The sequence below is a fragment of the Canis lupus genome, chromosome X (assembly GCF_011100685.1).
Source record: "Canis lupus familiaris isolate Mischka breed German Shepherd chromosome X, alternate assembly UU_Cfam_GSD_1.0, whole genome shotgun sequence".
Classification (NCBI taxonomy): domain Eukaryota; kingdom Metazoa; phylum Chordata; class Mammalia; order Carnivora; family Canidae; genus Canis; species Canis lupus.
In genome coordinates this window covers 91,765,046-91,827,592 of record NC_049260.1, presented here as the reverse complement: position 1 = coordinate 91,827,592, position 62,547 = coordinate 91,765,046, and the positions used below count along the sequence as shown (strand labels likewise).

Genomic DNA, 62,547 nt, shown 5'->3' with positions numbered 1-62,547 from the left:
TCTTCAGGCCTCCTCCGGCTCTGGGATGTATGACTTTAGAACCATGTGGTTGCAGCATCTGGATTTTCTCCCTTGTTTTACCTTTTGGATCTCCAAATCTACACTTGTATTTCGCTGACGGGAGAAGAGTCAGGTAGCCACAGAAGTGGGTAGGGGAGAGGAGCTAGCTGGGCAAGCCGTGTTGACAGCCAGGCGCCCCTGAGTTTGTAGTCACTTAGGAGGAGGGCTCCAAAGATGGAAGAGGGGTAAGTCTCTGGGGGTTTAGAATTAGAAAGAATACACTAGAACACAGGAATTAAGGCCTGCCACTCTCCTCCCTGGGGCTCACAAAGGGAAAGCAACTCATGGAAGGCCACAAAGCAAGGAAGGAAGGAGGCCAGGCCTGGAATCCAGGCTGTCTGACCTCACAGTGTCCTCAGTCAACAGCGGGTAGCAATAGCACCTGCCTCAGGACTAACCCAGACTGTGATGAGCACAGTGCCCCCGCCTGTAGTGCACCCCCAATAAATGGGGGCTGCTAGTGCTGCTGTTTTGCTGTCATTATTATTGGAAGTTCCCCCGCAGGGTACCCACGAGCTGAGCCGCTGTCCTGGGTCCACGCCACTGCATCATGGGTGACTCATAGTAGCATTTAAAGGTGTGGCCTCTGGAATCAGACTGCCCGGATTTTCACTGGGAGGACCATAGGCAAGTCACATAACCAACCCTGTGCAGCAGTTTATTTACCCAGAATATGGGAATAGAGATCTACTCTGTAGATTATAGTGAGGCTCGAATGAGAAGCTAAATGCTTAAAAAGCAAAACAAAACACCCTAGTAAAGAGCCTGGCATGCAGTGAACATTTAATGGATATTAGCTGGGCCTGTGGATGCCTCGGGGTGTAAGAACATGACTCCTGCTTGCTGAATAGATGACCGCTGTTTGGGTTTGGGCATAAACAGCCTCCCTGATCAGGATGGAGGACCAAACCCAGTGACTATGAGAAGAGAACGCATGAAGCTCTGCCCAGGAAGTGAAATGTAGCAACTTCAGTCATCACAGTTAGCCACTTCCAAGTGAACTCATCCCTGTAGAGGGCCTAAACAGAGGGCTTGATGCCACTTGTGGGCACAATGTTCCCCCGTCATGGCTGGTCCTTGTAGGGCTTATAGGAGGAGCATGTGGCCCTGAGAATGTAGCTGTATGCTGGGAGTGGCAATAGGTAGCCTGAGGGCCAAAGGGGCAGTGATCTCCCTTGCCCCCATGACTCTGCTGAATATTCCTTCAATGTACCTCTAAAATGGAAGAGAAACAAGATTTTGAGAGCAAAACTGGACTTCGCGTGAGTGGGTTATTTCAGAACTTAATTTGTTGCACTTTGTGGCATCCAGAAATGGTTAATATGAACTCACTGGAAGCTAGGCAGCACTCTGCAGTGGGGTTTGGAGCCAGCACTTCAGTAGATGGAAGAGAAGGGTTTTTCAGGGCTTTTAAAGGTAATAATTATATTTGCTAATACATGTGTATAAAGGTGGGCAGTAAACATGGATGGCTGGTCAATCCAAGTATAGGTTGGAATGGGAAAGTCAATCACAGAAAACCAGAAAGTGGGGGGAAAGGGGGGCTCAGAGATCCAGAAGCAGGGCTCCTTGGGGCCTGTATCCTCCTTCCTTGACCAGGGCATGCCTTTACATTGGGCTGAACGTGGACAAATACAGTTGGGAAATTCCTGCATTACTTGGAAGAAGCCAATATGGGGAGTACTGACACCGGTCCCTCCCCATCCCACCTCAGCCCCTCCTGGGAGTGATGAAATCATCAGAGAGAGGAAGGAAAAGTTGAAGTATCTGGTAGCCTGTGGGTCTAGGGCATTTGTTCTTTCTTTTTCTTGCTCTGATCTCATTTTGAGACTGGGCGTTCCTTCCAGGGTGGCATCTTTGGCCCCAGAGAACTCATAGGAGCTGTGCCAGGGTGGATCCCAGAAAAGCAGCAGAAAGTGTTGGTTTTGGCTTTGCTCAAGGCCAGGAAGACAACTGCAAATGAGACCTTCTTTTTAGATGACCCAATGCAGTTCTCCAGAGAGGGTTATGCAGGCATTCTGGGCAGGACTGCCTGAGAGGGAAGACCGTGCCTTTGGCCAGGGTGCGCTCTATCTCCTGACCGCCAGAGAGTGGCAGACTGGGCACACAACTCCAAAAGAGCCAAGTGTTTCCTCCGGGATCTACTGGGATCTACGTGGTCAGGAGTTCTCCTTTTTCTCAATTACCCAAAAGACCTTGTCACACAAAGGTCAAGCCAAGTGGGATTTGCTATCATTCTAATTGTCCCGGCTCCACTTGTACTTTGTTTCCCAGGGGCAAAACAGAACTTGTGCAAAGTCACTGATGGCAGGAGACTAAAACTGGTACCGAAAAGGAGAGGTTGCTGAATCTCTCTTGCTGGACTCAGCTCGGTCAATATCGCTCACTATCCCAGGCAGTTTGACCAATTTTCTTGTCAAAAGGTTTGCGCTTTGGGCCTTAGCTTTAGCCTATCGTGGAGACTTGGTTTAATGGAAATAAAAACACGTAACTTGTTTTTCACAAACATTTTATAATGGCAGAGAAAACAGAGTAGGTAGTGTATTCTGCTTTAAGCAAACTCAACATACGAACAGATTTACAAACAAACCCGGGGTGGATTGTTGGCAAAAATGTTTACAACATAAGTCTTTAACAGGATTTTCTGGTGCATTTTTAAAAAACAGTTTATGGCCAGATTTTCTAACACATCAGTCACATTAACTAACTCACGGCAGCCTCACTCTCAAATACATGAGAGCTTACTCTCTGAGGGCAAGTCTACTTTCTTGAAAGATCTGGTCAAATGTATTATAAGCAAACAGGAACAAGAACAAAATAGATGGTCCGATAGCTTTCCTTTCTATTCTGCTTCCAACAAAATGATAACTTATTTTGGGTCATTCTTGACCTAAGGTTACGGGTACAGTTTCGTTAGATACAAAGTGAAACAACAGTAAACATTTCTAATGAATGAACAGCTTTCACAGCAACTGTCTGTATCAATCACATTGTTGTTACAACATAGATAAGCTGAAACTGCATTTTTGTACAGATCCGGAGGAAAGAAATCCCTAAAGAGAAACCAAGCATATAGAGGTAGTTGAATAGCAATGGGGGGGAAGCATTATCTTAATTCCCCTTTCAGTTTATTACAGTGCGAAAATAAAATGGCTGCTGAACAAACAACTAGACTAACAAACACACAGACATATTTGTGACTGTTTGAGTGGTTTGCTTGATATTTTAATCCTGGCATGACTGAGGGCTACATGAAATGATGGAACTAGTTTATCTAAATAAGCCTATGATGCCACATTGACCTATTTGCTCTCCTTTTATTTTGTTGTTTATTGTTGCTTTGACAATAGATAAATGTTAGGCAATTTTGAACATGACGCATAAGCTACAGTGGTGCTTTGTAAACTTCTGTTAATCACATTTGCTGCAACAAATTTTTAAACGGCTATAGAGTCATGAAGCAAAAGCTTTCAAATGACACCAAAAACAGAGATTACAGGCACTTCTCTCTCAAGGTTAACTTAGCGCATTTATAAGTGAAAATGTCTTTATTTCACCTCTGGATGTGCACTATCCAGAATCTTAAACAGTTGAACAGTGGGAGCTATCGTTCTAAGAGGAACTGAATGTGTACACTTTATGTGACTCCTTTTCCTTTTTTCTCTCTGCACTCAGGAAGGGCCACAAACTGAAACCCATGCAGCTGGCTGCTTTTCAGAACTGCTTTCAATCATAAATCAAAGCCTCATTTCTCAAGCCCCAGATGGGCTGAAAAAATGTGTCCTTTTCCATTATTTGGGCTGCCTTCCATTTGTATCTATATTATACACTTCTGATATGATTTTGCCTTGGTAAACAGAAATGGATGCAAAGTTAATTATGTTGGGAACTCAAGGAATGAGTCCTTAAATGAAGCTCCCAATTTGGAAAAGGAGTTAGCAGGGGGGAACACAATCCCCGATGGATTTTGGTCTATCAACAGCATGCAATCTGTTGACAGTAAGAGACCTCTGGGTGCTGTGAACCAGCCTCAGGAGCTCCACTGCTCCAATGGCCAGTCACAGGGGATTATCTGAGCCAGGCCAGCCCCACAGGCAGAGCTGGAAATGCCATGGGGCTAGAAGCAGTCAGCCTTCGGAAAAGGCAAATTCTCAACATAGTCAGTTCTCTGCTCCATTAAGTCAGGGGCAGGCACTCTTTTCTCCAGGATGTCTACAGAGAATTAGTTTATCATTGTTCATTTTCTACATTTTGCTGGTTATTAGCTAGCAGCAGTGGTACAGTACAAAGCAGAAAGGCATAATATCTGCTTGGTACCATATATATACGTATGTATACACACACACACACACACACATATATATATATATATATATATACACACACACACAAACACAGAGAAAATAATCTAGGTTATGATAAGAAAATTAACCAAATAAACGGCACTATCTACCAAAGGGGAAGTCTTGTACTTCTGGCCTAGACTTAGGCTTATGTTTTTTCTCTGTACACTCTTTATACCAGAACTTGGCAGCAAAATGGGCAGCCGGGGTGGCTCAGTGGTTTAGCGCCGCCTTCAGCCCAGGGCGTGATCGTGGAGATCCGGGATAGAGTCCCACGTCGTCGGGCTCCCTGAATGGAGCCTGCTTCTCCCTCCCTCCCTCCCTCTCTCTCTCTCTTTCTCTCTCTGTGTGTCTCATAAATAAATAAAATCTTAAAAAAAGAAGCGATGAATTGGTTATTCTAACGGAGGTAGAACTTCAGGTTTCCACTATATCAGAAATTCTAGACCTCCAAAGAGCACTACTTTTTAGTCCTACTGAAATAGGGAAAATGTACTGGCCTAGAAGTCTCCTTTGTCTCTAACCTCATTTGTTTTCTAGTCTTTTCATTTTCCCAAGCAGACCTGGCTCTAAAAGGAATTAACTGGAAAGCATCAAGTTATGGTCTCAGAATCAGTGGTGTGGATCCCTCCAACCACATTTAAAGGGGGTAGATATGGGTACTGTGTATAAAGCCAGTGTTTTATGCAAATGTGGGCCCTTGATGATATTCTATGACCATGAATAACCTAATCATGGCTATTATGTTTTTAATGTCTCATAGGTGCTAGGCACTCTGCTAAGTGATTTACATATACTACCTTATATAACGTTCATAACAACCCTATATGTGATAATTACTACCATTTGCTATATGAGGAACCTGTGGGCTCAAAAACAAGTTAAATCACAAAACAAAAACATCTACCAAGGGGAGATGCTTATGACATTTTCTTTGCTGCATTTACACTAGATAACAGGAGAATATTTTACTAGGACTGTGCTACGATTAGTGGTTGGGCACCGAGTGGGAGGGGGAGCCTTTAATTTCCCACTCCCTGAGCCTTGTAGAGTTTGCTTAGGCAATGACCATGCCTATACTTCCATTCTTCACTAGCTAAGTCTGGCTGCAAACATCAAGCCTGGTAACATAATGCTCTGACATATAGCATCCACTTAGGAAGTACAGAAAAGATCATTTGGTTTCTGCTTATGTGAATCTTTTTTCTGTTGCCTGGATCACCTCACTCTCCCTTCTCTGTTTCTGGCCAGAGGTGAGGACGGAAGAAGTCAGATTGGTTACGTGAGGCACTCACCTCTTCTCAATGAGGTGGATGGGCTGCACTGCATCCGTTTAGCATCTGTAAGGGGATCATTTGCAAGACAGTGCGAATGGTAGGATTCACTTCTTGCCTGCCCTAATCTCTTTACTCCATCACTGTATACCCCATTCTCATGGCATTTCTCAGATTCTCCTGGCACTAAAGGAATCACACCAGCACAAAGCAGGCTAAACAGGAGCTCCTTCTTACCTTCTTACTCACTATTCTTCCCCTATATTGAAATCTTTGGCCCACAGCAGCTAGGAGGAAAGGCAGTGCTTAGATAAAAACCACTGTTTCCTTTAAAGAGATTTACAAACCAAAACAACAGTTTGTTTTTTTTAAGGGTTCTACTTTTTCTACTGGCTTCTTTATACTTGTAGTAACAAACAGCCCTTTTTCATGTGTTTCTACACATGTTAGCCAGGTTGTGAATCTCAGAGCCCTGAGAAGAGGTGGGATATGGAGGCTATGATGTGACAAAGTGAAAACCATTCCCTCTGAAGGGTTAAATATCATCCTGCCTCAAAATCCCACTCCTAACTGCACTGAGGGGAAATGATTTACCTTTAGAATTAGACTGTTGAGATAAATGCCTATAATAGATCATACTAAATGATGCTCCTCTGATTCAACTCTTCATTCAAGGAAAAGCATTCCTTCAGCCCTGCTCTGTATAACATATAGAACATGTTTTATTTTACTTTACCATGGCTTATTCTATAATGTATACCAAATCGCTTATGTATTTTATATTGTTGAATTCAAACTGAAAGTCAAATGGAACCTGTGAAGATTGGTGATCTCAATGTCACTCTGAACTTCCTTTAAGCATCCAATGGGGTAGATAGAAAAATGGCTCGAGAACTGGGATCAAACATAGTAAAATGTGATAAAAGCAAAAATGGCACATTTCTAATACTGTTACTTCCCCCTTGGTAAATGGTAAACCACGTTAATAAATAAAGCAACTGGCTTTTCAGTAACGAACACTTAAATAGTTACATACTTGTAGAAAAAAGGATACAGTAGTGCAAAAAATAAATTATTAAAACAGAATGAAGGATGAACATTATTTTACACAATTCTGTATAAAACCTGAACCATTTGGAATGAGAACTCAAGTCAGTGAAACAACACAGCAACATTATTAGTATCTGTTCTTCACATTTCAATCACACACTTAACTATGCAAGAAAGAAAATTAAAAGCAAAACCACTTTAAACCTTCAGAGAAGTTTATGTTGAAATCAAATTAATTTTTTTTTCTGGGCTTTTAAACACCTCTGCTGAGCATGTAGTTGTGCAGCATGTCAAGAAGCATCTTAAGACAGAAAGTTTCAAACAGGTCCCATGCTTTTGGTCTTTCGACATAATTTCTCTCTGTGATCAACAGCAGGGAAATGCCTATTTGATACTTCCTTCTGTTAAGATGTTATTGCAATTAGATATATTTACAAGATGACTCCCCCCATGGGTGGTGGGGAGGATGGGAGCTCCTCTCCAGCAATCCACTCTCACTAGTTTTGGTTTCGGGATATAAAGGCCAGGACTCGCCGAATACCGTTCAGTCTATCCTTTAAGGACCTCATTGCTAGGAATGGGAGCTGAGCTCGGCTTTCCAATGGAAGAACTGCTAAGGTCCACCAGCACCAGGCTGGACCATTCGGGTTAATCTACAACAGAAAAACACGATGGGTTCATCCTATTCCCACAGAAATGAGATCAGTCTGCAGGTTTCCCAAGCCACAAGGTAAATATCCCAGGTGGAACTGCTTCTGTGTAAGGTAAACACTGCTATTTACCCCCCAGGTCTACTTCCTCCTTGCCTGAGCTGGTCATGTAGCCACGCAGAAAACAAAGGCTGCATTGCAGTTAGGGGAGGCGATGAGACAAAGTTCTGGCTAATGAGATGTAAAGGGAAGTTCTATGTGCAACTTCTGGGTCATGCTCTGGGAACAGGGCATGTGCCCTCTGCCTTACTCTTTCTCTCTTCCCCTCAGCTAGAGCATGAACATGGTGATGATCAGCCTTCTTCTATCAGGAAGACAGGGCAACATTCTAAGGATGGTAGAGCTTTGTGATGAACGAGACTGGATTTCTGAATGATCTCATCGAATAGAGCTGCTCTAGCCCTCTATCTGGCTCAAGCTACCTCTAGTTATTTTTAGTAGTTGTCAAAGTAAACAAATCAATATCCTAACAGATACCCTATACCTCCTAGCCACTGTGATTCTGTGAGCTAGAATGTTCACTACTCCATTTGTTCTACTTTGAAGATTCCATTTAGATTCTTTGGACTGACACACACCACATGTGAGCCTTCAATTCCCATGATCCCTTGTGCTTGGCATGTCTCTTAACTCCCTTTATTTTCTTGCTTCTGGCCGAAGGCAATATAGTACACACACCGTGTCACTCTAGAAGGCCACAGTTAGCTTCTCCTCCTCTGAAACCAAAGCTTATGATCCATAGCCCAAAAGTACAACAATCCCACTTTGCAAAAAGTCCAATTTGAAAACACCTTCACATTAGAAATGTATTCTGTTCCCAGGTTTCTTTTTAATAAAGAGCTTTCCCATTCCACACGAATTCTTCACCAATTCTGCTTGTCAGCAGCTTCACCGGCACATGATATAGTCACTACCGACTTATTTCCTACAAAGTCTGAAATGGGCTCTCAGCTCACAACTCTCAGAAGTTTAGACTATAGAGAATTTCATTTTGGTCAGACCACCTACATGTGGGACTATTTGCCTCCAAATTGGTTCACCTAATTCTCCCCCAAACCTTGCTCTTTCTTGGCTTCTCTGTGTCTGTAGCTTCATTTGAATTCTTTTTTGTCCCTCACTGTGATCTGTAACAGGCTCTCCCTCCTATTATTAGTTCTGAATGTGAAATTAACATATTCTAAACTTCTTTTCCCAGGGCTATTAACAAAGATATTTAAGCTGATGTTAATACTTGTGGTTCTTTCTGAGAAATCTCCTGAGGCTCAGAACATTTTTATTAATGGGACCACTGGGGCTGCAGCACTGACTGGATCAAACTGGTTGTTGTTGTTGTTGTTATTATTATTATTATTATTTTTGCTGCTGCTGCCAAAGCAACATGATAACAGTTCTAATAAGAAAGGAAATGAACCCAAGATTTCAGCTTTCTATGTCATCGAGCCCTTATGAATCACTCCGTGGCATCTGTGTTTTCTCTTGTGGAAGATGCTGTATCATTGCTGATTGCTACCTTCTGCCTGACTGAGGGAGAATGCTTTCCAGAAGGTGAAGGGGAACATTACACTTGATCGTGAGCTTGCTCAGAGCTCTGATGTAGTCCTGAGTCACAGTGGCCCAGAGCCAGGAGCTAGGTCACTGGGAAGTACTGACTGGCCTTTCTCCCTTCAACATTCATGATGCCTTTGCATGGGGGAAAAGAGCCACCTTTGTGGTCTGGAGAAAGTGAGATGTTTCAGCTCATTGGGGAACAGATTGGTGTCTTATAGCCCAGATGCAAGAGGAAGAGGGGACTTTAGAGATTTCTTCATCTACCTCCCTCATTTTAGAGCTGGGAGAAAGGTTGAGAAAAGGGAAGGGACTTACCCAAGTTCACACAGCTAGAATGGTAAGGATCAGTCTCTTGGCAGGGAAATCAGAACATACATATTCTATGTTACTATTGTAAAAGAGTCGGGAATGAGTCTTAAGTAAAGAATCAAGGAAATCAGGGAGTGCTGATGTAGAGGAGCCAGCTCAGAATGTAGGAAAGGTGATCATGGGCAAATATTTGACTAGGTTATCTCCAGCCTTGTTCTAGAGAGAATATTGTCTGATTTATACCAAGCAAGCAAAGTTTTGTGAAACTTAACTATCTCTACTTCCCTGAAGAGCTTCTGATCTACAATTTGATATCTCAAATGGATCTGTCCTCCCAGGAAACAGACTGATCCAGTAGAACCTAATGAACTGCTTTCTAGTGTAATTCAGCCAAGGGTAAATTTAAAGATTGTGTCTATTTGCTCATGACCGGCTCACCCCTGATGAAGACAATGACAAGGGTCTAGACCTACAGGGCTAAGTAGGGAGAGACCCAGGTGTGAAAAGATTCTGTGGTCTTGCAGTTGGAATCCTGTAAGGTAGCTGGTCCCATATCCAAGCTCCTGCAGCAATGGGGGAGAGGGTTATGAAGCTCCCCAGAAGTGGAAGCTTTTGGTCTTAGCTCCCAGGATACCCTTCTCTTAAGTCTGGCCTTTGCATGAATCTTGTCACTCCCACACATTACCGTGGTGTGAATCTGGACTCCCACAGAAGGTTCTTCTGTTGTTGGTGTCTGTGTTCCCAATCTGTCACTTGGCTTCTTTCTTAAAACCTGTCTTTGGATCTAAGTTCCTACCACTTTACTTTATTACTTCAATTCTGATTTGGGATCCTTTGGGTCTTACCCATGATGCCCACTGCTCAGCCAAACAATATCAAATTGGACTCATCTTCCTCTCTGCGCTTGCTCTGCCAAATGGCAACCATGCACCCATCTAATCCCAAACCCTAGGTTCTCTCATCTGGTGGGGGCATTCCATTACAAAGAGACATTTTTATATACCTGGGGATCAGCATCTTTCTCTGGCATTGGACCAAAGTGACTGAGTATCCGATTCTTCAGAGATGATTTGAGCGAATGAAACCACGATGATGCCTGCTCATAGACACAATTATGTAATCCCATGAGCTCTGCACAATCTTCTCCTTGAACCTGAAAGTATCAAAGTGGAAATGAAGCGCTCTATATTCTCCACTGCTCCCAAAGCCGCTGCTGACACTGACTCCCTTTGGGCAATCCAGCCTGCCTCTCTAGGAAGGCTCACCCTCCCAGCCTTCTCCTGTGTGGTGTGTGAAAGGTTCCTCAGCCAGAGGATGGGCTGTGTGTAACTGCCCATCTGCCAAGGGTAGAGGATGGAGAAAGGTTCCTTTGGGTAAATTAGCTGAAACAGCAAGATAGACAAAACCAGAGATGCCAACTGGCTTGGGTGGAGGCGTGCTGTTAAACTAGCTTATGCTGCTTTATGCCTCTCTCCTTTTCATGTTTTATATCTGCTTTTCCATTGTCCAGCGGGCAGAGAGACATGAGTGTATCTGTGTCTCACTGTGTAACTATTTTGCAAGTCAAATGTATTCATTCGTTGATCAAACATTTACTAATCTTGTATTGTGTAGTGAATGTAAATATAAATGAACATGGGTTATTTACCTCTTCTATTCATTAGTCCAGAACACCAAGAATTAACCAGACATGGTGTCTTTCTGCTTTACAGGATGATGGGTTATAGGGAAGAACTCTTAACCAGGTTGCACATTTAAAAATACAAATGTATGGAGGTGCCTGGGTGGCTCAGTCGGTTAAGAGTCTGCCTTTGGCTCAGGTCATGATCCCAGGGTCCTGGTATTGAGCCCAGCATTGGGCTTCGTGCTCAGCGGGGAGCCTGTTTCTCCCTCTCCCTCTGCCTGCCATTTCCCCTGCTTGTGCTCTGTCAAATAAATAAATATAATATTTTTTAAAAATACACATGTATGTGTGAATCCACAAATATCTCCAAAGAAAAAGTTTGAAAATATAAATAACTCAATAAATAAAGTGCACATGTATAGACATCGCTCCAGATCTATCCCTTGGTATCTCTGGCAAAGACCTAACTCCTAGGCTGAATGGGCCCCAGCGTTGTTGGTCTGGCTTGGCATTTCTTATGCATGAATACAACTCAGGAATGAAGCAGGGAAAGCCTGGACATGGAGTGCTCCTGATGCCATTCTAAAATTGAGCAGCAATCCAGCAGCCTTCAATGTTGCTGTAACAATTTGGTGAGAAATCCCAAGGCCCTCAACAGTGCTGAGAAATTCTTTTGCAAACATCTTTGTGTGCCAAGCTATCGGGTAGCCTGGCTTTGGGATTCTTGGCACTGGCCACCCTTACCTTTTGGTCTTCTATGTATTCAATGTCGGCTGTATTGTAACCATCTCGCTGGCCCTGGTGGAGGACCCTGAAGCGCCTCTTGCCTATACTGTCCACCACAGAGCGACCATCAGCAAAGAACTGAACATTTCTGATCTCCAGGATACACCCATACTCCGCGAACCTGCTTAATAGGCATGTATAAAAAAGTTAAATTCTTCATTTATTTCTGTGGCCTGGCCCCCAGCCATTTCTGTAATCCTAGGCTGTGCCTCGAGGGACTTCTGCCTATTTGCCTGTCCTGGGGTCCACAGCTGCAACTACACAACAGGCAGTGCCTGTGCAAAGAAAAATCTTTATGTAATAATATAACTGCTCTCATTTATTGAGCATATACTATGTGTTAGGTACTGTGCTCAGTGCTCTATGTGTATTAACTCACCAATCTTCCCAAAAAACCCAATGAGGTAGGCGCTATTATTGTACCCACTTTACAGATAAGGAAATTGAGTCACAGAAAGGTTAAGTAATTTGCCCAAAGTCAAACTTGCTCAAAGGCTGAAGCCAGAATATAAACCCAGGCAGTAAGACTCCAGTGCCCACAGTCTTACAGTAAAACAAATTTTATAGTATATACCCCTCATTTAACAAAAGATTAATCCGGGTAGGCAGCGTATTACATGGTAAAATAGAGACCAGGGAGACCCTGGTCTCTACAAACACACATGGTCACGAACTGGCTAAATCTCAGGAGCTGTGCCTCCCCATCTCCTGGGAGCATCCCAAAGTAAACCCAAATCCCTCTGCACCCAACCTCCCTTTACTCACATAGGTCCTCACTTACCCTTTGACAGGATCTCCAAGGCACATGCCAAACTGCCTTGTGCCTGTCTCAATGCATCTACGAATCATCAGACGGTAACAAGGCTCAAAGATGTGCAGGGGACAAGGAACGGTGGGATAGGCCATAGTACACACGAAAATAGGCACGTTCTTATTTAAGCTGTCAGGAAGAGCAAATGACGTGGATTTCTCAAAGCAATGGAGCAGAACACAGAAAGGTTGGTCAAACGTCACCTTGTGGTTCCCCCACAGGAAGGCAAGAAGACCTCAAGTTTTGATGGCTGATAAAAAAAATACTGTGATGCAACCGACACTACAGGCTGAGTTCCACTGCCTGATGCAGAGGTTAGCCTGAGTACTGAGAGACTGAAACTGATACCCTGTACGTTCTAATTTGGCTAAAGACATCCTATAGTACCTTCATGTTGTAGGTGATAGTTATACCTCATATTTTTTTTTCTTTCTTTCCTGCTCTCTACTCAAAACAATCTCTTCAGGTGTCCTGCTGGTGGTAAAAGTGAACCTAGCTCTCCAGGGGGATGGTGGAAAAATCTCTGCAAGTTCTCCATAAGCATTTCAAATTTGCAAAGCCCCCAGGAGATCTGCTTGGCAGGCTCAGCTAGAAGGAGACAGGAGCAACAGAGGGGCAAGTGTAATCTAGCCCAGTGATGCTCAAACACTCCCGTGCATCAGAGTCACCAGGGGCCCTTAAATCCAGACAACCAGGTTACAGGACCCCCAGAGATACTGGTATATTAGCTCTGGAGTTAGGACCCAGGAATCTGCCCTTCAGCAAGTGCCCATGAAGATGCAGACACCCAGACTGATGGGAAACCACCAACTGGGCAAGCTCCTCCTGAATCACTGTTTTCTTTGTTGTCTGGTAAGTCCAATACTGGAAACTATCAATAGATATAAGACCATCTTCCCAAATCCCCAAAGGATTAAGTTTAGGATTTCTTCAAATAGATATTTCTCTGGTATCTTCCAGTGTTTATTAATAAGGCATTAAATGATATTGGAGAAAAGGGCTCAGAGAGACCGAGGCAAATTTAAGAATCAAAAATAAAGATGCCCTGAGTAGATCTACTATATAAGTCAATGGGAAAAAAAGGATTTAATTTTTAGCTTCCCAAGCAAACATCATTTGAAGTAAGAGGCCTACTCAAATAAACCAGGGGCAGTTTAGAAACGTTCTCTACAGGGTGGCCAGAAAACCAGAGCAGTTTTTGCCATCGGGAACCTTGCCCCCAGAATGCTATGAGGATTCCACTAGGGATTGGGAGGTGGAAGGGCAGCAGTAGGAGAGGCAGAAGTGAGAGACTGCCTCCTGCTTTTCCTCAGTGAGCTATTCTTCGAGACAAGCAGAAAGCTTGGAGCCCTACTTCCATCTCCCATCCTTACCCTTCACCTCCCATGTGCCTGGCAGAGGAGGCATAGAACAAACAGCAGTCTCACTATTACCATTGATTAAGTACTTACGTGCACCAGCTCATTTGATCTTCATAAGAAGTCCGTGAGGTAAGAACTGATTATTCCCAAGCTACAGATGAGGAAATTGAGGCCCAGAGAGGTCAATTGACTTGCCTAAGGCCCCGAAGTATACTCACTTTGTGGCAAAACTGGGTCAAAAGCCCAGGTATGTCTGGCACCAAAGTTCTTAACCTCATAGTACCTTCTAATGTATTTGCAGTCTTCTGTATGCTCCATAAGTTCCCCTGATTTAGCTACTACAACTTACTCCTACCAGCAACACCCAGTCACAAGGGCCAAGATGTGACCTGGTCTGTGGTTTGACTTATGCTTCTTCAGTGGTGTGCTGGTAAGCACTGAACAACTGGCTTATGGTGGGGGGTAAAGCTCTGGCTTATAGCATTTGCCAATTTCTGTAGTGTAGATACTCCCACCAAGGCCAATGTCAAGCTACCAACATGATATTGCCAAGTGAGAAGTTAGTACGAAATGTGCACATTCAATTCTGTGACCTGCTATGAGTGAAACTGAAAAAAGAGAAACATGCATATACATACTTAGAAAGTTCTTCCATCTCTTCTTCATAAAGCCGCCTTCGTTCCTTGAGTTCTTCTGGAAGGAATTTAGCTATTAGCTCTTCCATTATGACATTTTTGCTATATTTTCTGGATGCCAAGCACTATAGGGGGAACAGGGCAATGAGATATTATGCAGTCATTGGAAAACCACAAAGCACTTCTGATATAATGAGTAGAATAGCTCAGTGACCCACATATTGGAGTAACTTGGACCCACACATTAGCAGCTAATAACATCATAATGTGTATATTCTCTGGATGTTACATGCAACTAATTACTTTTATAATTAGACAAAAATATTTTAATAAGGGAAAAAGACCTGCATTGAAGTTTTAAAAAGTCTCACAGCTTTCCTAAACACCAAATTGAGATTATGTTCTTGTCCAAAAGGGGAGGAAACCCTTCCCTTTCCTTTTTCTGCTTACTGCATTTACAAGCTCACAAAAAAATGGTCTCCATCTGGGATATACTGAAAGTCTGTGGTCAAAAGGTTTAGGGAACAAAAAAGCCATTTTCAAGCACTTATCTTTTCCTGACCTATCCCACCCCCACTGTACCCCACCCCAATTCTCGGCTTCTGGATATTGCCAATCTAAATATTTTCCCCCCCTGCACTTCAGCTAAATACTGGTGATTTTGTCTATTTGTTTTAAAAATGTATCATCTAGGTATCACTGAAATTATGTTATAAACCATGAATTCAGAAGCAAACTCAGGTATATTTGTCACTGTTACTATCCTTCTGGATACCCCTGCTTCATGTGTATCCAGGGATTTGTAAGCAGTGGGAATTCAACTGTATGAACCAGACAATGGGAGTTAAAAACATCTGCCAATTGCTTGCTATGGACACTACCCACATAGATCCAGCAGGGGGAGCTCCTGAGTATAAAAATTGCTGGTTTGAGACCCTTTTTCCTTTCCCAGTATGGGCCCATATGTATCTATTCCGCAGTGAACAGGATTGGAATACAATATTTCTCTCTCTTGGAAATAGTGTTAAGTGCGCCCCTATGTCAATACACAGAGGCAGACAATAAGATCTTCTAGTCTCTGAGTCTGGGACCCCACAGCATCTGCTTCTAGGACGCCTTCTCAGTCACTGCCATCACCTGACTGCAGAAGATGAACTGCTTTGCCCAGCCCCAATCTTTGGGGGAAAAGCAATGACTCAGGAGGTAGCTAATCCAAGAAAGAGGTGACTCCTCCGCTGATGCTAAAACAAAAACCCAGGAAAGCCACATACTAAAATGTTAACAGTGGTTTTCTCCAGGTGCTGAACATTTGGGTAGATTTTTCTTCTTTCTGCTTATTTGAGTGTTGTAGTGTTACCACAACACAATGTGTTTTTTAAGGACCATGGACTCCTCACCTACAATCAAGCCAGCAGATCCCATCCCCCTGATCCAGGCAAGGTGTGATGGTGAGCCTCCCCTCCAAGTCCACATATACCTCCAGGGTTATCCTGGATGACTATTTCACTCGATTTCCTTAGTTCAAATGCTTGGGTGTTGGGAAAGCTCAACATGGGACTTCTCTGGACCTATATTCACCTAGAGATAGCCTTGCATGTCTGACCTCTTCTCGGGGACAACAGAGGTCAAAGAACACTAAGATTGACTGTAATGTGTCCTGCATAAGTCCCCAAGGGAGGGCAAACAAGATGAGCTTCCAGGGATTCCTGTTTTATTGGGAATTCCATCAAGGCCATCTGAAAAACAACAGTGGCAGCCTGTGTGGTTCCTTTTAGATGACCTGGAAGCCACAGAGCTTTCCAAGTAGCCAAGTATCTGCTAATAAGTACAGTGGCTCCTGGGGGGGAGGGGGAGAAGGACCACACTGAAGATCTGTGAGGTTTTTCTGGGGACCTGAGAGTGATCCCTTCAAACCACAGAATAAACACTGATGATGATGATGATGATGAGACTTCAGAGCTCATCTAGTCCAAGCCCAGAGAGGACAGAGGATTCACCTAAGGTTGCAGTGAAGCAGGTACCATGACAGACTTAGCATCAGGATACCTATTTTTCATCAATTGAATACTTTGGTTTCCACCACAAATCGATTTCACTATTGACAGTTCATAAAAAGCTGGATGTTGCCTCATTTTCCTGAAGGACTGGGTGAAGAGGGGAGAGGTAGCTCTAAAACAGGAAAAATAGATAGATGGTCTGAGGGAGTAGTCTGTCCTAGCACAGTGTACTGGCTTGGGATCCAACAGGCCACCATTTTAGTATCCAATTCCAAATAAGCTAACCTAATCAAGAAAGAAAGAATGTCTTACCTGTGAAAGACCATCTTTGCATAGCGGACACTTTGCATTGTGATCTAGGCATCTTTCAAGGCATTTTAAGCAAAATGTATGCCCACAAGGTGTTGTGACTGGCTCATAGAATAATCTGAAATTTAGGAATCAAAAGGGAAGAAATATGAACAAGACAAAAGACAGAGATACTTAGTGTTAAGGTTTTATAGTATTATTTAGAAAATTCCGTATGTGTAAGGGGAGGGGTCTTTTCTTTTTAAAATAATTTCCTGCTATTGTTGCACTTCAGAAAAGCATTTGCTTTCTTATTTCTGACCTGGATTTTAAAATAATGCATTTATCAATATTTATGACATAGCTGGATCATTTTGTAACATCAGTTATAGTCAGTCTCTTCTGACTGGCATCCAGATTGTTTTTCCCTGCCAGTCCCAGAAAAATAGAGATTAATTCCCAGAGTGTCTGAATAGATTAGGTTCTAAAATATTTAGCCAACCTGTTCTCCTAAGGTTATGTAAACACAGAGACAAACACACACACACACACACTGTCTCACACATTTACTCACTTATGTACTTTATATCACATATACAATGGAAAAAGACTTAGCTTCTTTGCTAACCTTGATTCCATTTTTCACCTAAGCAATGTTTACTGCCTGAAGGATCTCAATATTGTACCTGCAACACACACATAACTGCCCTTTATATGAATGGATTATTTTCTTAGAGGCAGTAGAGTAATACTATCAATGTGCTTACTGATACACACACATACACGTGTGTATGTATGTATATATATACGCACACACACAAATGTAGGTATGCATCCATATACTTCAATTAGATCCTACTTTCATTGCTTTGCAGGAGCTGGATATTTTCAAAGCAATCTGGGGAATCTTTTTAAAAGCTGTTCTATACATTCAGAGATTCACAGATTTACTTTGCTTAAAAAGAAAGGCTCACCTGCAGCAGGACCACTGGATGAGGGCGGCTGAAGATGGTGGTTCAGAAGTGGGGCTCGCTCTCACCAAAGGACAGGCAGAAGGGAAAGACAGATGCCTGACCAGCCTATTTTGACCTCACAAGAGTGTTCAGTTGAGAGGAAGAGGCAGCCAGCTGCACATCCCCCTCGTGTGGCCAGGAGGTGCATCAACAGCCTGGCCCACACAGCCAGGCTGAGCAGAACCAAAATGTCAGAGCTTGAAAAGTACTCCAGAAATATTTGAACCCACCAACTAGAATGAAACTGAGGTCCAGAGGGGGAGGAAGTTACTTATCTGTTAGCAGACGAAAGTCTATCCAACTTTCACCTTCCAGTCGTATACTCTTTCTGTTAAAACAATGATTCTCAACCATTGCTGCGTGTGAGAATCATCTGGGGAGCTTTTTCTTTAAATAGGTTTATTGATGTATAATTGACGTGCATAAACCGCACATACTGAAAGTGTACAATTTGGTAAGTTTCAACATATGTGCACACCTATGAAACCACCTCCATAATTGAGGTCACGAGCATACCTGTCACCCCCAAACATTTCCTTGTGTTCTTTTGTAAACCCTACCTCCTGCTCCTCCCCGCACCAGCCCTCACCGTCACCCGGGGAATTTTTTAAAACAATACATAGATCAATGGAACAGAATAGAGAATCCAGAAGTGGACCCTCAACTTTATGGTCAACTAATACTTGACAAAGCAGGAAAGACTATCCACTGGAAAAAAGACAGTCTCTTCAATAAATGGTGCTGGGAAAATTGGACATCCACATGCAGAAGAATGAAACTAGACCATTCTCTTACACCATACACAAAGATAAACTCAAAATGGATGAAAGATCTAAATGTGAGACAAGATTCCATCAAAATCCTAGAGAACACAGGCAATACCCTTTTTGAACTTGGCCACAGCAACTTCTTGCAAGATACATCCATGAAGGCAAGAGAAACAAAAGCAGGGATCCCTGGGTGGCGCAGCGGTTTGGCGCCTGTCTTTGGCCCAGGGCGCGATCCTGGAGACCCGGGATCGAGTCCCACATCGGGCTCCCGGTGCATGGAGACTGCTTCTCCCTCTGCCTGTGTCTCTGCCTCTCTCTCTCTCTCTGTGACTATCATAAATAAATTTAAAAATTTTAAAAAAAGAGAAACAAAAGCATAAATGAACTATTGGGACTTCATCAAGATAAGAAGCTTCTGCACAGCAAAAGAAACAGTCAACAAAACTAAAAGACAACCTACAGAATGGGAGAAGATATTTGCAAATGACCTATCAGATAAAGGGCTAGTATCCAAGATCTATAAAGAACTTATTAAACTCAACACCCAAGAAACAAACAATCCAATCATGAAATGGGCAAAAGACATGAACAGAAATTTCACAGAGGAAGACATAGACATGGCCAACACGCACATGAGAAAATGCTCCACATCACTGGCCATCAGGGAAATACAAATCAAAAGCATAACAAGATACCATTTCACATCAGTGAGAATGGTGAAAATTAACAAGACAGGAAACAATAAATGTTGGAGAGGATGTGGAGAAAGGGGAACCCTCTTGCACTGTTGGTGAACAGTGTGAACTGGTGCAGACACTCTGGAAAACTGTGTGGAGGTTCCTCAAAGAGTTAAAAATAGAACTGCCCTACAACCCAGCAATTGCACTGCTGGGGATTTACCCCAAAGATACAGATGCAGTGAAACACCGGGACAACTGTACCCCAATGTTTATAGCAGCAATGTTCACAATAGCCAAACTGTGGAAGGAGCCTCGGTGTCCATCGAAAGATGAACGGATAAAGAAGCTGTGATCTATGTATACAATGGAATATTACTCAGTCATTAGAAAGGATGAATACCCACCATTTGCTTCCATGTGGAGGGACCTGGAGGGTATTATGCTGAGTGAAATAAGTCAATCGGAAAAGGACAAACATTATATGGACTCATTCATTTGGGGAATATAAAAATTAGTGAAGGGGAATAAAGGGAAAGGAGTGAAAATATCAGTGAGGGTGACAAAACATGAGAGACACCTAACTCTGGGAAATGAACAAGGGGTAGTGGAAGGGGAAGTGGGCGGGGGGTTGGGGTGACTGGGTGATGGGCACTGAGGGAGGCACTTGGTGGGATGAGCACTGGGTGTTATGCTATATGTTGGCAAATTGAACTCCAATAAAAAAATTTTAGGGATCCCTGGGTGGCGCAGCGGTTTGGTGCCTGCCTTTGGCCCAGGGCGCGATCCTGGAGACCCGGGATCGAATCCCACATCAGGCTCCCGGTGCATGGAGCCTGCTTCTCCCTCTGCCTGTGTCTCTGCCTCTCTCTCTCTCTCTCTCTGTGACTATCATAAATTAAAAAAAAAATTAAAAAAATTTTAAAAAACACAGATGTCAGGGACCACACCTGCAGAGACTCAGATCAGTTGGTCCAGGGTAAGGGTCAGGCACCAGGAATTTTTTTAAGGCTCCTAGGTGGTTTTTATGTGCAGCAAGGATTGAGAATCACTGTATTAAACAATTCTACTAATCTCTGCATAGGTGAATCTTCTCTGTATTGGTCTCCAAACCCAATTATCAGAGCCACTTGTAGAGCTTTAAAACCACAGACAGGGATCCCTGGGTGGCGCAGCGGTTTGGCGCCTGCCTTTGGCCCAGGGTGCGATCCTGGAGACCCGGGATCGAATCCCACGTCGGGCTCCCGGTGCATGGAGCCTGCTTCTCCCTCTGCCTGTGTCTCTGCCTCTCTCTCTCTCTCTCTCTCTCTCTCTCTCTGTGAGTATGGTAAATAAATAAAGATTTAAAAAAAATAAAAAAAATAAAACCACAGACATGGTGAAGCCCCGCTGGATAAGGTTTGTGATTCAGTGAGTCAAGGGGAGGGACAGAGATTTGATATTTTTAATAAGCCAATAAAAGACTAGCAGTTGCTTGCACATTCCCCTCTTTCTTTTTTTTAAATTTAAATATTTTCTTTATTTATTTGAGAGACACAGAGAGAATGTGAGAGAGAGCACGAGTTGGGTGAGGGGCGGAGGGAGAAGCAGACTCCCACTGAACAGGGACCTTGATGTGAGACTCAATCCTGGAACTCCAGGATCATGACCTGAGTAGAAAGCAGATGCTTAACTGACTGAGCCACACAGGCGCCCATCCCCTCCTTCTTGATTAAAAAAAATTCTAGTGGAATTTGAAGGGAAAGCATCTTGTGGGAAAGAAAGAAATAGTTTCTTAAAATAAATCAGTTTAAATTTAACAAGCTATCCACAAAACAGATTCTTACTTATTCATTCAGCAAACATGCTGTGTGCTGACAGAGCTAAGTGCTGGCAATATGACAAGTACAAGAAGGCATCTGACTTCTGGAAGATGACAGGATAGACACTGAACAGGTTATTGAAAAGGTGATATTTAATAAGTCTATACCAGTACAAATAAAAATTGTTAGAATGATGAAATTAAACAAAACAAGCAAATGAAGGTCTGGAGCAGGAGAGAGACTTTTGATAGATTCACCTTTTCTACTTTTTGAATGTTATATTCCTATTTTAGAAACTAGTTCATTTATTTAACAGAATTAATAAATTTTAGTTATTAAATCGGCCAAAAGTAAAATTAATTTTCAAAAACACTATGATGAAGGTCCTAACCAGTGTACTAAGGAAAGGTTTAGAATGAAAAAAAAAAAAACCAAATCTGTCATTATTTACACATAGTGTGATGGTGAACTGGTCAAATCTAAAAGAATCTACGAGGCGTACTGGGTGGCTCAGTTGGTTGAGCGTCTGACTCTTGATTTCAGCGCAGGTCCTGATCTCAGGGTCATGAGATTAAGCCTCGTGTCAGGCTCTGCACTCAGTGCAGAGTCTGCTTAAAGACTGCTTCTCCCTCTGCCTTCTCCTGCACCCCCCATTCTCTAAAATAAATAAATAAAAAATTTAAATTAAGAAACCTACAGAATGATTATTAGAATTCATGAGAATTGCTAGTATTAGCCAGGATGTTAGATAAATATACATACACACACAATTATATTCTATACACCAGCAAAAAAACATGAAAAACCCCAGATTTTAAGAAAGGTAACATTTACAGTTGTATTTAGAAACCAAGTATCGGGGATCCCTGGGTGGCGCAGTGGTTTAGCGCCTGCCTTTGGCCCAGGGCGCGATCCTGGAGACCCGGGATCGAGTCCCGCATCAGGCTCCCAGTGCATGGAGCCTGCTTCTCCCTCTGCCTATGTCTCTGCCTCTCTCTCTCTCTCTCTGTGTGTGACTATCATAAATAAATAAAATAAATAAAAAAAAGAAACTGAGTATCAGGAATAAATCCAACAAAAGTTGTACGAGACCTCTGTTGGAAAAAACTATAAACACCTCATTGAAAGGAAGTAAAGAAGACCTAATAATTAATCCTGATAAAAATCCCAGAGGCTTATTTCACTTGTTTGTTTTTATGAAACTTGACAAGTTGATTTCTAAACTGTATAAAAGCAAAGCAAAGGGTCAAGAGGAGCTGAGACACTTCTGAGAGCAGCAGTGTGGGAGGACTTGCTCTACCAGACACCAGACCTTATTATAAAGCTCTAGTGATTAAAACAGTGTAGTGCTAGCACAAGGACAAATAGATCCATGAATAGAACAGAAAGCCTAGAAATAGACCCAGACCCAGATTCTTGATTTATGACAACTGTGGCACTTCAAAGCGGAGGGGGGATTTTCAATACATGAATAGCATTCTCAATAAATGCTATTTGGGATAGCTGGCTGTCCATATGGAGAAGTGAAGTTGGGTTGTCTCTCACACCATACACAAAAATCACTTCCATGTGGGCTGGAAAGGTAAATGTGAAACAGTCAAGCTTATAAAAGACACAATAGAATATCTTGGTGATCTCAAGGTAAAAAAAAAAAAAAGATTTCTTAGGCAAGACGTGCACCAAAAAAATCCCCACTAAAAAATAAATGAAAAGATTAATAATTTCCATTACATTAAAACAAAGAACTTATAAGTTCATTAAAAGATGCCATTAAGAGAGCAAAAAGGCAAGCCACAAGTGGGAGAAGGTGTTTGCAGTACACATGACTAACAAAGGACTAATATCTAGAACATACATAAAGCCCTTATAAGTCAGTAAGAAAAAGAGAGATAACCCAATTGAAGATGGGCAAAGATTTATATGCATTAGCATACATAAAAACTGCTCATAGCAACGTTGTCTGTAATAGCTCCAAACTAGAAACAACTCAAATATCCATTTATGATAGAACTGGTAAAGAAATTGTGGTAGACTCACACAATGGGCCACCCTACATGAATGAAATATAAACAAACTTCACCAATATGCAGTAACATGAATAAACCTTAATAGTCTGGAAAAGAAGCCAGAACAAAAAGAACTGTGTTCTGGATAGTTCGATTTATATAAAGTTTTTAGTAAAAACTAAATTACACCATTTAGAGATGCATACATGGGTGGTAAAACTATTTTTAAAAAGAAGAAAGTCAGGACAGTGGTTTTGGAGGGCAAAGGGCAAGGAGTCATGATTCAGAAGTGGCACAAGGAAGGCTTCTGGGATCCTGGCCATGTTTTATTTTTTGAACTGAGAATGGTTGCAGCAGTAGCCTCTTTAAAATATTTTGTTAAGAGAATACATTTTTAATTTTATGTACTTCTCCATTGTGTATATTTCACAATTTAGAATGTGTCTCACAAGTGTGACTTGCAGGCTGATTTGGAAACCATTGCTGTGATCTACCGGAGCAGCCAAATCAGAAAATCTCACTTCTTCAGTAATTTGAGTCTTATGAATCTGAAAACTTGTTACACATTAGTCAATGACACTAATGATGATGATGATTGAGGAATCCGTACCTGCTAAATTGTTTATCCTGAGAGCTTCAAAATTGGGCCTTTTATAAAACAGCAGTGATATTACTAGCTAATCAACTGCAATAAATGCTGACATTTAATGAGCAGATGAATGAAACAGACACAAAAGGAAACAGCAACTCTTAGCAAGAATTGTGATTAAAATGCCCCTGATCTGAGTGGTCACAGACAAGAAGACTGCTACAGATGCTATATAATGTTTGCTTTGAAATAATTCTAAGTTCAGATGCTCAGAATATATCACCATTCAAGTCTCAATTTGCTTCTATATTCAGGGCTACTTTGCTCCTCTACAGAGGCTGATGGAATAAAGTGACAAGAAACAGGTGGAATATATTTCTCTTGCTATTCTGGGTGTGTGTAATACTGTTTTTCAAATAAATTAACTTCATATGTTAATAGGCAATAATGATGACTAGTTCCATTTTACTACTGAGGAAAATAAGACCTAGACAGGTTAAATGACTTGCCCAAGGTCACACATCTAGCTAGGAAGTAGCTGGGCTTAGGGTATGAAGTCACACCTGATTCTCAAGCTCCTCTTCCTTCTCCACTATATGACACAGCTGCAACAGTGTGCACATCTCTTAGAACAGACAGCATCCATCCATGTGTAGACACACATACAGACAACACAGTTCTCTCTCTCCCTTCCATTTCTCTCCACCCCAGAAAGACAGAGAGAGAGAGAGAACTCTGTATATATAGATAGAGCTAGAAATAGGTATATACTTGAAGTTCTCTCCCTTTTATTTACCACTTTAGGTAATGATTGCAGGAAACACTTCAGGGAAGCATTTATAAATCAGAGTAGACACAGATTTTCTCACAAGAAAGCATTTTACATTGTCAAAATGGTGGAGTAAACAATAGTAATAATAAATGCTTTCAGTTAGATGTCAGCCCGGATTAAATGCTTGGCTTGTCTGGAAATAGCTATCTTTTCCCACCAGTTACATCCTTGTATTGTGTTCTTTTGCTGCTATCAAATGAGAGAAGAAGGAATAAGAAGGAGGGGGTGGAGAAAGAGAAAGAAAAAGAGAGAGGGAAGGAAGGAAGGAGAGAGACAGTGTGAGGGGGAACCTCCTTAATACCCAGCTATCTGAGTAGCTAAAACTAGGTTAAATACAACAAAGTTTCATTTCAATTGACAAGGAGGTCACTGGGCCATAAGGTAAGTGGTTAAAATATCAAACATTCTTGTTCCACATCTCAAAATATCCTGTCACCCCAAAGGTGGTGTTCCACAACAGCTCCAGAGGTGGTCCCCAGTGTCAAGAGTATCCAGCTGGTAAATCTCAAGGGAAGGTTTCCAGTCACAAAAGATTGAGGGGCAGAGTTCCAAAGGATTAGAATTACGGAGCAACTTCCCTCAACAGAGCTCTCCCAATCCAGCCAGGGGGACTTGGAGATTGGAGTGTCTCATTAATGCATGCTCCAGTTCTTGTCCCATTCTCTTTTCCTATCCTTTTCCCTGCAAAACATACAAGTTGCTCCTGAGTTTCTCTCTAGAGTCAGATGGATTTCATACTCCAACTTGTCTTCTACCAGTGCAGCACCACAGGATTAGAGTTCATTCTAGAAACTTGTACAGGAGGTACAAATGTCTAGTTTCATGACCCAGCAGATGGTTTGAAAATATCTCAACCCTTAAACACCCTCTCCCCAAAAGACACATGAAGGTCATAATAGAACCTGACAATAATCCTAATGACAATAAAAAGGGGGGGAGTACTAGAGAGGTGGATACAGGAACTTTGTCAAGACTGTGTTCAAACTAAAGCATGTATATGAAATAGTCTCTTTCAACAGCTGATTTCTGCATTACAGACAAACCCTGTTGGAAGGGGAATTACATTCCTCTGATCAAGGTCTACAGTTTTAAGAGCCTTGAGGTCAGAAATGTTCTCTGGACTTGGCGTGTTCCTTTGCTCCCTAAAGCAGCTAGAGTCCCCCTATCACCTACCAGCCTATACAACAGTTACCCCAGACAAAGATGGGCTTTTGTTTTGAAGTCTCACTTAGAACAGAGGGGCAGGATAAGGGAAATAATGGCTTTTAAACTCAGGGTGAATAAACCAGAAGGGGGTCTTATCCTCTTGGTGTTTATTTCTTGGAGCAAATTTCTAACCCTTCTCTGAAGCCCCCTGTTGAGATCAGGGACAAACAAGATGAAAGGGAGAAATCAGAGGAAACAGAACAAAAGAACTTCAACCCAGGATTCTGAGCCCTCAGTGAAAACACAAACAGGATGAGTCTGTGTGTTTGATTTTGTGTTGGCTGGATGTTGGGAGTAGTGTTAAGGAGGATACATCCAGCAAAGACTTGGGCTTTCTGAACAAGCTAAACCAAGTGTGGCAAAGTCTGACGCCTGAAAGACTGTGGCTCACATTGCAGGCTTAGAGGCATGATGGTGGAGGCCCATTTCTCTGCTGCGAAGCAGAGTTTCTCTGCCTCTTACCTTGGCTCCACCATGACCCACCTGCTGCTTTGTTGTGAGGGGTCAAAGGTACCTGGTTATATAGTCCACCCCACTCTCACTCACTCCACCTAAAATTCCTGATTGTATCTGGAAGGCTTTCTTTGGGTGCTACTGCATTCCGTCTGTCGAACTGTTCGTTTTCAGGTCTGCCTGGGCTCAGCAGCCAATCTGACAACTCAATTTCTTTTTAAGAGAAAGAAAAAGTACATGTCCAGGTAATGGCCACCTTACTCATTTTTATGTGGACAAGAAAAGTCCTTCCAAATACAAATGCATGTGATTGATATGGAAGGCATACGTGCTTGCAAAGGGCAAGAAAACATCTCAGGATTCTTGGGAAGCTGGATCCCAGTGTGTGGTAGATCAAAAGATTTTTCTTGACATCTCTTGGGCCAACCATCTCTACTTTTATGCAAATACCTCAGTCTTTTTTTAATGCTATCTTGGAAAAAAAAAGACACTTTTGAGACTCTACTGCAATCTGTGGACCTTGTTCTGGAAACACACACACACACACACACACACACACACACATTTTTACATAAAACTTCAGGGAATTCACAGGTCTATTAGAATCCATACACAGAACTTCCTTCAGCATCCGTGGGCCTAAAGTTAAAGAATCTCTGGCTTAGAAAAAGTTAATATTTATGGAGTATTTACTATATGTCAGGCACTATTCTAAGTGTTTTAAATAGATTCTCTCAATTAATCATAACAACCTCATAGGATAGGTACTATTCTTCTCCATTTTACTGACAAGAAAACAGTGGCAGAGAAAATCACTTGCTCTAGGTCAAACAGCCAGTAAGTGGCAGAGCCAGGGTTCAAGCCCAGGCCATCTGGCTTTGGAGCTCCTCTTCTTAGCCACAAAGTCACAGCTGTGAAATGAAACAAATGAAAGTAATTTTTTTCACACAGCCCCAAAAAAGTCCACCAGCTTCTTTTTCTGAGGGCATGGGCAGGTGTGTGGATAATTTGCTTCCCCACTGGGTAGAGAAGGGATGCCTGGTCAAGTAGTACACGGCTACTACTAATATTGTTCAAAATGAAAAATCAGTCCTCTACTTGGCTTCCAAAGAATAGGCCTTTGGCATTCACAAGAGCCCTTGAGGTTTGAGATCTTGATCCAGTAGTTGAGATTAGTTCCAGGGTCATGAACTCAAATACCTACAAGGTACTAGGAAAGTAATGCAAATATGAGATACAGGCTGGTGTAAGGCAGTCCGGAGAGAGGGGAATCATGGCCAACTGGAGATTATATGTCCTATCTCCGAACATTCACATCTAACAACAACCAAAAAAAAAAAAAAATCTCAGGAAGGCCCAATTAAAGACATTCAGGATGTGGCCATCAGTCTATGACTTCTAAGCAGACCATTTTCTTCCCACTTTTTAGGTATTTCCAAGTCAGGAGTGCAGGTAATATAATCTGTAAACAAAGGAAACAAGCTAGCCCGTGTGACAAACAACAGAGTGATTTTCATTCTGTTAGAACTGTGCATTTCTGTGCTAACCAACTGAACAAGAGGTTACTGGCCGAAAGGCCAAGACTCCCCAGAAGAAGAAGCCTCAGGCAAGAAGTGATAGTACCCATCACATACCTCATGCATAGGGCGCATTCAAGGTCAGACGCGTCAACAAACAATGGCAGTGGAACACTGACAGCAGCTCTGGCCTCCTGGTCAGCAGGAGGATCTGTGATTGAGAAAGCAGTAAATCAGAGATGGACCAACCTTACTTTCACAGACAACACTTCTGAGGCAAAAGAACCGCATTCATTTTTCAGCTTGCCGCTCTCACCCTGCCTCCCAGAGAGTAGATTCAATGGCCACTGGGAATGGGATCCCCTGAAGAAGGCTTCAGGAGGTTTCTAGGAGCCCCACAGGAAGAGAAATGCGAGCAGGGAATGTCTAAGAGCCCTGGGGACTTGACTCCAATGCAACAGGCATCTCACTCAACAGCAGCAGGAGCAGCTGCCATTCCATGGACCAAGCCAGCCCTGCAAGGCTGGTACCGAATCCTGGCACTGCCAACCTGTCCTGGAAAGAAGTGAGGCTGCCGCTGCCACTTCTGATGTCTACCTCTGGGCACCCCGCTGGGAAGGAGGAGGGCGAGGCCTGATCGTATCTCCCTGCTCCCCCATTCCTGAGATGGAGATGAGAATAGGGACAGGTGGGCCTGAAAAGAGGTAATACCATTAAGGGCATGAGATGCCATTACTTGATACGGGGCCTGACCTCATGACTTGACTTTTCCTTATTATCAATGAGCCCTGGCAGTATGCTAGGAACTGTGCATGCTCTCACAGAGGCCTCATAGTGCCCTGAGGTGGCACAGCTGAGTGCCAGAGCTAGGTGGCACACCCAGAGCCCTCCAATGGAGGCTCAGTAACCCGCATACGCTGGTGAGCCCCGGCACCTCATCCAAGCCCCTTTCTCTCTGGGTAGAGTCAGTACCTGGCTTTGAGGCTTTAGTGGGCACCTCTGGATCTTGGGTTCCAGTCTGACAATGCTTCCTTTTCTTTTCTTGGCATTTGCCAGCCTTGGCAGAGGTAGCTTCTGCAGAGGCAGCGTCCCCCTTCTCCTCTCCTGCCTGGCCTTCCTGGTCGCCTTGCTGCCCCTCCCCCTCTACTTTAACTGGGTTTGCCAGGCTGCCGCAGTCTCCCCCTGCCGCTGCTTCCTCCTGACTAGAACAGTGTGGGAGCTCCGGATTTTCCTGGACGAAGAAAGAGCCAAATATTAGTATCACCTCAGGACCAGCATTGTCCTCTGACACTGCTACCCACCGGGGACAGAGAGAAAACCGCATAGCCCTGATCACTGAGTGGACACACAGCTTAACTGGGGTGTGTGTGTGTGGTGATAAGACATATCTCCTACTTCTGGCCACAGGGTATCTGCAACGAAGACATGCTAGGCTTGGGTGAAACAGAGGAACTTCCCTAGGCAAGGAAAGAAAGGCATGTAGGGGACAGACACCCTGGGCTATGGTGAAGGGGACAGATGTAGAGTGTGGCACCCATCCCTCTCCTAGCCAAATCTTTCCCCAGTTACCACCTGAGGGAAACCAAGGCATGCAGTGAGAGTAGATCCTATCACTCAATCCTTCTGGCAGCTTTCACTGCCATTCCAGGCCATCTGCCCCACCCCCAGCTCCAAAAGGACTTTTGCTAAGGCTTTGGCACAGGTTTGTTCACAGGCCTGTGGAGTTACCTCAGGTTCTAGAGCTCCGTGTTATACTAGTCAAAAGCACTAGGGACAAGCTACTCTTTTGACTAGATTTTGGGTGAAAAGTCTGAAAAAGATACAAGTCGTTTGGGAAAACGATCAATTATCTCTAGCCTTTTCAAGACTTTTTGTCCAGGAGAGGGTATTTGACAATGGATCTGGAAATAAATCCAATGACAGAGTGTTTGTGCAGATTTACCTGGAGAACCCTGAACTGTACTCTAAATTCATAGTCCACGGATCCACATGCTCATGTTGTTTTCTTGCCCTCCAACCCCTAGCCACCCCCGCCCCCCAAATGGTAGATAGATGGAAAATAGTGTATAGTCAGGAGAGAACAGTGAGGTAAGGAGAAGAAGGATGTAGTTTTTCACAGTATCTAACCTGGGGAGTTCAGGGGTTTTGCAGCACCCCAGCAGGGCTGCACCCTCAACTTTCCATGAGCCCCAGGCATTGTCCACATGAGAGTACACTGCTTCACAAAGCAAAGTTGGTGTAGCAGCCCAATCCCTCACTCCCCAGCTGGCTCACCCTGGAAAGCCAAGGGTGCTATTTTCCCTCATTTCTGATTGAGCTGCAATGAGAAGTCACTCCAGGCACTTCTTCAGTTCACTATTAATGCTCTCAATCATGTACTAATTATTTCAAACATTACTGAAATGCACTAAGGGTCTCTGACTTCAGAAGATCTGCCTCCACTCCCACCCCCACCCCCGCCTTTAAATCAGGCACACCTGCATTTTATCACTTCTCAGGAGCAGGGAGAGAAGCAGGGAAAAAGTAAGTTTCCTGCCTATTAGAGAACCCAAGAAGCCATGGAGATCACAGGGCTTCCATACAGGAGAAGAACACATGGCACGAATGGAAGGTAGACTGTTGCTTCAAGGTGCCTCGGTTTTCAGTGCTAAATCCTGCCTTCACGTCTGGACTTCTGAGCCCCAGCTTCTGCCCACTTGCCCTGTTCTGGGAAAGCCAGAGCCTGGAGCCAATCTCTCCATGGTTCCCTATTCCCCTGTCTTCAAAAATGGGCATAAATGTCCATCCTTCCTTCCAAGGACTTAATTCTTCCCCAATTGCTTCCCTCTTCCTGGCTACAAATATGTACTGGAAGTCTACTGATGTGTAAGACACAGTGAGGGAATATAAAATTACTTCCACTTGGGGATCAAATGGAGTTGTCTCTGCACAAAGAACTCAGCTGGTGCTCAAAGACCAGCAGCTTGAACAAACAAAAAAAGCAGGAAAGGAGGGGTTGTTAGGCCTCTTCCCAGGCTCCGCCCCTAAGCTGATAAAGCCACCCAGACTGAATGGTTCCAGGGGAAGCAGGCCAACTCCTTTTTACTTCTATCAAATCTCTCTCAGCTGGATCTGACCAAGAACTGAAAAATGAAGGTAATGAAACCAAAAACCCCCAGGACCATGTCTGAAATCCAGTTTTATCTGTAAGAAAGAACCTTCTAGCAAAGAACACAACCACTAGTGGCTCCATTTCTTCCTTCTCAGGAACCGAAGGAGAGGTAGGGCTCACTCCCACGTTTGCCCACACAACAGCCAAACGAAGCATCGCGAGCGAGCTGGGCGAGTTGAGTTTTACCTGTGACAACTTTGGTAGATTATGACTGGTGCCTTCAGTAGCCATTGATTCTACGTGTTCCTTTAATCTAGGGTGAGGTGCCAACAACTTCAGGATATCGGGAAAATGTTCCTGAGAATCCCCCGGGACTGATGGTGAAAAGAAACTAAGGAGAAGCTGTGACATAAAACAGAAGACTTCACTACTTAAGTTTCTACAGGTGCTTGGGTGATGGGGGGGGAGGGGAGGGAAGGGGCAGGGGACATGAATTGCAGGGTGAAACTCCAGGGAGGCAGCCTGGAACCAGAGACCCCAACATACCAGGGCGGGGGGGCTCCATTCAGCATATGTCAGAGGTACCTGGGGAGCTTATGAACATTCCAGGTTCCAAGTTCCCACGCCTGGCTCCCCCAGGTCTGAAGCGTGGCCCCAGAATCTGGATTTCAAAAAGGCACCACAGATGCCTCCGTCACCCTAGCCAAAGTTAAGAACCATCACTCCCACACTACCATTCCATAGAAATATCTGCAGTGGGAATTCAAGACCTATCTAGGAGAAAAGAGACAGGGAGATAAAGGTAGGAGACGAACCCCATCGGGGGACCTGCAATCACATCTATACACTCCCACAGGTAGAACGTTCACACGTCTTCTAGGTTCTTCCATGTCTTTCCCCTGCCAGCCCAGTTTGCTCATTCCTCCCTGGATTATCCTCCTTGGACCTTTAATCCCTTCCACAGTGAAGTGGTGGGAATAGCAGAACCCAGCCTCTCCTTCCTCATTCTGGCCTTCACTGTGCCAAGACTGTTGGGTAACTTCAAGGACTGGAGGCAGGCAGGTTCCAGTCTGGGACCAGTTTCCCTTGTGGCCGGAGAAGGTGGGGGGTGGGCGAGGGGGCAGCTAAAGACCCAGAGGCGCCAGAAAGGCCTGGGAGTCAAGGATGAGTGCAGGCTTCCCCATGAGCTTGCTTCAATTCTCCCCTGTGCCAGCATGGGTTGCAGACAGACATGTGTACATACTGCATGTAACATGACACACAAGCAGCTAGCTTGGCTTCTCACACATGTTGAAGTGTTTACCACTGGGCAGCTACTGCAGTACCTGGAGACCCACTAAAAGATGCTCCACACCCTTGCTCATTATTAACTGATCAAGGGGGTCTGACAGAAACTCTGACCATACTCTGTCCAGTTTGATTTGTTCCCTTGCTGGCCCCTAGAAGTGCCTTCACAAGATTCCTTCAGATGTCAGCACTTTCCATGTAGCCAAAGCCCACTCAGTCTCCAAGGCTAGCTCCAGGGCTATACCTCCAGCCTCCCTGATCTCACTCGTCCGATCATGCTCTCTCCCGCACCATAATGGAGTGCCTCATATTACATGGTCTTGCCTTGGTCTGAAATTGTGCCACACATGGAAGTCTTTCTCTCTAACCAGAGGGCCAGCTTTTGGATGCACAGGACAGATGTCCAATACATACTTTCACCCCGGGTGGAAGTGAATTAGGACACTTCTTCATCCTGGGGCCCAGGCAGAGGCTGAGCATTCAAGCCCAAAGCCCTGAGACAGATCACTGTCTCCTTCCAGCTCTGGGAAACCCATTTTCCAGGTCTAAGGTGGTAAAGGAGCAAGATGTGGAGGTACTCGCACCACCCAGGGCCATAAATGCCAGCTTTCAGAGGCCCCTCCTCCCCAGGAACCAAAGTTGGCCTTCAGGAAAGCCCTTCTGAGTGGCCCAACAGTACCAACCCACTTCTGAAGCAGTCTCCCTGGAGCTCTCCCCCAAAGGGCATGGTGCTTGCTTGTCAGGATGAACACCGGGTGATGTATGCAACTGTTGAATCACTATGCTGTACACCTGAAACTAATATGACAGTGTATGTTAACTAACTGGATCGAAGTAAAAACTTTGGAAAAGAGAGCATGGTGCTCTTCAGTGGCAGCCACATAGCATCCCAAGGTACAGGGTTAAAAGGGCAGAGCAAGGACAGGGGTGGGAAGGGAGGCAGAGGGGAGAAATCGAAGGAAACAAGGCAGAAATGGCAACAGCACTTCACTTCTTACCTTTACTACCTAAGACCTCATTCTAGACCTTCCCAATGACTTTGGAAAACAAAAGTTGGGGTCAATACAAATGTTAAAAAGAAACCCAGGCCTGGGAGTGTCTAAGGTAGCTAATTACTGCCAAGTGAACCTGAAACATCTTTGTCAAATCTTCTGCCCTGAAACTGGAAAGGTACAGTAAATAAGAACTGCTGAGGGCCCTCATCACAGTCAGTGGAAATTCGCTTCTAAATTCTTGGCTCCGCTTCTGAACTCTGGGACACTCATTATGGGCAAATGCTCCCTTTTGTATCGTCTGGCATTTATAGTGCCTTGTGTAACACAGGCAGCATTGGAAGGTCCTTGAGGACTGAGACTGTGGCTTATGCCTCTTTGCGTCTCCAGAGCTTAGCACAGCGCCTTGCCCTGTAATGTTGCCCCAGAGAGAGGTCAACCCAGCTGACGACACTACAGCCTCTCAGGCCAAGTAGGAAATGGACGAATGGAGTAAAGAAACCCCTCGCCCCTGGATCTGACACTTGCCTCTGTTGGCTTTTGCACACTCTTTCCCCAAAGTCAAGATTCTTCTAACTAACCTTTGTCCATCCCCCACCCCCAGAACTGGATGGTCCCATGGCTATTCTACACCACACCCTAGCAGTGACGCCAAACTCCCTGGCATGTCCTCCTGGGATAGAAGAATGGAGGAATGGCTAAGAAGACAGACTCTGGAAGCAGATGGAGTTGGGTTTGTATGCCCTTTCATCAATCACCAGCTGCATGACCTTGGGAAAGTCACCAAGTCTTGGCTTCCTCATTTGTCTCATCTGTAACATGGGGATAAATAACATCACCTATCCTCATAGGGATGTTGCGGGGATTAAATTATATCCTCCACAGAAAGCCCTAGCACAGTGTCTGGTGCACTGGAAATGCTCGATAAATGTTAGCTGTTATTATTATTATTCACACTATAGACTACATTTAAGATTCGGGGAAGGGTCCACAGCCTGGAATGATTCTCTGTCACCAGTACTCCTCTCAAGAACACCTTGCCCACTTTCCCAAACCAGGTCAAAACAACTCTCTAGAGAAGAAATATGTGTGAGGCACAACCTCCAGAGCTCAGCTTCCCCTAGTTCATTGGTTCTGCTAAAGATTCCTTTCTGGAGCTTTCAGAAACCAAGCTCCCTTTCTTCATCCATGGCTCTGCCAAACCTCACTGGGAGAGAGGCACTTGAGACAGGTGGTGAGTAGGGGGAGGGGCACAAGGAGGGCAGAGGCTACCACTGATTGTCAGCATCCAACTTCCAGGCCAATTAGCTACATACCATGGAAGCACACTGCAGACCAGTAAACAATGCAGACCAGGAACTGAGGATGCTTGAGCCTTTACTAATGCTAACATTTCATGAATTAAAAGGCAAAACAAAATAATCACATTCTCCTGGGATGCAAGAGTTAGAATGACTACTTAGATTATATCGTAATGATCCCTGACTTACATTTGTGAGATAGTGTGTATTCTATTTCTAGCAAAGGCTGAAGGCTGGAGTTCTGCATATAGCAGGGGAGATGGTGACCAACATTCCTGATGAGAAGCTGCCTGCCCTGTGTGGCTGGTGAAGCTGTGACTCAGCCAAAGCAAAGTTCTACAACTGCAGGCAGTCCCACACCCCTGACCTCTCAACAGCCAGATTCTCTTCAGTGAGACTCCATCCCCATGTTAACTTGTTTGGTTTGCTTTGGTTTGGTTTTCCTACTCACAACCCAGACTCTGGATCTAAAAAGCAAGAATATTCCTCAGAAGCTCCTCCAAAAATGCAGGAACTGCTCAATCCGATTGCGTATGCCAAGAGGCAATTGGCTCTTGTGTCTCCTTCCTGCCCCTTAACCAAGGGGGCCACACACTCAGGGCTTAAATGTCAGGGAGGGCAGTTCCCTCACTCCCCTCCCTGGAGAAGACAGAGAAGTGGGAGTCCACTGGGCAGCTGGACCTGACGTCATCTCAACTCACCCTCTGGGCTTCAGATCTTGCTCTTTTGTTCTTTCCATCGAGGGACACACAATATAGAAACTCCCTTAGTGCTTCCTCCACCTTGCCTAAGGTGGCTAAGGCTTGTGCTTTTCTGAAGTGTGCCTGGAAGAAAACATTAGCATTCAATCCTGTCCTTATTCACCTATTGACTTATTGACACTAGCCAAACACTTAGCGAGTGTTCACTACCGTGTGAAGGGTTTTAGGACTACCTTATCTACGGCCCTATCATGTAGGCAAAATGTTCCAAAGCCCATTTTACAGAAGATAAAGCTGAGATCCAGAAAAGTGACTTGCCCAAAGTAACACAGCTGGTAAATTGTGGAATCAGGGGTTTAAGTCTGGGACTGATCAATACCAAAGTCCAAAAAAAAAAAAAAAAAACAAAACAAAAAACAAAAAACACCAAAGTCCAGGGATCCCTGGGTGGCGCAGCGGTTTAGCGCCTGCCTTTGGCCCAGGGCGCGATCCTGGAGACCCGGGATCGAATCCCACGTCGGGCTCCCGGTACATGGAGCCTGCTTCTCCCTCTGCCTGTGTCTCTGCCTCTCTCTCTCTCTGTGTGTGACTATCATAAATAAATAAAAAAATTAAAAAAAATACTAAAGTCCAATTTCCTAACCTCTGTGCCATACGACCTCCCCACTAACCCACTGTCATATTGGAGGCATTGCCAAATGTAGCAGGAATCCTCATTTAAGCACATATTAGCCAGCTTCCAGGACCCACACAGATAGGCCTTCCTACTAACTAGTCTGTCAAGTGGAGACCTAGTCCACATTACTGGCTGAGTGATCACCTATACTAGCTGATCATTTTTCAGAAGAGGCCCAAAGGAAGGGGCATGATCTCTCCAAGACCTCAAGGTAGTTAGTGGCAAAACTGGAACTAGAACTGTAGTCTAGGACCCCCAGAATGCTCTTCCCCACAAAACAGACTTCACTTTAGAGGGTTAGCCAGGGACTGAGGACTGGTTAGTGCTTTCCCTCCTGTGGACTCAGCTCACTTCTGTTCCCTTCCCACATCTCTAAAAAGTATAAAGAAGTTTTAGGAGCACCTGAGTGGCTCAGTTGGTTAAGCATCCAACTTTTGGATTCAGTTCAGGTCCTGATATCCTGGCTCATGAGATCTAGCCCCGCATCTGGCTCCCCAGTCAGTGGGAGTCTGCTTGGATATTCTCTCCCTTTGCTCCTTCCCCCACTCCCTCTCCCTCTCCCTCAAATAAATAGATAACTCTTCTTTTAAAAAGTATAAGGTTTTAGGCCTCCCTGGGGTCCCTGCTCAACTGTCCTGGCAGAGAAACTCTAGAGGTAGCAGAGGAGCATCCTGGGAAAGAGCGGGGAACAAAAAAAGAGGTAGGAAGAGGGCTACACTCTGTGCCTCAGGACAGGTGGTCGTTGCAACTTGGCTGGGAGGGTATTGCTCCTGAAGTCATCTAGGGTGCCCCTGGGGGCCTGCTCCCTACTCCCTTGCCTCCACGGCTGACCCTGAATCTAACTTAGAGAAGGAAATGATCCAGATTGCAGCTGCTGGGCACTCCCAGCTTCCCCTCCTAACATGCTTCTACAGGCCCTGGGGTGGTGCCCTCTGGCTCCGGCCTGGCTACAGGCGCTGACAGGGATCTGCCTTCTCAAGCAGTGGCCCCCACTCCAAACCTCTTGAGGTCCTCCCCTGTGCCCCTCAAGCTCCTCCTGGAACCTAATCTCAGCTGATACTTGGGTGCTGACAGCTTCCCTCATTGTTCCTTTCTGCAGCATTTACCAGGGCCCCCTGGAGAAAAGCTTGCATGACATTTCAGGGGGCTAGAAGGGATAAGTGTTGGAAGACTGGAGAGGACTCTAGGACCCCTCAATCATACCAAATAGCAACCCATGTACTCCACCTGATCAGGGCAGCCAGCCCACCCACCAAGAGTTGTACCACCTGCAGGATATGTTGAGTACCACTGCGCCTGGCTGGAGTGGCTGGAATAGGGCTGCAGGAGGTGCACTCCTCCCCTAAGGGGCATCCTGTCTCAACCCTCAAGACAGTACCATTCATTTTCTACACTGCTCTCCCACTTAGCCCAGCACTTTGGCCAAATGAAACTCCTGTTTACTACTTCCACCAACTCTGATTTCACTGGGAAGTCACTTTTCCCATTTCATCTGAAATGGTCCACTACTCAGCCCTGCTTCCCACTGTACTATGAAAGCTCCCACCCTTAGGCCCAAAGTTTATGGTGGGAGCAGAAGAAGGTGCAAGAGAAGTCCTCCTACCCCTAGGCAGCTTCCTCACCTGCACTGCTATAAAGCATGAAATGTTCTCACTGAAGCTCCTTTGGGTCAAGACTTTGGTGACTTTAGTAAACTATAAATCTGTTCCTTGGGAAGGAGAACATACAACTCTGCCATCGCCTGTGAAAACCTTCTCATCAAAGAACATAAGGGATTCAATCTGACACTAATGGCCCAGTATGCAGGTCCACAAATGCTTTATCTGAGGTTCCCAGTTCCAGAAACAGTCTGATAATCTGAAGTTTCATAAGCTTGGCATAAAAAGTCATTAGGTGGCAAAACCTAACCTACAATGATATGAAGTATGTTATAATCTTTATCTCACTTAGTATGAACCTTCACTTAACGTACTGCAGAAATATTAGTGTGTATGCCTATGGGATGCTGTCCAGAACTCACTGAGGTTATCACCTAGTATATGGTCTTTCTGAAATCAGAAACATTCTGGACTCTGAACACTTCTGGCCCCATGGGATGCAGATAAGGGATCACAGATCTGGACATAGGTAAGGTGGATTTCCGAGGTGGCATCCTGGGGATTATGTAGAGAGAGCACTGCACTAAGGCCCAGCAAATGGTAGAGCTCCCAGAATGACCTCTTGGTCATGCTCACATGTGACCCTCACATCACACCCTTAGGAAGCAACTGGGGTGGACAGCGATAGCTGTGCTTTGCAAATGAGAACACTTGGGGTCCAGAGAGTGAAGTAACTTCCCCGTGGTCACTTAGCTTGCAAGTAGTAGAGCCCAGGCTCAAACTTCATCTCCTAAACAAAATATTGACATGTGGCTAAGGTCCAGTCCTGAGGCCAGAGATGCAGCAAGTGACACTTCGCATCCTAGCATCCCAAGAGGTGCTTAGCCTTTCTCTGACCATCCCTTCATGTGACCTAGATGTTTGGGGATACCAGCAGGCTGAGTGTATTAAGGACTCAAAATAACACAACCAGCCAGTAATACTTTTTTTCACATTCTTCTTTCTACTGTCCCTGAGAATGATAGAACATATAATGCTATGTGCCAGGCATTGTTCTAGGCATTTTACATATATTAGTTCGTGTAATCCTCACAATGAACCCTGTTAAGTAGGTGCTTTGAATATCCCCCCATTTTATAGATGATGACATGAGGCACAGAGAGGTTAAGTAACTTGCCTGGGACCACACAGCTGGTAGAAGTAGCAGAGCTGGGGTGGTCTGACTGCTAAGTCCATGTTCTGAAAAGTCATAAAGCCTAAGCTGTTCTGCAGGTCATCAGGTAAAGAAGTAAATTGGGCAAGAATCCAGTTCTTTGCAGACCCCTGAGTCACCCTTTGCCAAGGGACCCCCAGCTCCTTTACAAAGCCTTTTCCCTGCTTTGCTGGAGCCCTAGTGCCCCAAGCCCCCAGGGAGGTAGGACTTCCTGCCAATTCCCATCTATAGTACAACCAACCCATTGCCATCCCTCTCATCCCACTCACCTTAAAACCCATTGGGCGGAGCTTACATGCTATTTCTGCATCATGCAGTGCGTCCTCATGAGACTCCAAGGTGAAATATATTTGAGACCGGTTGCTATAAAGTAGATGGTCATTTGGAGCTGCCAGAATGAGGAGGAAAAAAACAGCTCTCATTAGTGGTCCCAGCACAAACACATAATAAGTCCTGTATGAGGACAGATCTTGAGCAAATGGCACGTTATCTAGGATTTTTCTACTGGGGATCCAAAGGGTTAGCCTCGATTTCCAGCCCTGATATTGCCCTGCCTGCCACACCCCCCAACCACTCTGGGTCTGAGCTTCCCCAACTATAAAGAACTAATTTTTAAAGTTTATTTTTATTTATGTATTTATTTTATTAGAGAGAGAGAGAGAGAGAGAGAGAGAGAGAGAGAGAGAGAGAGAGAGAGAGATAAGGGGCAGAGGGAGAGAAAGAGAATCCCAAGCAGGCTCAATGCTCAGGGCTCCATCTTACAACCCTGAGATCATGACCTGAGCTGAAATCAGGAGTTGGGATGCTTAACCAACTGAGCCACCCAGGTGCTTCATAAAGAAATAATTTTTGCTCCTTTCTCAAGCAGATCCTTACAGGCCCTGTGGGGTCAGGGGTGCATTAGCAGCTCTGACATAGAAGAAACCCTGGCCCCCTACTTTGTGACTATGCATGGCTAACTGGCAGCCTGGCTTCTGAGTGAGTTATCACCCACGAAGAAACAGGCCAGGGACAAGAGAAAGGGAGATGGCCAGATGTGACCCCCATCATGTCCACCAGGAAGACAAGTCCAGGTTAGTCTTCTAGTGACATTGGCAACTCTCTGTCTACAGAGCCCAGTGCATATGAAGTTTCTCTGAATGCACTTGGAAGGTAATCACATTAGATGGCCAAACGTGAGTGAACCTAAACAAGGCTGCTGGGAAAAAAGTGAGCTTGGCTCTCACTAACACTATGAATCACTAGATGCCAGGGCTGGACAGGCATTTAGAGATCACCTGGCTCAACCAACCCATTCTTCAGATGAGGAAAATCAAGCCCAGGGAGCAGAAAGCATCCACTCCAAGTCATACAGCTAGCTGGTCAGACTTTGAAGCTTTTGAAGCTGGGGTGGGGGACATGTTCCTTTTTTTTTTAAGGTGTTCAGTACTTAGAATAATGAGACACTGGCCACCTTCCAGCACATAGATACTCGCCTCCTGGAGAGGCCCCTTACTTCTTAAAACGGTAAGGCCGTCACGATTTTGTCACCCTGACCGTTCATATTAACAAAGGTGAAGGGAGAACCCCCAGGGGGAAAGTGGTAGCAGCAACAAAGGAGGAGGAAGAGAGCGGGAAGGGGCTTTCCTGGTCCCTTTGGTTCTGCAGCACTCGCCTGCCCAGGTGCACCTGGCCATGTGCCTCGCCTGGGCACAGGACGTGCGTGGAGGGAGGGGTCTCCCTCTTCCTCGAGCGCCAGCCTTGCACAGCCAGCCTACGCTCCTCCCCTCCCCCCGCTACTTGTTGCAAATTCGGGGAGCGACTCCACACGTGGAGCCCCGAGCCCAGTCCCTCCTCCACCCGTCGGGAGTCGGTCGGGCTCAGGGTGCCCACGGATTCCAGAGTCCCAGCTGCCCGGCCCCGCCACCTAGGAGGCCCCGCCCGCTTCCAGCGCCAGACGCCGCGCCCCGCCGGCAGAGCTCTCGGCAGCTGGACCGAGCTGGGCATTACCGGCCCCGCGCCTCGGCAGCCACTTCCTGGGTCGGGACGCGGAGGATCGGCGGGAGCCTCTCCTCGAGGGAGCTTGGGCGCCCCGCTGCGGCCAGAGCCGCGGGGCTGCCCACGTTGCCCTTGAAGCTGCCAAGCCCACCCGCCCTCCGGCCCGCAGCGCGGCAGCGGGGGACCGAGGCGCCCCCCCCCCCACTGCCAGCCCACGGTCCCCGGGGATCCCTGAGCAGTTGCGCCGCGCGGGCGCCGGCCGGGCCGGCGGGGTAAGGGTTCGAGGAGAGGGCGCAGGCTGCGGGCGGGGCGGGGCGGGGGGGGGCGTCTATTTCAGCCGAGGACCGTGTGATAGGAAGCGGTGACAATGAGTCACAGGGCAGCGGGGCGCGAACGCTCCCCTCCCCCCGCACACGCTCGCGGGATGGTTTCTGAGGCGAGCGTGGCCCACTTCGGTTACCTCAGCCGTTACACAATCCCGCCCGCGCGGAGGAGGGGCCGCCCTGCCCCGGCCGCTCGCGGCCCTTATGCAACCAGTGCTCTCCTGACCTAATTCCACGCCGGACCCACCCCACCGGGAGCCGCGGCCCCGGAAGGGCCAACTCCCGCCGCCGCCGCCGCGGCCCCGGGGCCGGGCGGGAGCCGGGGACGCCCGCGCCGACCGAACGTCGCGGGCCGGCGGGAACCCGGCGGCCCCCGCGCGAGCGTCTGAAGGGTGCGAAGTTCCTCCGCGGGCGGGGAAGGTGCAGGCAGGTGCAAGGAGCCGGGTGCGGGCAGGAAGAGGCCGAGGCGACCCACACAGGGACGGCGACCCCGCGCACGAAACGGGGAGACAAAGATGCCAAAGACCCGCGAAAAGAGACAGTGACCGAGACAGAAACCGGCTGGGAGACTCGGGATTATGGGCTATGAGGAGACACAGGAAAAGACGAAGAGCGACAGAGACAGGGACACAGAAAGGGCCATAAATTGGTAGCGACGGAGACCAAGTCAGAGACGGAACTCCAGACACCCCTCCCCCACTCCGGGACGTCCCCCCTCTCCCTCCACGGTCGCCCGTGTCCCCGTGGGCCCCAGCCCACCACCTCCCGAGTCCCCGTCGCGTTCTTTCCCGGCCGCGCCCGGTGGGCTCACCTAGGCGAACCGCCTCGTTGTACTTCAGCAACGCCGCCTCCACCTGGCGCTCTCGGTACAGCCGGTTGCCCTCGTGCCGGAGTTGCGACGCCCGTGCGGGGCCGGGGAACAACTTGCCCAGGAGGCCGCTGAGCACCACGTTGACCCGCAGCGGCGGCGGCGGCGGCGGCGGCGGCGGCGGCGGCGGCTGCGGCTGCGGCTGCGGCGTTTCGGCGGCTTCCGCCTGCTGCCCGGCTCTCCGGACGCCGCGGGCCCTGCTGGCGGCCACCATCAATGCCGAGAGCTTAACCCCGCACAGAGCGCAGCGCCGGTCGGCTGCCCTCCCGCGTTCCAGGCACAGTTTACAGAAGGTGTGGCCGCACGACAAGGACACGGGGTCTGACAGAAATCCATTGCACTTCCGGCACTTGAAACCGTCCCACACTTCGGTGGCCTCGGCCGCGGCCGCTGTCACCCCTGCCTCCTCCGCCACCGCCTCACAGCTCGCCGCGCCGCTCCCGTCCGGGGGCGCCGGCGGCAGCGCCTCGCTTTCTGAGACTTTCTGGGCCAGGCAGCGCACCAGCTGTTCCAGCTGCTCGGCCACCAACTGCTGCCGCTCGGAGAGCTGTCTGTACACCTCAAGGGCTTCCTGGAGGCGCCCCCCAGACGCCAGGGCGTCAGCCTGCTGGAGCAGGACTTTGCTCTCGGGCGTCGAGGTCTCGGGAAGCTGCTCCTCCGGCCCCGGCTCCTGAGTGGCTGGAGGAGCGGGGCCTTTGGTAGCCGCCTCCGGCTGGGGGTCGGTATCTACGCGGGCCGCTGATGTCGCGGGCTCCGCCGGCTCCGGCTCCGCCAGTTCTAAGTTGTTGCCGCCGAGCTCGGCGGGCAAGCTCAACATCTGTCCAGTCTGAAGCGAATCCATGGCGAGAGGCAGGCGCACAGGGAAGAGGCGTCTAGGGCTAGAGACCTAGAACAGAGAGCGACGGCTGAAGGGACTCCGGGCTGCCACGGCCACAGCGTTGCCGCGTGCCGGTCCTTGCCGCGCCTCCGGGAGCTCCATGCCGGCCGCCCCGCGCCGCCGCTAATAACTGTCTTGTCTCAGCAAAGTGTTATATAAGACAGTACCACGTGACGCGCCGCCACGCCGCTCATTGGCCGGCGGCAGGGAAATTGTTACAAAACCAGACAGTTTTGTAACAGTGTTGCGCTTGCTTCTCTTGGCTCCGCTTTTCTTGGCTTCTTTTGGAGGTTGTTTGTGTGTTTACTCTCCCCCTTATCCCCCCCTCGCAATGTGGTTCCTTTTCTGAGGAGAGGCGGGGGAAGAAAACCCAAAGTTTTCTCTCAGGCTTCTCCGTCACCCGACCGTACCGGATCCCACCCTCAGACCCGCCGGCAAACAGGTCCCCTCAGCCAGCCGCTCGCTAGCGGCCCTTCCCCCAACCCGTCCCCAGAGACGCCGAGATCTCGCGCGCAGCCCACCTGGTCTCTGAGAGGCAGAAGGCTTGCCCTCCTAGGGGCTACGGCTGACGTCTGCGAAGGGAAGCGTGTTGGGACGGTCCCCCGGGAAGCCCACAACGCCCCCCCTCTCGTTCCTGCCCTGGGAACCCCGTCCCGGCTGCTCACATTAGGGGTCCCTAATCGCCTTCCCCGAGGGCCGCCCCCCCCAAAGGTAGTGAGTGTAGTCGTCCGAGGGTGCTTGCTCTTCTGCACTGGGAGCCACCCGGAGCAGGGAGGGCCCGGCGGGCGCAGAAGTTGGGTGGCGCTCGCCGAGCGGTGAGGGACGCGTCAGGAAGATGCGCTTGCCGCCGGAGCCCAGGGAAGGCGCCTCGCGTGCGCGGCTCCTCACCTCTCGCGCCAGCCAGAGCCCGAGCCTGCGCTGAGGGCGGGGGGAGGTTGTGCACGCGGTCCTGGGGACTCCCCGTCCCCGGCCAAGGGACGCGGCCCTGAGAACTTGGCCCGCTGGGCTCAGTGGGTGCCCTGGGGAGGTGGGAGAACCGCAGGTGGGACTGGACCCGAGGGTGCTCCTCGGGGGAAAGTCCACGAGTCCCGGCGCACTCGAGCGGCGGGGCCCAGCCGCCTCCAGGGTCGCAGCTCCCGAACCTCGGCGCGGCACAGCGGGGGGCTGCTGTGTGTGCGCCCCGGGCCGTGGTGCTGGGGCGCGCGAGTAGCCAGGCGGCCTCGAGGGTGCCCTGCTTACTTCCAGAGGGCCGTGTGAACGCTCGCGGGATCTCTCTCCGCACTCTCCCCCTTCACCCCCCCCCCCCCCCCCGCGCAGTCCTCACACTTCTGACGGGAGCCACCAGCACAAACAAATACGGCTTAGAGACCTAGCGGAATATTGCACACCCCCCAAGGCCACGCTGCTGCGAGCAGAGAGGCGGGGGCTGGGCTTGCCTGGCTCCGTTAGCCTCCTCGGCTTGCGGGCTCCTCGGCTTGCGGGCTCCTCGGCCTTGCCTGGAGCCTCGCGCTGGGGCCACGCGCCGTCCCAGTGCCCGAGGACCTACAGCTGGCTCCTGCTGTGGCCATTTCTTAGTTGAGTGACCTTGGGCAAATGACCTAAGCTCTAGGAGCGGACGTTTCCGGTTCTGAACACATGCCAGGGATGATCTTAGTCGGGATAAAGTCATGTTTCAGAGCTGGGGACCACCGGCTCCGTCAGGGCTCTGTGTCTTTTTAGGCCATTAATGTCCCGTGGAGTCAACATTAGGTCCCAAACAACAAGTACACTGTCATGCAGTGGTATCTAGAGCCTCCCTCTGGTGAGACAGGACTGGGGAAAGGGTCAGAGGGGAAAGTGACCAAGAAAAGAAACCAAGGAATGCAGGATGTAGCCAGGAAGGCATAAGGCGCTCCTAGGAAAACTTGGCTTGCAGCCTTGGCTTTGCCATGACTCGCTCCCTATGAGACTTCAGGCAAGTTCTCCACTCAGGCCTTAGTTTCTCCTGATCTCCAAGGTTCCCTCCAGCCCTCACCTTCAGTGGCTTCTATCCTAAGACTGAAATTTCATGACACCAACTCAACTACTTAAGTACAAGACTAGTCCAAATGCTATGTGGTATGTGTGCGGTGGGGGGGGGAGGGGATGGCTTGGACAAGGGGGTGAGGTCAGCAGCAGCAGCAGTAGTAGGAAGGCAGGGTGGCTAGACTGCTGTCCTCTTCATCGGGGTCAGGCCTGAGCTGGCTTTTGAAGATAGAGAGGTCAGGGGACTGGCCAAGAGGGGAGGAGATGGCCATGCCAGGCAGCGGAGGAGAAGCTGGGGCTCCCAGTAACGTACTAAGTAAGGGAAGCTCCTTTCACCCTTCAAATTCCCCCACTGTTGAATAGGCTCTGTCTTAGTCCATTCAGGTTGCCATAACAAAATACCATAAACTGGGTGGCTTATAAGAAACAGAAATTTATTTATCACACTTTTGGAGGCTGAACAAGATCAAGATCAAGACTCTAGCAGATTCGGTGTCTGGTGAGGGCCCACTTCCTGGTTCATAGACAGCCATCTTCTGGCTATGTCCCCAAATGGTGGAAGGTGAGGGGATCTCTCCGGGGTCTCTTTTATAAGGGCACTAATTCCATTCACGAGAGTGAGAGCCCTTTTAACTTAATCACCTCCCAAGGGCTCCAATTCCAAATACCATCACATTGGGGATTAGGTTTCAACATATGAATGGGGTGGGCGACACAAACATTCAGTCCAGAGCAGACAAAGCAGACAGAGCAGACAGACTTCAGGAGAGTTTTCCATTGTATTTGCATATCAGGACTGCCTGTAGGATAACACCGAATGGGCTTCTATTGAATTCTGGAAAACATTACCGCAATGACTTTCTTTCCTTCTTTATTTAAAGTAAACAAACATTACCTCGAAATACATTTGTGGACCAACTCGAAAGTGTCCTACTCAAAACTTCCTCAACTCTGCTCTTACTCATTGGAGCTCCCTACGAGGAGGGGAGAGGAGAGATTGACAACAGTTTTTCAGATGCAAATATTCCGTTTGGAGCGCCTGGTTCTTCAAAGCTCCATTTATTTTGTTAGGATGCTAAGGTGTGGCTGGGATGCTAAGGATGCCACCATGTGGCTAAGGTTAATGAGAAGGGAAAAAGAGCAAGGGTTGATCTGCACCTCCTTTCCCAGTGACTACAGCAAATTTTCCAACTGGGCACCGAGGAACCTTTCTGGGCCCACAGGAGACAGCTGGCAGGGCTCTACCCTAGCTCCCTCTCCCAGGGCAGCATTGCAACTGTCTGTCTGTTTTGTAGTGAGCTTTGGGGTATAATATCATTGAAGAAAGGCTTTCTCTTTTTCTTTTTTTTTAAATTTAAATTCAATTAGCCAACATCCCTTCTTTAAAACAAAAAGTTTCACAAGAGGGAATCAGAGCGGGAGACAAACCATAAGAGACTCTTAATCATAGGAAGCAAACTGAGGGTGGCTGGAGGGAGGAAAGTGGGGGGGGGATGAGGTAACTGGGCGATGGGCATTAAGGAGGGGACATGATGTAATGAGCACTGGGTGTGAGGTACAACTGATGAATCACTGAACTCTACTTCTGAAACTAATAATACACTATGTTAATAGAATTTAAATAAAAATAAATAAAATAAGAAGTTTGAAAGCCATAGTAATTTTCACCTATTTTCATTTATTTGTAGGGCATCTTCTATATACCAGGCACTGTTGTAGGTACTGGAGATATATCAAAGCAGCACTTGGCTCTCAGATGCTCCCTTTACAGATGGTTGCACGTACTTTTCCCACACATTCTTATCCCAACTTGCTAGACAGACTAGAAGTTCTATGAGGGCAAGACTAGTGCCTTGCATCTCCTCCTCAAAGGACAGTATTTGTGTTTTGTTTTGTTTTGTTTTGTTTTGTTTTAGAGAGGGACGGGAGAGAGACGGAGGGAGAGAATCTTCAAGCAGTGAGTGTAGAGACTGAAGGTTCGATCCCACCACCCTGAGATCATGACCTGAGCCAAAATCAAGAGTTGGACACTTAATCCACTGAGCCCCCCAGTTGCCCCTCAAAGGACAGAATTTGAACAGATCTTACTGAAAATGGCAGTGGACATTTTGGCTCTGGTTGGGAGAGTGCCGAGGGACAAACGGACATCCAGCTAGAAGGTCATACCTTTGCCCTGGGTCATTCACAGAGGAGATAGCAGGCACGCAGATAATAAAGAGTTGACAGTTCTGTGCTCACTTGGGCAGCACATATACTAAAATTGGAAAGAGCTGACAGTCCCATACAACCCTGCACACATGCTGTGCATGGAAGCTTGGCCAAAGCACTTACTCTTCACTTGAGTTTCTCAGTTTATAAATGGGGGGTGACCCAACAATTGTGCAGCCCTTATAGGGGAAGAAAAAATGGCACCATGGGTGTTAAAGACACTGCCATGAAAAAGGCTGCCCCTTGCTATCTAGAGTAACCCAAACACAGAGCTAAAAACTAAACGTGTAAAAACTTTACAGCTCAGCCCTGGCTTCACAAATGAGGGAATTGAGGGCTAGTGAAAGCTGATGACCTGCCGTGGGTCATAGAGGGAATTCATGACACAGCCAGGATGGGAAGCTAGATCTCCTGTCTCTTTGATTAACGTTCTTTCCATGTGAGCAAAGAGCTTCCAAAGGACACAGAACATCTCCCCAAATAAGTTGGAAGTTATTTCGGGTTTCTTACGAGGTTTGCAATTCAACAAATATTTATTGAACATATACTATGTGCTGATGGAGCTGGCATTTGTGGGCAATAATAGAAAGAGATGGCATAGTTCTTATCCTCCAGTAGCTAACTGAGGAAACAAGAGGCAAAGCTTTGAAATAGTTAAATAAAAATAACAGGCAGTATGTGAGAAGTGCCAAAATTGGGGGAACAGTGAGTCCAAGCGACAGCTCAAAGGAGATAGTCGGCATCACTCTTCGTCTCATAGAGAAGTTGCCTTTAAGCTGAGCTAGAGAGGATTTAGCTAGAGAAGTTAAAGACTGCCTCACTTCTCAACTAGAGGGGGATTCCCTTCACATTAGGGGCCACCTGGCTGCAAAAGAAGGAGAAATTCAAGTAAGCAGGGTTGGTTAAGGCCCAGGAATTTCTATTTTTAAAGGCCACCCGTGTGATTATGATGCTCAGCCAAGTTTGGTTGTAAAGGATAATGCAGAATGGATTGGATAAGTACATCCCAATCCTTCTCTCCCTAGCCTATCTCCAGTTTCTCTGAGGGATAGGTATCAATGATTCTTTTTTTAAAAAAGATTTTATTTATTTATTCATGACAGACACAGAGAGGCAGAGACGTAGGCAGAGGGAGAAGTCCCTGTGGGGAACCCAACACAGGACTCGATCCCAGGACCCTGGGATCATGCCCCCAGCAGACGCTCAACCACTGAGCCACCCAGGCGTCCTGGTATCAATAAAGCTTGTCTACATTTTACTGAAGGGAAAACTGAGGATCCAGAGACTCTGTTGATGGTTTGGTGTTGTTTTGTTTTGTTTTGCTTTGCTTTGTTTTGTTTTGCTCCAGACTTTCAATGAGATGTTCAAGGTCATTCAACAAGTAGTGTGGTCTCTGGTTTCCTGCCAACCTGTAGAAATAGAAAGATTGCAAGATATCATCTCAAGGAAGGTTTTGCTTCACTTCTCTGCAAGACAAATCAGACCCATTTGGTTGGCCCGAGTTGGTTGCCCAGGGTACAAAAAGGAGCAAGTCTCTGGGGCTGCCAGGTGTGTGGGACAAAGCCCAGGCGAGGTTATAGGCCGGGAGCTCCGAGTTCTAACTTTGCTATGGGACTCAGCCCAAGCCACTTCCTCTCTCTCTTTGGGTGTCCTTCACCTATTAATAATGATGCCCAATGTCACTGTTGGGATTAGCTACCAGTGATGGAAAGTGCACAGGGCAGTTAGTCCTGGTATGATTCCTAGGAACAGAAGGGATCCACGGCCATCTGCCAACAGTGTAAGTAGACTGTACTGACTGCCTTCAGAGTAGAAGCCTTTTCTTCCCAGGAGAGTGAGCTAAAGGCCTGAGGAGAGGCCCTGACCTCCGCAGGGGTACTGGCCAATGTGGAGGTCCGGAAGGTCCTGGCAGAGGGCAGTCTGGTCTTAAGAGGAAAAACAAATCAAAGGCAGATTATCTGCAGGTTAAACAGCAAACATTCATCAGATGGAAATTACCTGAAAACTGGCAGGCCTGGGAATGGTTAAAATCTTTTATATATTGTGGCAAAATATACAAAACATAAAACTCACCATTTTAACCATTTCAAGTGTACAGTTTGGTGGTAGCAAGTACCTTTGCATCATGATGCAACCATTACCACCATCCACCTCCAGAACTTTTTTCATCTTGCAAAACTAAACCTCTGTACCCATTGAAAAGCAACTCTCCATCCCCCCCCACTCCAGCTCCTGGCAACCATTATTCTACTATCTGTCTCCATGAATCTAACAACCCTAGGTACTTCGAATAAGTGGAATCATATAGTATTTGTCTTTTTGTGGCTGGCTTACTTCACGCAGTATAATGTCATCAATGTTCATTCATGTTGTGGCATATGTCAGAATTTCTTTCCTTTGAAAGGCTGAGTAATATTCCACTGTATGTATATACATCTCACTTTCTTGCTTATTCGTTCGTCAGCCAATGGACTTTTGGGTTGTTTCCACCTTTTGACTATTGTAAATAATACTGCTATAAGCATGAGTATGCAAATCTCTCTTCCAGATTCTGCTTTCACTTCCTTGGGATCTATACCCAAAGGAAGAACTGTGGGATTATATGGTGACTGGCTGGCAATTCCAATCTTTGCTTTTCTGAGGAACCACCATATTGTTCTTCACAGCAGCTGCCCCATTTTCCATTCCTACCAGCAATCCATACGGCTCCAATTTTTCCATAGCCTTGTCAACACTTGTTATTTTCTCTTGCTTTCTTTTCATGAGAGCCACCATAATGGGTGTGAGGTGGCATCTCATTGTGGTTTTGATTTGCATTTTCTTGATGATGAGTGATTTGAGCATTTTTTTTTCATTTGCCTACTGGTCATTTGTATGTCTTCTTTGGAGAAATGCCTATTCAAGTACTTTGTTGATTTTTTAGATCGGTTGTTTGTTGTTTTGTTGTTGGGTATTAATCCTTTATCAGACATGTGACTTGCCATTTTTTTCTCCCCTGTCTCCCATTCTATGGATTGCTTTTTTTTTTATGGGTTGCTTTTCACTGCCAATAGTGTCCTTATCTGAAAACGTTGGGAGAACTGGGAGATGCCAAAATTCAGGTTTGGATCTATTTGAGGTTGTGTAAGTTATTTAAGCTCTTTGAGCCTGCCTTAGTTCTTCCACCCAAAAAATGGGGATGATGCTTATCATAGAACCTAGCTCATAAAATTGCTATGATGACGCATAAATGAGATCACATGTCTCCAATCTTACCGCAGAACCTAGCCCAGGTTAAATACTCCGTAAGTGGTAGCCTTTATTAGTATTGGCTTTAAGAAGGAACCAGAATGATGTAATTGAAATGTGATATTCGTTATTATCAAATGGGTGAGGAGGCCAACAATATTGAATAACCAACCCAAACATGACAATATTACATAATACTGAACACTTGTGCAGCAAGTTGCGATTTACAAAGCATTTGAACATTCATCATTCATTCAACAGGCCCCACTGGAAATATACTGATGAGTAAGACAGCCCTGTAGAATCGAGTGGGACAGACTGACAGAGAAAAAGGCAGTATTAATCAGGAGAGGAGGGCTAAAAAGAAGAAGCATAGAGGAGATCAGTTCAAGGGAGGATTTCTCCAGCGGGCAATGTGAACCCAGACTTCTGCAGGATTTGGGGGCTAGGGGGAGGTGAAGCATGCTGGAAGGGGCTGAGCATTCAAGCTAGAGGGAAATGCCACTACAAAGCCTGGAGGTGAGAGACGCTGGCTTGCTAAGGAACCGCCACTTAGTGTATCATGGCTGGAGCCAAGATTTAAGAGAGAGGAACAGGGTGAGACAAGTCTAGAGAGTTAGGCAGGTGCCAGGCCATGAAGGGCTGTGTGGACCAGGGTGAGGACTTATGATTTTATCCCGAGAGGGAGAAGATGCTGTTGAAGGGTTTAAAGCAGATTCATGATGTGACTGGCTTTGCTGCTTTATAAGATCCTTGGCTGCAGTGTGGAGAGTGCAAAGACAAGGCCTGAGGGAGACCAGGTAGAAAGGTGAACTAAAGGAAGGACAGCAAGGCTAGGGAGAAATGAGGGCTCAAGAGATATTTAGGATAAAATGGAGCAGATATGGGGACTGACTAGATGACCTTAGTTGACTCTTTGGGGACAATTTAGATATTAGCATTATTTTTTCACTTCAGACGAGCAACAGACTGAGGAAGGATCAGTGATTTGTACGGGGTCCCAGAGCCAGAAGGAATCTGATCAGGACCCTGGCTTTCCACCCTGACACCTCCTGTTCACTCCTCCAGAATTTGCTGTTACATGAGTTTCCAGATCTTTACTCTAAATCCCTTTTAAGGAATTCAAGTCTTGTTTCCCCATTGACTGCTTTACAGCATATAATCATTTCAGAGGTACTTTATCTGAGTTTTTAATTGGTTGTCAAGGTACAATGGCTTCACACCCCTGAGCTTCAAGACATTCCTTTTCCTTTCTTTCTACTTAGTGTTTAATGAGTAGTCTGGAAGCAAACCCTTCTATCCCAGGGAGGCTCAAATGAAGAGTCTGGGGCTCAGAAAGAATGAGCCTAAGTCCTAGGCTTGGCCACTAATTAGCTGTGGGATAGAGCAAGTCACTTTCTATAAACTCCCATCTGAAAACCCTGGGGGCTAGAACCTACGAATGCATACTCGCTCAAATTCAATAACTGTATGAGTCTCTTCTAAAAAAGTATACCTTCAAACTGAATAACCACTCTCTTATGAATCTGTTTGGTAAGTTGGGTTTCTGACTCCATAATATGCTCATAGTATTACAGATTTTCCCTGAAACTCTACTGTTTGCTCACCAGGGAATATATCTCTGCTCTGTAATTGCCAACTGGAGTGTTATCAGACTTAACTGTCAACCAAGATGCATGGATTTGTTTGTACTTCTCTCAGGCATTTGTACTGCTAAAGCTTTTTTTTTTTTTTTTTTTTTTTTTTTTGGTAGAGTTGGAGGAGAACAATTCTCTAAATTATAAAACCAGAAGGGAGAGAAAAAAATGAATGAAGAAGGTGAATTTACACTTTATGGAAAACCCACTACCTAATATGCCTATAGCAAGGCATCAATGAGATGGTGGAGAAGTATCTCTGTGAATGGCAAGGCCCTGCACAAGTGGAGGGTGCTATGGCATTATCCTTGCTTTAAACCCCGTGAGCTCGGTGAGCCTGTGAGGGAAGAAGAGCCTTTGGCAGTGCCAACTCACCCAGGACCAGGGCCCAGCCGGGCTGCAAATCCTGCTCGACAGGGAGTATGGAGACCTGACCATCCATCCCACTGCCAGGTGCTGGGCTCCAGGTCCTGGGCCTGTGCTGTGACCCTCCTGGGACAAGGTCTAGGCCCAAGAGACCAGCACTCCTGTAGGTCCCCCGCCCCTCCCATGGCTTCCACGAACAGCAGGAGGTGCTGGGCTTGAGGACCTTTTCCCTGAGGGCTTGGGGCTCTTGCAGGGGATGGCACCCCTGTATGGGTACTTCTCTCAGCTGAGCACCCACAGTGCAGTCTGGCTGTGACACACTGGGACTAGGAGACCAGGGATGGGCTGAGTCACTCTTTGTGCAGGGCCAAGGCAGGGTCTCACCTGGGGGTTGCGGTCCTTCACTAGGAGGCTGTGGAGAGGATCTAAAGAGAGAGAGAAGAAGGAGGATAAGGCCCTTTGCAGACGGTCAAGCCCTAGGTGGGTAGAAGAGAGATGCCGTCGATCGTGACAGTGACTGCAAAGCTCTTGGGAGTCCGTCAACAAACGTTTGCCAAACGCCTACCCGAGCAAAGACACCATGGGTGTTACAACCTTGAAGGTCCGGATGTTTCTCCCCAGTGGCCGGTGCTCACAGGGAGCTAGACAATGTCCACACACGTCACTGTAATTCAGGACAGGCTGTGGGGGTGGTGGGGGGAGTAGACACAGAAAAGAAGGCTGCCTGGAGGTGGTGAGTTTTGGACCGGGCTGGGCTGTGAAGGAAAGCTCTAGACTGGTTTTTGGGGAGCGGCCCTGGCCATGCCTGACATTCAAGGGAGCCCTCCCCAAGTTGGTGTGGCCTTGGGTCCTTCCTCCTGTCCCACTCTGACCCTGGTGACAGGACTGCAAAGGGCAAGGACTCAACCACATCTATTGACTAACAAGGGGAGAGAGGTGAGGAAAGAGAGCGCCTTTCCCTAAGGAACTCTGTCATCATGCAAGTGTCTTCCTCCCTAGACCATGAAATAAGGCAAACACTAGTCATAGGCACCCGTGAATCCCCAGCCACTAGCACAATTCCCTGTATATAGTAGGTGTTCAACACATGCCCAGTGAAGGATTGAATGACTAACATCTGGAATATTTGTCCTGTAACTTTAAGTGGACAGCCCAGCTTTTCATGACCTAGGAAGACACTGGTTTTCCTGTAAAAAAAACTATATCCCTGGGAACATTTGATTTTGCAGTTAGGCAAAGGAGCTGCCTTATTAGTCATCCCACTCATCACAGGACTTCCATCAAATCCCCCAGGTCTGTCCTCAGACCAGCACAATATCCTTGTGCTTTCCTACCCCAAGACTCAGGCTTTTCTTACAGCCAAGGAACCTCTGAGGCCTTGTGTGCATTTTAACACAACACCTTGTGGAGACAATGTCCTAGCTTCAGTGCCCCCAACCCAGTCAGGGCATGCTGCCTATCTTTTAAACCCAAATTCTTCTTCCCTCTGGAGACCTTTCTTGAGAAGAGTCCACACACCATGACCCGTCCTGATTGTCTTGGCTGCTCAGTTGAGTGAGGCATTCATTATATTACAGGTTATCACGCTTGATTCACAGAGATGTTTTGTGTACTGCCTTTTCTCCAAATAGATGGTGAGCCCCTTGTTGCCAGAGATGATAGCACCTGCTTCTCTGTCCCCAGGAATGTCTCCCAAACATGCGTTGCACATAGGTGTGCAATAAATGCTTGCTGATTGAGGGGGAAAGCAGAGAACTGATCTGGCCTTTTGAGGGATCTTCGAGTCCCAGACATTTGCTTTGTCTATGACTGGATAATTAACCTTCTGCTGTCGAGTTGCCCTGGGAGCTGGACAGACAAGAAGCAATGCTGTCTCAACTTTGGATTAGATATCAGGAAATCTTGATTATGGACCTGACTCTGTCACTAAGTAGCATGAACTTTGGTAAGCCAGCCAGCTGCTCTTGGCCTCAGTTTCCCCAATTAAAAAATAGGGAGACTGCTACTTCTGGCTAAGGATTTGTATTTACCCCCCTGCATGAAACAGCCAAAAAATTTTTTAAAAAGGACAACATGAAGCAACAGTTTTCAAGACACTAGATATTAGACAACAAATGATAGTGATCCCAGAGAGAAAACAAAGATGAGCCCTATGAATGCTTCAGTTTATTTTTTTAACGGTTTTGTTGAGATGCAATCCATATGCCATGCAATTCACCTGTTCAAAGTGGACAATTCAATGGTTTTTTTTTAGCATATTTGCAGATATGGGCAAACTTCACCAAATTTAGAACAAGTTCATCACCTCATAAAGAAATCCCATACTCTTTAGCTGTCTATTCCTTTCTGCTCCAGCCCTACGCAACCCCTTATCTACCTTCTGTCTATAGATTTCCCTATTCTGGACATTTCAAGTAAGTGGTATCATACACTATGTGGACTTTTGTAACTGGCTTCTTTCACTTGATATAATGTTTTCAAGATTCTTCCATGTTGTAGTATGCATCAGTGTATATTTCATTCCTTTATACAACCAAATCATGTTCCATTGCATGGATATAGCACATTTTATCTATACGTTTTTCAGCTGATGGACATCAGGGCTGTTTTCACCTTTTGGTTATTATGAATAATGTTGCTAGGTACAAACTATTTTGTGTACATATATTTTCCTTTCTCTGATGTACATACCTTGGAAGAGAATCACTGGTTCATATGGTAACTCTGTTTAAACTTTTCAGGAACTACCAGACTGTTTTTCAAAGTGGCTGCATCATTTAAAATATCCACCAACAATGTACAAGTGTTCCGATTTTTCCCCATTCTTGCCAATATTTGTTATTAGCTGACTTTTTTATTACAGCCATTCTAATGGGCATAAAGTGGCATGATTTGCATTTCTCTGATGACAGAGAGCTTTCTTTCTTTCTTTCTTTCTTTCTTTCTTTCTTTCTTTCTTTTTTTCTTTCTTTCTTTCTTTCTTTCTTTCTTTCTTTCTTTCTTCTTCTTCTTCTTCTTCTTCTTCTTCTTCTTCTTCTTCTTCTTCTTCTTCTTCTTCTTCTTCTTCTTTTTAGGGAGCGACTTCTCATGTGCTTATTGATCATTTGTATATCTTCCCTGGGGAAATATCTCTTCATATCCTTTGCTCATTTTTAAATTGAGTTATTTATATTTTTATTGAGTTATAAGAATACTATATATAGTTTAGATACAACTCCCTTATAAGATTAATGACTTGCAAATATTTTTTTCCATTCTGTAGGTAATCTTTGTACTTTCATGAGTATTCTTTGAAGCACAAAAGTATTTAATTTTGATGAGGTCCAATTTACTTTTGCCTTTTGTTGCTTACCCTTTTGGTGTAATAAATAAAAACCCTTTGCCAGGGCATCTGGGTGGCTCAGTCAGTTGGGCATCTGACTCTTGGTTTTGGCTCAGATTATGATTGCAGGGTCACAAGATCAAGCCCATGTCTGGCTCAGCTCTGCGAGTGGAGCCTGCTTAGGATTCTCTCCCCCATCTTCTATCTCTCTCTCCTCTAAAAAATTTTTAAAAATTAAATAAATTCTTTGCTAAATCTGAGGTCATGAAGATTTACCCCTATTTTTTCTTTTAAGAGTTTTATAGTTTTAGCTCTTATATTTAGGTTTTAAAATCCATTTTGAATTGATGTTTGCATATGGTGTGGGACATGGTCCAACTTCATTCTTTTACATGTGGTTATCCAGCTGTCAGCACTATTTTTGAAAAGACTATTCTTTCACCATTGAATGATCTTGGCACTCTTGTCAAAAATCAGTTGACTATAGACACATGGTTTTATTTCTGGATTCTCCATTTTATTCCATTGATTTATATGTCTATCTTCATGCCAGTACCACACTGTCTTGATTGTCATTGCTTTGTAGTAAATTTTGAAACTGGGAAGTGTGAATCCTCCTACTTTGTTCTTCTTTTTCAAGATTGTTTTGGCTATTCTAGGTCACATGCAATTCCATATGAATTTTAGAATCTGCTTGCCAATTTCTAAAGAGAAGCCAGCTGAGATTATTATAGGGACTGTATTATATCCATAGATCAATCTGAGAAGTATTGCCACTTTAACCATATTAAATCTTTCAGTCCATGAGCATGAGATGTGTTTCCACTTACTGAGATCATTAATTTCTTTCAACAGTGTGTTAAAGTTTTCACAGTATATAAGCTTTGTGCTCCTTTTCTTAACTTTATTGCTAAGTATTTTATTCTTTCTGATGCTACTGTAAATGGAATTGTTTTCTTTTTTCAAAGATTTTATTTAATGAGACAGAGGAACAGAGAGCACGAGCAGGGGAGGACAGAGGGAGAGGGATAAACAGATTCCCCACTGAGCATGGAGCCCTAATGGATGTGGGGCTCCATCCCAGGACTCTGAGATCATGACCTGAGCTGACGTCAGATGCTTAATTGATTGAGCCACCCAGGTGCCCCTGGAATTGTTTTCTTAATCTCATTTTGGGATTGTTCATTGTAAATATATAGACATACTGTTGATTATTGTATATTAATCTTGTATCCTACAACCTTGCTGAACTTTTTTATTAGCTGTAATAGTTGGATTTATGTGTGTGTGTATTCCTTAAAATTTTCTACATACAAGATCATGTTATCCAAAAATAGAGATAATTTTACTTCTTTCCTCTCCATTCTGGATGTCTCCTATTTCCTTTTTCTTGCCTAAGTTCCCTGGCTAGAACTCCAGTAAAATGTTGAGCCGTAGACATTTTTATTCTGTTCCTAATTTTAAGGGTAAATCATCTTCTCTTTCACCATTAGGTATGTTGTTAGCTGTGGGTCTTTTGTATATGTTCTTTGTTGAGGAAGTTCCCTCCTATTCCTAGTTTGTTGAGTGCTTTTGTCATGAAAGGGTGTTGGATTTTGTCAAATTCTTTTTTTGCATCTATTGAGATGATCATGTGATTCTGTTTTGTATTCGATTGCTATGATGTATTACATTAATTGATTTTTAGATATTAAACCAGTCTTTTATTCTTAGGATAAATACCACTTTTCATGGTGCATAATTCTTTTTATATGTTTTTAGATTCAGTTTGCTACTATTTTGATGTACGTTTTTGTACTCATATTTGTAACAGATAATGATCTCTAGTTTTCTTGTGATGTCTTTGGTTTTGGTATTAGGGTAATCAGAGTGATATCAGGCCTCAGAATGAATTGAGAATGGTTCTGAGTTTGTGAATATAGTATTAATCCTTTGAATGTTGTAATTCAATGATAAGCCATCTGAACCTGGCTTTTTTCCTTTGTGGGCAGATTTTTTTTAAAAAATTTCTAATTCAGTCTCTTATAGTAGATCTATTCATATTATTTTTTCTTCTGGAATCAGTTTCAGTAATTTGTGTTTCTCTAGGAATGTGCCTATTTCATCTGTCTAATTTGTTGGCATATAATTGTCCACAGAATTCCTTTATATTTATGTAAGGTCATTTCTAATTCTAGAAATTTGAATCTTCTCTCTTTTTTTTCTTGGTCAGTCTAACTAAAAGTTTGTCAATTTGGGGGATCCCTGGGTGGCTCAGCGGTTTGGCGCCTGCCTTTGGCCCAGGGCATGATCCTGGAGTCCCGGGATTGAGTCCCATGTCGGGCTCCCGGCATGGATCCTGCTTCTCCCTCCTCCTGTGTCTCTGTCTCTGTCTCTCTCTCTCTCTCTCTCTCTCTCTTTCTCTTTCTCTCTACCATAAATAAATAAATAAATTTAAAAAAAATAAAAGTTTGTCAATTTTGTTAACAAAAGAAAGTTTTTGGTTTCACCGATTTTTCTCTTTTGTTTTTCTATTCTCTCTCCCATTAATTTCCACTCTGATCTTTATTATTTCCTCCTGACTTGCCTTAGATCGAATTTGCCCTTCTTTTTCCAGTGTCTTAAGGTGGAAGATTTGGCCCAACTTGTTGCCTTCGGAAAGTTTCCAGGATAGGGCGTGGGGAAGGGAAGCTGAGGTAGAGCCTGGCAGACTCCCTGAGTTGAGGACATAAATCTGAGAGTTCAGGAAACCAAGTCAGGTGCAGTTTGTATATTTTGTCCTGGTTTTTGGTTGTTTCAAGTGAGAGGGTAAATCCAGTACCTGTCACTCGGTCAGAAGTGGAAACTGTGCACAGCTTTGTTTAAATTCCAGAATGAAAAAAAAAAAATAAATTCCAGAATGGCCTTTCTAAAAAAAAAGAAAGAAAGAAAGAAAGAAAGAAAGAAAGAAAGAAGAAAGAAAGAAAGAAAGAAAGAAAGAAAGAAAGAGAGAGGAGGAGGAGAGAAGGAAGGAGGGAGAGGCAAGTGTTTGTGGTTTGGGGCAACAGAGACAAGGCAGGTGTGATCAGGGGTTGAAGCCATCAGATACACAGGATTCCAAATTACAAACAGAAAATGTATTTTCTTTTCCCCTTATTGAGATATAGTATGCACATACATAAGACTATTTTCTTAGATTTAGAAAGTCCCTGGTGCAGGTTAATGTTGTCTAATAATTAGTTTTCTCTTATTTTGCCCTGTAGTTGGAAGGAAAAAGATGGAGAAAAAAGAAAGCATCTGTTCTTCACTCTTTTTAGTTTTTTGTTTTGTTTTGTTTTGCCCAGGGAATTTTATCAACACTGATATTTACTCCAAAGTTCTTCACCCAAAAAGCGATATCCACTAATATCTGACTTTTATCCTAAATTCTACACATATATTTGCCAGCATTCCTTCAACTTAGAAATTAAAGTTTGTTTTAAATGAATAAACTTGAGTGTGGACAGATTTCTTTTTAGGTAAATAACACTGAATGAAATCTTTCCCTACACTGTTTTTGTTTTGGCCCACCTTAACTTCTTTGAAAGCCATCACTTTGCATCATTGGGTAAGCCTATTTTGAGTTCTTTTACTGGTATCCAGAATAAATTAAAATGTCAAGTTAAAACAATTTTTGTAAAGAGAGAGATGCACAGCTAGCCTCTGGATCCTTGTTACTAAATATGTGGTCCATGCATCAACAACATTAGCAACACTTCAAAGCTTTGTAGAAATATAGAATCTCTGGGCCTCCCTGGACCTTCACAATCACATTTTAACAAGGTTATCAGGTAATTCCTACACACATTAAACTTTTAGACACACACTGCTGTAGAAAGCATAGTGATCAAAGGAAACCCTATATATAATATATAGTATTATATATATGTATGTGTGCATGTATAGGCATGCATGGCAATGATGCATATAAATGTAGCATCTATACAAAAACATGCATAGGAATTATAACACATTTAGGATAGTGGCTATCTCTTGGAAGGTGTATTAGTTTTCATGTGGTATAACAAATTACCCCCAAACATAGCTGCTTAAAACATATATTTTCCGGAATCCAGGTATGGCTTAGTTGGGTCTTCTGCTTCAAGCTCTCTTACAAGGTTACAATCAAGTGTTGGCCAGGGATGCAGTCTCATCTGAAGGCTCTACCGCAGAACATTGGCTTCCAGGTTCATTCATATGGTTCTTGGAAGGATTCAGTTTTTCACAAGCTGTTGGACTAAAGATTTATTTCCTCATAAACTGTTGGCTAGAGGCCTGTCTTGAGTTTTTGCCATGTGGGTCTCCTATAGAGTATCTCAAAACATGGGCAGCAGGCTGTATCAGAGCAAGTGAGAGGGCAAGAGAGAGTGCTAGCAGGATGGAAGTCACAATCTTTTGCAACCTAATTACAGAAGTGACACATCCCATCTTTTTTGTCATATTCTAGACATTAGAATCGAGTCACTAAGTCCAGCCCACACTCAAAGGGAGGGCATGAATACCAGAAGATGAGGTTCAATGAGAGTCATCTTTGAAAGTCGCTAGTTAAAAACAGAGAGTGTCAGTAAAAGAGAATTCTAGGGTGTGGGAACACAGGGGGCTTCGATTATATCTGTAATATTTTACTTCTTATGATGAATTGTGGGCACATGGCCATTTATTGTAATGTTTTATGTAACTGTTTTTAGGTCAGAACTATTCCCTAATAAAGAAAAAGGGGGGGGTGCCTGGGTGGCTCAGGCAGTTAAGCGTCTGACTCTTGGTTTCAGCTCAGGTCATGAGAGCTGAAATGAGCTGCATGCTTGTTGTGCATCCTGCTTGGGATTCTCTCTCCATCCCTCTCCCTCTGCTCCTCCTTCCTCCTGCACTTGCTCTCTAATAAAAAAAAGAAAGAAAGAAAGAAAGAAAAGAAAAAGAAAAAAGAAAAAAAAATAAAACAAACAAAAAAACCCCATTAAGGTCGAATGGGCCTAATAACTGACTCTGTTTAAGAGAAAAAGGGTGAAGGGGTGGTTATTCAGAAAAGGGGAATGAGAGAAGGGCAAGGGCCCAGAGGTTTGAGGGTCGATAGAATCATTTCTATTTTTAGTGAAAGCTTCTTAGATGCTCTCTAAGCATCTAGTTAGCATGAATGCCTTCTTCTCCTGTACTATATAATAGCACATCTCATTGTCTGTCTGACATTAATATTATGTAGGCATGTCTGTGTGTATTTATCCACCACCACCACCCTCCCAGACATTGTCAGGTTCTGGAAGGTTCATATCTTATAGGATTTTATTTCTCTTTCTATCCTATCTCATCTAGCACTATGCTTTACATGCTGCCAAATAAATGTTTGCCAAACCAAAGTGGACTTAATGCTTACCTGCCCCATTCTGCTATCTGTGTTAACAGTTTAGTTTAAGATGCATTATATCTTATTATTCATTATGGCCATAACCTTGGGGTGAAACAGAAGGCATAAATCCATTTGTTATCATTATTAAGTAGAGAGAGCGAGAAAAATAAGTAGTTACCCATATAATATGTGAGGTATCACAAAACTCCTCTTCCAAATAATATACTCTGTACCATGAAGCCTGCTCTTCATTTATTATAGAACTCTTTCTTTAGGCTAAGGAATTATTTCCAGGAAAGCTCTTAAAATATAATCTTCAAATGGAAACTAAATAAGCCTTAGTGCAATATTTCTTAATTTTTAGAGGGACACTGACCTCTTTGAGAATTTCAAGAAATCTATGGATACTCCCTACTCCCTATACATAACATTTTTCAATTTCAAGTAAGGACTTGTGAACTTCCTAGAGAAACTTCTGCCCACGTCCTTCAAAAGATTGAATTAGGACACTGAGGGAACAAACCACCATTCAGGGATATTTTAAGGTTGAGCAACCATAAAAAAAAGAGATTGTAACTACCTACTGAGTGGGGAGCCTGATGCAGGGCTCGATCCTGAGACCTGGAGATCATGACCTGAGCTGAAGGCAGACGCTGAACCGACTGAGCCCCCAAGGAGTCCGTAGCACATTTCAACACAGAAAGAAACTGGGTGGCCCCGACATAACAATGTGACTGAAAATGCCTGAGTCTCGGGGGCCCATGGGGAAGCAGGCAGGGAGGCAAGAGTATCACCAGGGTAAGGAGTCAGGCTGCCTTGAGATCCTATGGCAAACTGCCCACAGAAGTCAGAGTGCCATCGAAGTGGACTTTTTAAAAAGATCTTCATGTTAGAAGCACAACGGGGTTAAGAATAGCTGTAGTTGGTGAAAATGTCATGTTCAAAATCCTTAGGAAGTTCCAGGCATTGTTATTAGTGTTCAGAAAGGGTGGTGATCATACCCATGCGAAATCATACAGATTTCGTCCCCAGTACTGTTATGCTTTCTGATCACTTGACTCATGATCCATGCAGTAGAATGAAACACTTCACTTTAGGACAAACTGTTAACTGCCCGTTGGTGGGGTTGGGGGTGGGGGTGGGATGAAGATGGCAGCTGTGTGCTCGTTCTGTACAACTCCGAATGGTATCTTGCCCATTCCCCAAATAGCAATTACAAACTTTAAGCAGTAAATTCAGTTCAAGTAAGTGAACCTGGACAGATGCCACATATAGCCCGTGGCTCCAGTAACCACTGCTATATTCTCTCTGTCTTTCTTAAGAAAACATGTCTGTGGCTCCATTAGGAGGTCTTTTCTTAAGAAATGCCATTGTTTACTATACTGGAATGAGGGCCAGATAAAAAGAATGGCACAGTAACCCCACTTTCTTCTCTGGTAAGAGAATCCTTTTAGTATATACCCCACCCCCGGTGTGTCCCTTGGGCCCAGGAGCACAGAACCTGCCCCGCTGGAAGTGTTGCAGGCCATGCTGTTTCTCTTGGCAATTACTTTAATTCCCCCCAATAATCCCTTGACCCCTTTGAACTTCCCCGCAGAGAAACTGAGATGAGGAGGGGCCAAGTCCACACAGTTAACCACACTGTCTCATCTCTCAAGCCCACTTTCACTATGTGAAGCTTTTGTGGAACCCATAAGGGAGGCCTGGAGGCAGACTCTGAAGGGCCTTTAATGTACTTTAAAAGTTTTCAGAAACAGGATTTACCAAATGTTCAAAAATAATTTCGATGAATCACAATCGTGAAGAAACAGTTTTGTCTTTATTACAAAGTTATTTTTAAAGTGTTTCTTCATGAATCATGCAAAATAACTGATTGCAA

At 45.3% G+C, this 62,547-nt stretch overlaps 1 protein-coding gene across 8 annotated transcripts; it reads right to left on the bottom strand.

Annotated features, from left to right (window-relative positions):
* Nucleotides 1-2,552: 2,552 nt before the first annotated feature.
* Nucleotides 2,553-42,715, bottom strand: LONRF3 (LON peptidase N-terminal domain and ring finger 3). Of its 8 annotated transcripts, none has more exons than XM_038588155.1 (12): nt 41,632-42,714; nt 38,790-38,908; nt 35,034-35,156; nt 30,999-31,154; nt 28,634-28,892; nt 27,779-27,872; nt 16,821-16,935; nt 14,515-14,636; nt 12,486-12,644; nt 11,663-11,828; nt 10,298-10,447; nt 2,553-7,380 (listed from the first exon to the last, which is right to left on the bottom strand). In XM_038588155.1, exons 1-12 carry the CDS (start codon nt 42,527-42,529, stop codon nt 7,225-7,227), a joined length of 2,517 nt encoding a protein of 838 aa, XP_038444083.1. In that variant the 5' UTR covers nt 42,530-42,714; the 3' UTR covers nt 2,553-7,224. The 8 variants fall into 8 exon arrangements, with proteins under 8 accessions (XP_038444083.1, XP_038444084.1, XP_038444088.1 ...); XM_038588156.1 differs by having other exon boundaries at nt 11,663-11,825; XM_038588157.1 differs by lacking the exon at nt 2,553-7,380 and adding an exon at nt 7,388-9,857 and having other exon boundaries at nt 41,632-42,715.
* Between the last annotated feature and the right edge of the window lie 19,832 nt (nt 42,716-62,547).

Excerpts from the sequence above, each read along its gene's own strand:
- LONRF3 (XM_038588155.1), bottom strand. The coding sequence starts at position 42,529 with ATGGATTCGCTTCAGACTGGACAGATGTTGAGCTTGCCCGCCGAGCTC. Across the intron at positions 28,893-30,998 it reads ATCTACCAAAGTTGTCACAG|GAAAATCCGGAGCTCCCACA; the intron begins GTAAAACTCAAC and ends TTCTTCGTCCAG. Across the intron at positions 27,873-28,633 it reads CACTAAAGCCTCAAAGCCAG|ATCCTCCTGCTGACCAGGAG; the intron begins GTACTGACTCTA and ends TCTCAATCACAG.